At 37.2% G+C, this 60,948-nt stretch overlaps 1 long non-coding RNA gene across 1 annotated transcript; it reads left to right on the plus strand.

The window, feature by feature from the left end:
* The first annotated feature begins 31,840 nt into the window (after positions 1–31,840).
* On the plus strand, positions 31,841–44,846 carry LOC126950516 (uncharacterized). Its single transcript, XR_007724185.1, has 4 exons — positions 31,841–31,911; positions 37,523–37,614; positions 41,931–42,909; positions 44,468–44,846. It is a non-coding gene; the product is annotated as an uncharacterized LOC126950516 (long non-coding RNA).
* The last annotated feature ends 16,102 nt before the right edge of the window (positions 44,847–60,948 follow it).

The following is a 60,948-nucleotide window of genomic DNA, read 5'->3' on the forward strand; positions in this document are numbered from 1 at the left end:
TTTTGAAAAAGCACTTCATCCTCTTTCTGCATCTTGGCTTTAGTGATTGTTTGGTGGCCTCTCCTTGCCTTCCAGTCACTACTTCTTGGAACTTTTTGTGGCTGTTACTGCTAACGCTCTTACATAAATGCATATGTAGAAATGTATTTCCAAATAGTACACACAAAGCAAATGCGTATATCTTAAAACTGTACAGATGGTGAAAGCAATGGGGTTGTTGACACTTTCATACCATTTCATAGTTCATGCCAAAAGCCAGCAGGCTGGTCAATCATCCCCTTCACCAATCCCAGAGTCTCTGATGCTCGGCCATCATCAACACAAGAAGTCCCCAAATGGCATCATTGTTTTTCCCATTTACTAAATGGTCACTCACAGGTAGCCTCTCCAATGTCACTTGGCCTAATCCATGAAAATCTGGGGTCCTGAGACTCTGAACTAAAATTAGAAGAAGAAAAAATATGAGACTTTCAGAGGAAATGGTATCAGCCAACCTGAGTCTCTTACTTGCTACATGGTTTGGCTCATGCATTGCAGTAGGGCTTAAGGTGATAACCTTCAAAGCTCCTCTCAGCTCTGAGGTTCACTAATGCTCAGCTCTCACATAGTCTGGAAAGGAAAGTCTTGGACATGGTAGAGTGGGCTGGGGTGGAGGCACAGGGCTTCTCTCAGAGGCAATGGGCATCTGTCTCTCTGGAGATCAGTTTATATTCACAAAGCACCAAGCAATACAGTGGAAACAAGACCGTTTGGTGTTTTCTTTGGTTTTTTTTTTTTTTTTTGAGATGAGTTTCATTCTTGCTGTCCAGCCTGGAGTGCAATGGCATGATCTCAGCTCATTGCAACCTCTGCCTCCAGGGCTCAAGTGACTCTCCTACCTCGGCCTCCAGAGTAGCTGGGATTACAGGCACCACCACACCTGGCTATTTTTTGTATTTTTAGTAGAGACAGGGTTTCACCATGTTGACTAGTCTGGTCTTGAACTCCTGACTTCAGGTGATCCACCCACCTCAGCCTCCCAAAGTTCTGAGATTACAGGCGTGAGCCACCACACCCAGCCAACAAGACAGTTTTTAATGAACGTAAGTCATTTTCAGGCATTCAAAGATCAAGACCTTTTGGCAAAGTTGCCTTGGGCTCAACTCCATTATTTAGAATGATCTCCGGAGATATTTACTAAATATGGGGTTATCCCCTGCAATAACAGCTATACTTCTTTATTTTAATTTAGGGGTCTGAAGAAAGAAAGAGATGTGCTTTAACATTAGACTATCAAAATACTAATAATAGTTTCTATGACTCAGGCAATAATGTGCTAGGTAAAGCATTAGCTTATTTAAGGCTCATAATAACCCTATAAGGTGAGCACTGTTCTCTGTATCCGAACCTCATGGAAATTAACTTCCATGCCCAAGGTGGTTTTAGAAAATGGAGGGTCTAGGACATAGACTCAAAACTTTCTGACAGTTGGTGGTCCTTTGCCTGCTACTCTGTATTATTTCCCCAAATAGTTAAACTTTTATTATTATATTGTCCTAACATTGACTCTAATTTATTGTCCTAACATTGACTTTAATATCTGCATTACTTACATCCATGACACAATTCTGCTTATTCAAGGTCAGGGTCAGTGATCTTTTCATCTCCTAAAACAACCCCTAGCATACCGCCTTCCCTGGCCTCACATGTTCCCCAGCTCTGAGTCAGGAGTGTTTCATCAATATCTATTGAGTGAAGGAATGAGTGATCGGCATGTAACAAGCCTGGGAAAGGTGCTGGAGCCTAAGGCAACAATATCTCTCAATTTCTGTAATGGAAGTCTGCCGTGGGACTCCCCCAACACAAACAGGACACTTTCCCAAAGCAGCCAGGGGATTCAAATCCTTTAGTGCTAGGAATCCAGAAATCCTTCCCTGACAGCATAAACTTGCACGCTTCTTGCACCTCTTTCTTCCAATGCCACAGGCTCTGAGCTTTATTGGCCTGCCAACAATTAGGCACACACACACACACACACACAATGGATCAAAGAGGAGGACATTGGCTTACATAGTTTGTCAGAATAACTTTGCTGTTTTTATTTACTATGCACAGTGTCAAAGTCTCTTCTACAAAATAGGGCATTTGCACCCTTGTAAACAGCCTCACTGAGAAGAGTGACAAAAGGGAGACAGTTAATAGTGCTTTGTTGCAAAGCTGTCTTATCTTGTAAGCTATTCCCAGGAGGGCTGCTAGCATGGGATCAGAGGGGTAGACCATGTTTTTTTGGGGGGGGGGGGGGTTTTTTTTTTTTTTTTTTTTTTTTTTTGACGTTGGTTGGAATGAGAAACCTTTCCAGTCACTGTGTTCTGGAAAGAAAATATTTGATACGGAATAGTGTCCATGACATGTGATCCCTAAAAACTCCACTTGGACCAATGCTTGAATCATGTTTTCAATCAAGAATTGCTGCCTTCAGTTCCCCCTGGCTTTCAACAGTGCAGACCCTGACCCAATAACGTCCTAAAAAGGCTTCTCCCTTTATATGGGTCTCTCTCCTTAGCACAGCTTATTTATTCTGTTTCCAATGCACCAGAAAAGAGATATGTTTTTCTGTTACTGAATGCATTAATCCAAGTATTTTTATTTGTCTTAGAGCAGAGCTGGCAGCTGGTTCTCACAGGAGAGGGGATTGGCAGCTAAATCGATTTTAAATTAGGCATTTGTCATTATTTAGCCTACTCACAAACCTTTAAAAAATCCCAAAACTTAAAGGTCAAAACTAACAGAACTAAGATCTGCCTGTTTTGTTGAATTAATAAAAAGAGTTGGTGGTTCTTTGCCTGCTAATCTATATTATTACCCAAAATAGTTAACCTTTTATTTATTATTTTTATTATCCTACATTTCCTCTACACTTTCAAATTGTATTTATGTCTTCTCTTTCTTCCCTTGTTTCATATTTTCCCTTGCTCACTGACTCATATCTTTCACTTTTTACATCCTCTGTGTTTTTGCTTACTCAATATTGTGTGTTCCAGATTAGCAGTAGGGTGGGAAGTCAGTGGAACATAATACACTGTGGAAAGGAGAGTGTTCATTTCCAATCTCTATCTGTATCGTTGTTCTCTTCTGTCTTAGTCTATTTTGTTTTGCCATAATAGAATATCTGAGATTGGATAATTTGTAAGGAAAAGAGGTCTATTTAGCTCTGTGTTCTATAGGCTGGCAAGTTCAAGATTGAGCAGCTACATCTGGCGGCTTCTGATGAGAGCCTCATGCGACATCATAGCATGGTGGAGAAGTGAAAGGGGAAACAAGCATGTGAAAGAGAACAAACAGGAGAGGCAGCCTGGTCATATAACAGCACATTCTCAAGGGAGCTATTCCATTCCCATGAGAACTAACCCGGTCTCAAAATAAAGACATTAATCCAACTTAAGGACCTAATTACCTCGTAAAGGCATCGCCTCCCAACACCATGACATTGGGGGCAAAGCCTCAATATGACATTTGGTGAGGACAAATCATATTCACACTGTAGCAACGTCCACGTAAGAAATTCCTCAGCAGCCTCCACCTGAGCACTAGCCTTTCTGTTGCTATTGCTTTCCTTCTTTATTTTCATTGTTTTCCTCTTTTTCTTTTCTCTTTTACTCCTCTTCAATTGTCTCTGTTTCCATTCCAGAGGAAACAAAAATAACTATTATTTATTGAGTACTGAACATAAGCTAACCACATATTGCACACTTTTAAATTATGTCATTTATTAATAACTAGAATCCTAAAAGTTAAGTGATTTACCATTTTATAGATAACGAATCAATGCCTTGCCCAAGCCAGTGAGAAAATGGAAGAAGGACCACACCCCAGCTTGCCCCAGTACATGTTGCCTTTAGAGATGAGTTCATTCTCCATTTTTCTGCTGACCTCAGGCCTGAAGGTTCCAGTCACCATAACGGTGCTGGGTTCAGGCCATTTCATTTAAGATCTAGATTCCTGGGGCTTGAGACCTTGACATTTAGGCTCAAGTTTCCTTTATGTATGTTTCAGCAAGGATGCCCCAAGGCTAATGGGAGTGTAAGAGGAAGAAGGAGTCCTTTGGTTTTCTTTTATCAATTGTTATTCATTTAGATAATTTTTATTTTTTAACTAGAAGAAATAAGATCTAGTGTTTGGTAGCATAATAGGGTGACTATAGTCAAAAACAAATTATTTGTATATTTCAAAATAACTAGAAAAGTGGAACTGGAATAGTCCTAACACACACAAAAAATGATAAATGCTTGAGGTGATGGATCAGTTACCCTGATTTGATCATTACATATGGTATGCTTGTATCAATGATTCACATATACTCCATAAATATGTACAACTATTATGTACATACAGAAGTACAACTATTATATATATAAAAATAAAAATGTTTTAAAAAACCCAAAAAATGAAGTTTGCATTTATCACATTTTAATTCTACATTAGGATGTAACTCACTAAAAATGAAAATAAAAATACTTTTCAGTAGGAAAACACATTAATTTTTTAAAAAGCCTAGTATAAAACCTAAGCATTGTGATCATCATTGAAAACCATTTGATTGCCACAAATTCAAATGAAGTAGTGAATAAAAACCAAGTAGCGTTTTATACCTTAAATAAATGAAAATAGGACCATTTCGAGTTTAAAGGCAATAGGTCAAACATTGTAGAAGGTGACAAGAGTTAAATCTTAGGTCTAGGAAATGGTTCAAGAACCTCTCTTCTTTTCACCATGAGAGCCTCAGAGAGAGACAAAGACATCTAAACAAAGAACTATCTACTCAACCTCCTTTTAGAAAAGTTGCATTGATAATAGCTTTACTTGTAAAGATTTGGTGATGACTTTGCCTATTATAGTATGACAGTCTGCAAAAATTAGATGGTACTGAGTTTCCTTCCTAGCTTGAAGCAAGTTATTGTTCTTGATTTCAGTATTGATAAGGAGACTTAAATAGGAAAATGAATATTCCAATGACCTAATTGAATCTCAGATATTATTCATTTTTGTCTTCTATTATTTTGGTGGGTCAACTGAATGTGAGTAAAATAATAATAAATTTATTTTATAAACAAGGAAATATTCATTTGTATATCTTAACTTGGTTCTGAACCTTTTTGCTACTTCCACCAAAGTCAGCTTGATCAAGGATGGTTCATTTGAAGAGGTTCCATTTGAGGCAATATATATTTATCTGTGACCCACATGTCATCCTGTGAGAATTCCCCCATTTGGGGGAAATGCATATTTCCCGCTCCTGGTGTTTCCTCTTACATAAAGGGTATGCATTAATGCAACACTTGTGGCCTCTCTCCATATTTTTGCTCACTCCTGGAAGGGCAGCAGTAGAGGGGCCAGGAAGTAGTAACTCAGCTGGTTGGTGCTCTTTAGGAGAATTGGGGATGCTTAGCCCTGTCTCTTCCTTTCTCCTTCTCAGAAAAGCAATGTTCACAGGGTATATGTATTTATCTCTTTATCTCTAGGAACTGGCTTTGTTCCTGCAAAATAGGAAAACTGGTCCCAGTCTAGTGCTGCAAATGAGTAAGTTGGTACAAGTTTAGGGTCAAGACCAACTATCTAATTTTGAGGTTGCGGTGAAAGGTGAAAATGTGACTTCCTTTGTTTAAAGATCAGGAAAAATATGCCATTAAAGGAACACATAAGGCTTTTCTTTTTTTCTGCTTTCACTCTCAACTTGTCATGGTGCTTTTTGTTTGCTATTCCTTGTCATTCTAAGTAAACTGAAAATTTTAAATAATTATTACCATGATTTTTTTCATTCATCTTTATATTCTACAGTAATAGTTTTAAGCAAAAATATCAGAGCATTTAACTCCTATGCAAAACCACAAAAATTCTCAATTTGTATTTATTGGCTTATTCTTGGAGGGTGCCTCAAGCTGGCCAGACGAGATAAACATTCCAACTAGCAATGGAGAATGCTAGCAAACTAGAAATAAAGGACATTTTCTCAACCCGATAAAGGTCATCTATTAAAAAAACAACAACACAACTAACATCATTCTCAATGGTGAAAGACTTAACCTTTTGCCCTTAAGATCAGAAATAAGCAAAGAATGCCTTCTCTCACCACTCCTTTCAACATTGTAATGGGGGTTTTAGCCAAGAGAATTAGGCAATAAAACAAAATAAAAGCCAACCAGACTGGAAAGAAAGAAGCTAAAAAAAAAAAAAATCTCTATTTGCAGATTACATGGTCTTATATGTAGACAATCCTAAGGAATTCACCAAAAAACAATTCGAACTAATAAATGAGTTCAGCATGGTTTCAGGATATAAAATTAATATACAAAACAATTATATCTCTATAGAGTAGCAATGAACAAATGGATATAAAATTAAGAAAACATTATTTTTGCAATAAGATTGAAAAGAATAAAACATTTAAGAATAAATTTAACAACAAAGTGCACGACTTGTACACCGTACATTGAAAACTGCAAAGCATGGTTGAAATAACTTGGAGATATAATAAGTAGGAAAACAGCAACAGCTTAGGTCTAATATCTCCCCTTCTCACCAGTCACTGGATTGATACATGAGGCCTTAGACAGGGGGTGAGGCCTGAGAAAACTGATCCAAGAACCTCCCCTTTCTACAAACCCACAGTCCTATCTCACAGCAGATGGGTTACTCCCAAAAATCTTTAAACCTTCGCACTGGGTCATGTTCAGTGTTTTGATTGGAGTCAGGGAATGATGGAGAGAGATTTGAGAGGTTCACCCCCCCTGAGATATGGCCTCCTGCTGGTCACCCACCATGCACACCAAGCTGCTGCCAGCTCAGGGTGGGAACAGTCACTGCCAAACCTCTCCGAAAGATGCCATGGATATATGCACTCACTCTTGATTCTTTCCAAGCTCACATCTAGGCCCCTGCCTGGGTAGAGGTTGCAGTGGTTTTAGAGTGAGGAAAGAGAAGACAGGTGGGGGGGATTGGGAGCAGTCAGCTGAGAACTCATTCTGGCAAGGAGGCAGGAGTAAAAACTGGGTATGAGACAAGGCTCCAAGCCCCAGAGCATGGTTCTTTGTCACATTGAACTTCACTTGCAAAACACAAATTCAAAGATAAAATTGTTGAGAATTTTAACAATGTGACCACAGAACATTTAATCCCAACTGTGGGACTCTTAGCATGGGGCCTCATGCCACCTGAATGCATGTCCACAAAGCCAACTATGTCTAGGATTCAATACTAGGAAGTTCACTTGCCCATCAATTTAAGTTACTACTTTAACATTGGCTTTACCATTAATGGAGGTGATAGTTTTGCCCCCATTTGACTTGCCACTTTGTCAAATAAGACAAATCTCAATTAGTTCAGATTTCTGGCAGAGATGGGGACTCCTCAAAGATTCTAACTTCACCTACCCAATTTTTGCTTCTTGAAGGAAATCCAGAGAAAGCAACAATTAGGTCATATATATCTTAAGGTCATGTTATATGCTTATAAGAGGTAGTATTAACTAGTAGTTAAAAACAAGGGCTTTGGAATCAAACCAAATTTAGTTTCAACTTCAAGTTCTATCCCTTTTAGTTAATGCTTCCTGGTGAATTATCTCCCTTCCTTTGCCCCATATATAAAATGTACATGACAGTAGTACTTACTTCTAAGTATTGTTGTGAAGATTAATGAGATAATGTAAGTAAAGCATTTGGCATACACAAGCAATCAGCAGTGCTTGTTTTATTATGTAATCAACTTAATATAAACTGTATTCTAGCCAGATTAAAGGTCTTTTAAGACATACTGTTTAATAAAAACCACAGAAGGGTAATATTGACATGTAAGGGAAAGAGTTCCAAACAATTTAATGTCACTAAATAATCAATACTTTGGATGTTCCCCTCCAAGTCCCCAGGCAACTCTCTAAATATTCATGATGAAGCATCATGAAGCAGAAAGTGCCTACCTGTAGCCATAAGTGTAACTAAATTCATTCATCAAAGACAATTTTAAAAGTGTTCAAGTCTATTGCCCACTTACGTTTAAAATTATATCCAATACTATAAAATAGATTAATATTTTTAAAGCTTAAATTACAATGATTTTTGCTAATGAGTTTATTTTTTTTCTCGTTTTTCTTTGTGTAAGCTGTCATCTAGAAGACCCAACTATTCCCAAAGAATTGTTTCCTCTGGTTCTTCCCAGGAAGCTAAGAAATGTGTGTTTTAAGGGAAGTATTATTATGTAGTGATATTGTGTACAGTGGACTCTGAGGGCAGCATAGTCTGATACCAAGCCCAGCACTACCTCCTAGTTTTTCTGTGATATTAGACAAGTTCTTCAATGTTTCTGAACCTTATTTTCCTCATTTGTCAACTGAAAATCATAACAATAACTCACAGAGTTGTTAAGAAGAGTAAATGAAATTAAATATGTATATATCATTATGTATAGTATTATACATATTTATATAGTTTCATATATACACACATATGCTATTATTACTATTCCACTGCTTGTTTTCACTAATGTCTCAAGGTTTCTCTGTGCTTTAAAAAAACTGATTCCTACTAACACAAACTTTTGCCCAACATATGTACATTGTTGGAACAATAAGATTTGCAAAGTTGCTATCAAACTACTCAGGGATTTGTCATTCAACTGAGAACTTACATTGGGGGAGCTAGGGTATCAAATCTGTGCGCTGATTCTCTTGAGAGTTAACAGTGCCTTTTATAGTCAGGGAAACAAAATTTAAACATGGTCATTTCCTATTGTTCTTAAAATTGTAATAGTGTTTAAAAATTTTGCCATGCAAAAATGTAGCTACTACCACAAGAAGTTAATGAAAATAACTACCATATGTTGTGCAGTTTTAATGTCTGACACCATATTGTGCTCTATACACATTTAAAATGACCCTATAAGAAAATGTTAGAATTTCCATTATGAAGGCGATAAAATGAAGTTTTATTGGGGTTACAGAAACTGACGAAGGTTTCATGCCTGATAAGTGGTAGAATTCAGATGTGATCTTCTGACTTCCAGAATTTTCCATTGTTACATCAGAATCCTTCGTAGTATTTGAGGTGTGTAAAATATGTCAATTAATAGAGGTCAGCAAAGCTTATATTTTAAAAAACTTTAGCCAGTTGCAGTGGCTCACGCCTGTAATCCCAGCACTTTGGGAGGCCGAGGCAGGTGGATCATTTGAGGTCAGGAGTTCAAGACAAGCCTGGTCAATGTGGTGAAACCCTGTTTGTACTAGAAATACAAAAATTAGCCGGGCGGTTGTGGTGTGCGCCTGTAATCCCAGCTACTTGGGAGTCTGAGGCAGGAGAATCACTTGAGCCTGGGAAGCGGAGGTTGCTGTGAGCCAAGATCGCGCCACTGCATTCCAGCCCGGGCAACAGAGTAAGACACTGTCTCAAAACAACAACAACAACAAAAAAAACTTTAAGAGCCCCTATATTATTAACATATATTTGAACAGCTGTGTGAAAAAGGGGAAACTTGTTACGTCCTGAGGCAACAGTATAAATATTGCTGGTATTTATCCTGATGAATATATATATATATATATATTCCACAATACCAAAAATATTATATGCGCAATGTGTTTATATAGTGTTATTTAAATTTTTAAAGTACATATACATGCTAGGCACGCAAGGTTGACTTAACAGCTGGAAATAAATCAGTATAATACACCATAGTAATAAAGGACAAACACTTCATGTTCATTTCAGTATACTCAGAAAATGCAGCTGACAAAATCCAAGAAAACATGATAAATTCACTCAACAACCTAGGACTAGAAGGTAATTTTTGCTAACTGCATCAAAGGTAAAAAGAACTTTAAAAAGAACCGATAGCTACTCTCATACTTAATGGTGAGAGACTGAATGCTTTTCCGTCTAAGCAGGAAGAAGAGGGTATCTATTCTCACTATTTTCACTCAACATTGTGTTAGAGGTTCTAGACAAGGCAATTATGCAAGAAAAGAAATGAAAGACAATCAGATTAGAAAAATAAGTAAAACTACCTTTATTTGCAGATGACGTTATCTTACATATAGAAAATCATAAGGAATCCACAAAAAACTATTTAAAATAATAAGCAAGTTCAGCAATGTGGCAGGATACAAGATTGATATTAAAAATCAATTTTATTTCTGTACACTACCAATGAACACTCTGAAAATAAAATTAAGAAAGCCATGTCATTTATAATTGGTGCAAAAGAATAAAATACTTAGGTAGACAAAAGGAACACATATATATTATCATATTTAATTCTCTCACTAAGCTCATTAGTTATATATTCTTTGCTTCATTTACAGTCAAAGAAACTAAAGCTTTTCAAAGTTACAGCCTCTGTTCAAGGTTACACAGCTGGTAAGAGACAGAGTTGGGCTTTGATCTTGGATGATCCAGTACTGAAGCCACTGGGCTGTCAACTGCCATGGCAGCTTTCTTGTGGGAAAAACCCTGTTCATAGAAGTAGAGGATCTCACTAAGCCTACCCCACTTTCAGAACAGTTTACCCATCCATCAGATGTAGGGAAGAGATGCACTGAATGGTATCTAGTGTTTCTCTTAGTTCTGGGCTTTTATTTATTGTTGTGAATAAAACTCAGGGAAGAAAAAAACAAAAGTAAGTAAGAATTATGCAGAAAATATTAGACTTTCTTTATTTCTCCTTTTATCTTTAGGACTTTCAACCAGACTTAATCTTTGCTTTGTATTTTTATCTTGAGTATACTGATGTTTTCTTAAACAAGATTACCTACTTACCATGCTTGGGTGCTTATGCATTGAAGAAATATACTGTAGTGATTAAATATATAGGATATATATATATCAAATGTTGATATATATTTATATATCAAAGTTTCTTGTACTATTTTTGAAATTTCTATTCTTGTTTTAAAGTCACATATTTAAAAGTCTATGTCCAGAAAAGCAATTTGAAATATTATGAATGTTTCAAAAATTATATTTACAAGACTAGCATAATAACAGAGGAAAGATAGAGCAGTGTGTATTCGGCTGCCTGCCTGCCTGCTTGCTCTCCAGCTGTGCTCCTGCTTAAAGAAATCAGTCCTTCCTTTCCGACTTAGTCCTCAGGAAGAAGTTTCAGCCTACGAGCAGTTAGGAATTACATACTCCGGGGGGGCGGAGCAAGATGGCCGAATAGGAACAGCTCCAGTCTCCAACTCCCAGCGCGAGCAACACAGAAGACCGGTGATTTCTGCATTTTTCAACTGAGGTACTGGGTTCATCTCACTGGGGAGTGCCGGACGATCGTGCTGGTCAGCTGCTGCAGCCCGACCAGCGAGAGCTGAAGCAGGGCGAGGCATCGCCTCACCTGGGAAGTGCAAGGGGGAAAGGAATCCCTTTTCCTAGCCAGGGGAACTGAGTATCACTTATATATATTTAACACACAACACCTGGAAAATCGGGTAACTCCCACCACAATACTGCGCTTTCAGCAAACAGGCACACCAGGAGATCATATCCCACACCTGGCCGGGAGGGTCCCACACCCATGGAGCCTCCCTCATTGCTAGCACAGCAGTCTGTGATCTACCGGCAAGGCAGCAGCGAGGCTGGGGGAGGGGTGCCCGCCATTGCTGAGGCTTAAGTAGGTAAACAAAGCTGCTGGGAAGCTCGAACTGGGTGGAGCTCACAGCAGCTCAAGGAAACCTGCCTGTCTGTGTAGACTCCACCTCTGGGGACAGGCACAGTAAACAATAACAAAACGCAGCCGAAACCTCTGCAGACGCAAACGATTCTGTCTGACAGCTTTGAAGAGAGCAGTGGATCTCCCAACACGGAGGTTGAGATCTGAGAAGGGACAGACTCCCTGCTCAAGTGGGTCCCTGACCCCTGAGTAGCCTAACTGGGAGACATCCCCCACTAGGGGCAGTCTGACACCCACACCTCACAGGGAGGAGTACACCCCTGAGAGGAAGCTTCCAAAGCAAGAATCAGACAGGTATACTCGCTGTTCAGAAATATTCTATCTTCTGCAGCCTCTGCTGCTGATACCCAGGCAAACAGGGTCTGGAGTGGACCTCAAGCAATCTCCAACAGACCTACAGCTGAGGGTCCTGACTGTTAGAAGGAAAACTATCAAACAGGAAGGACACCTACACCAAAACCCCATCAGTACATCACCATCATCATCAAAGACCAGAGGCAGATAAAACCACAAAGATGGGGAAAAAGCAGGGCAGAAAAGCTGGAAATTCAAAAAATAAGAGCGCATCTCCCCCGGCAAAGGAGCGCAGCTCATCGCCAGCAACGGATCAAAGCTGGACGGAGAATGACTTTGACGAGATGAGAGAAGGCTTCAGTCCATCAAATTTCTCAGAGCTAAAGGAGGAATTACGTACCCAGCGCAAAGAAACTAAAAATCTTGAAAAAAAAGTGAAGAATTGATGGCTAGAGTAATTAATGCAGAGAAGGTCATAAACGAAATGAAAGAGATGAAAACCATGACACAAGAAATATGTGACAAATGCACAAGCTTCAGTAACCAACTCGATCAACTGGAAGAAAGAGTATCTGCGATTGAGGATCAAATGAATGAAATGAAGTGAGAAGAGAAACCAAAAGAAAAAAGAAGAAAAAGAAATGAACAAAGCCTGCAAGAAGTATGGGATTATGTAAAAAGACTAAATCTACGTCTGATTGGGGTGCCTGAAAGTGAGGGGGAAAATGGAACCAAGTTGGAAAACACTCTTCAGGATATCATCCAGGAGAACTTCCCCAACCTAGTAGGGCAGGCCAACATTCAAATCCAGGAAATACAGAGAACGCCACAAAGATACTCCTCGAGAAGAGCAACTCCAAGACACATAATTGCCAGATTCACCAAAGTTGAAATGAAGGAAAAAATCTTAAGGGCAGCCAGAGAGAAAGGTCGGGTTACCCACAAAGGGAAGCCCATCAGACTAACAGCAGATCTCTCGGCAGAAACTCTCCAAGCCAGAAGAGAGTGGGGGCCAATATTCAACATTCTTAAAGAAAAGAATTTTCAACCCAGAATTTCATATCCAGCCAAACTAAGTTTCATAAGTGAAGGAGAAATAAAATCCTTTACAGATAAGCAAATGCTTAGAGATTTTGTCACCACTAGGGCTGCCTTACAAGAGACCCTGAAGGAAGCACTAAACATGGAAAGGAACAACCAGTACCAGCCATTGCAAAAACATGCCAAAATGTAAAGACCACCGATGCTAGGAAGAAACTGCATCAACTAACGAGCAAAATAACCAGTTAATATCATAATGGCAGGATCAAGTTCACACATAACAATCTTAACCTTAAATGTAAATGGACTAAATGCTCCAATTAAAAGACACAGACTGGCAAACTGGATAAAGAGTCAAGACCCATCAGTCTGCTGTATTCAGGAGACCCATCTCACACGCAGAGACATACATAGGCTCAAAATAAAGGGATGGAGGAAGATTTACCAAGCAAATGGAGAACAAAAAAAAGCGGGGATTGCAATACTAGTCTCTGATAAAACAGACTTTACACCATCAAAGATCAAAAGAGACAAAGAAGGCCATTACATAATGGTAAAGGGATCAATTCAACAGGAAGAGCTAACTATCCTAAATATATATGCACCCAATACAGGAGCACCCAGATTCATAAAGCAAGTCCTTAGAGACTTACAAAGAGACTTAGACTCCCATACAATAATAATGGGAGACTTCAACACTCCACTGTCAACATTAGACAGATCAACGAGACAGAAAGTTAACAAGGATATCCAGGAATTGAACTCATCTCTGCAGCAAGCAGACCTAATAGACATCTATAGAACTCTCCACCCCAAATCAACAGAATATACATTCTTCTCAGCACCCCATCATACTTACTCCAAAATTGACCACGTAATTGGAAGTAAAGCACTCCTCAGCAAATGTACAAGAACAGAAATTATAACAAACTGTCTCTCAGACCACAGTGCAACCAAACTAGAACTCAGCACTAAGAAACTCAATCAAAACTGCTCAACTACATGGAAACTGAACAACCTGCTCCTGAATGACTACTGGGTACATAACGAAATGAAGGCGGAAATAAAGATGTTCTTTGAAACCAATAAGAACAAAGATACAACATACCAGAATCTCTGGGACACATTTAAAGCAGTGTGTAGAGGGAAATTTATAGCACTAAATGCCCACAAGAGAAAGCAGGAAAGATTTAAAATCGACACTCTAACATCGCAATTAAAAGAACTAGAGAAGCAAGAGCAAACACATTCAAAAGCTAGCAGAAGGCAAGAAATAACTAAGATCAGAGCAGAACTGAAGGAGATAGAGACACAAAAAACTCTCCAAAAAATCAATGAATCCAGGAGTTGGTTTTTTGAAAAGATCAACAAAATTGACAGACCACTAGCAAGACTAATAAATAAAGAAGAAAAGAGAGAAGAATCAAATCGACGCAATTAAAAATGATAAAGGGGATATCACCACCGACCCCACAGAAATACAAACTACCATCAGAGAATACTATAAACACCTCTACGCAAATAAACTGGAAAATCTAGAAGAAATGGATAATTTCCTGGACACTTACACCCTTCCAAGACTAAACCAGGAAGAAGTTGAATCCCTGAATAGACCAATAACAGGCTCTGAAATTGAGGCAATAATTAATAGCCTACCAATGAAAAAAAGTCCAGGACCAGATGGATTCACAGCTGAATTCTACCAGAGGTACAAGGAGGAGCTGGTACCATTCCTTCTGAAACTATTCCAATCAATAGAAAAAAAGAGAGAATCCTCCCTAACTCATTTTATGAGGCCAACATCACCCTGATACCAAAGCCTGGCAGAGACACAACAAAAAAAAGAGAATTTTAGACCAATATCCCTGATGAACATCGATGCAAAAATCCTCAATAAAATACTGGCAAACCGGATTCAGCAACACATCAAAAAGCTTATCCACCATGATCAAGTGGGCTCCATCCCTGGGATGCAAGGCTGGTTCAACATTCGCAAATCAATAAACATAATCCAGCATATAAACAGAACCAAAGACAAGAACCACATGATTATCTCAATAGATGCAGAAAAGGCTTTTGACAAAATTCAACAGCCCTTCATGCTAAAAACGCTCAATAAATTCGTTATTGACGAAACATACCTCAAAATAATAAGAGCTATTTATGACAAACCCACAGCCAATATCATACTGAATGGGCAAAAACTAGAAAAATTCCTTTTGAAAACTGGCACAAGACAGGGATGCCCTCTCTCACCACTCCTATTCAACATAGTGTTGGAAGTTCTGGCTAGGGCAATTAGGCAAGAGAAAGAAATCAAGGGTATTCAGTTAGGAAAAGAAGAAGTCAAACTGTCCCTGTTTGCAGATGACATGATTGTATATTTAGAAAACCCCATTGTCTCAGCCCAAAATCTCCTTAAGCTGATAAGCAACTTCAGCAAAGTCTCAGGATACAAAATTAATGTGCAAAAATCACAAGCATTCTTATACACCAGTAACAGACAAACAGAGAGCCAAATCAGGAATGAACTTCCATTCACAATTGCTTCAAAGAGAATAAAATACCTACGAATCCAACTGACAAGGGATGTAAAGGACCTCTTCAAGGAGAACTACAAACCACTGCTCAGTGAAATAAAAGAGGACACAAACAAATGGAAGAACATACCATGCTCAGGGATAGGAAGAATCAATATCGTGAAGATGGCCATACTGCGCAAGGTAATTTATAGATTCAATGCCATCCCCATCAAGCTACCAATGAGTTTCTTCACAGAATTGGAAAAAACTGCTTTAAAGTTCATATGGAACCAAAAAAGAGCCCGCATCTCCAAGACAATCCTAAGTCAAAAGAACAAAGCTGGAGGCATCACACTACCTGACTTCAAACTATGCTGTGAGCCAAGATCGCCCACTTGCAACTACAAGGCTACAGTAACCAAAACAGCATGGTACTGGTACCAAAACAGAGATATAGACCAATGGAACAGAACAGAGTCCCCAGAAATAATACCACACATCTACAGCCATGTGATCTTTGACAAACCTGAGAGAAACAAGAAATGGGGAAAGGATTCCCTATTTAATAAATGGTGCTGGGAAAATTGGCTAGCCATAAGTAGAAAGCTGAAACTGGATCCTTTCATTACTCCTTATACGAAAATTAATTCAAGATGGATTAGAGACTTAAATGTTAGACCTAATACCATAAAAATCCTAGAGGAAAACCTAGGTAGTACCATTCGGGACATAGGCATGGGCAAAGACTTCATGTCTAAAACACCAAAAGCAACGGCTGCAAAAGCCAAAATTGACAAATGGGATCTCATTAAACTAAAGAGCTTCTGCACAGCAAAAGAAACTACCATCAGAGTGAACAGGCAACCTACAGAATGGGAGAAAATTTTTGCAATCTACTCATCTGACAAAGGGCTAATATCCAGAACCTACAAAGAACTCAAACAAATTTACAAGAAAAAAAACAAACAACCCCATCAAAAAGTGGGCAAAGGATATGAACAGACATTTCTCAAAAGAAGACATTCATACAGCCAACAGACACATGAAAAAATGCTCATCATCACTGGCCATCAGAGAAATGCAAATCAAAACCACAATGAGATACCATCTCACACCAGTTAGAATGGCGATCATTAAAAAGTCAGGAAACAACAGGTGCTGGAGAGGATGTGGAGAAATAGGAACACTTTTACACTGTTGGTGGGATTGTAAACTAGTTCAACCATTATGGAAAACAGTATGGCGATTTCTCAAGGATCTAGAACTAGATGTACCATATGACCCAGCCATCCCATTACTGGGTATATACCCAAAGGATTATAAATTATGCTGCTATAAAGACACATGCACACGTATGTTTATTGCAGCACTATTCACAATAGCAAAGACTTGGAATCCCCAAATGTCCATCAGTGACAGATTGGATTAAGAAAATGTGGCTCATATACACCATGGAATACTATGCAGCCATCAAAAAGCATGAGTTTGTGTCCTTTGTAGGGACATGGATGCAGCTGGAAACCATCATTCTTAGCAAACTATCGCAAGAACAGAAAACCAAAACACCGCATGCTCTCACTCATAGGTGGGAACTGAACAATGAGATCACTTGGACTCAGGAAGGGGAACATCACACACAGGGGCCTATCATGGGGAGGGGGGAGGGGGGGGAGGGATTGCATTGGGAGTTATACCTGATGTAAATGATGAGTTGATGGGTGCAGCACACCAACATGGCACAAGTATACATATATAACAAACCTGCACGTTATGCACATGTACCCTACAACTTAAAGTATAATAATAATAAATAAATTAAAAAAAAAAAAAAAAAAGGAATTACATACTCTGTATTGCACAGAAGAATCTACCATATTCAGAGCACTGACTGCATGAATTATGTTCACTAAAGATTGGAGAGCCGAGAGTTTCTCTGTAAGAGTGACCTGATCTAGTAAGAATGTCAAAATTGTTACTATATTTGTACCCATGCTCTTTGGTTTAGAGGGCAGGTGCTTCCGTGTGTACATGGAAGCAGAGCTTGTTGGAGAAGAGCAGCTAAAAAGGAATTAGATTAGAATCCACCTCTGTACAATGACGTCATCTGGACTGGGTCTCCTTCATCTCTAACACTGTCCCCACTTTCTCTGCACCCCAAACTCATACTGGCTTCGAAAAGCTGATTGTTAAACTTTCAAGAATTTTGAGAGCCAGTTGTAAAACACAGCCATTTTAAAAACTAAATCATATAAGCTTACAATTAAACACATTATATGAAAAGCCAAGATAATAAATACTCAAAACTCTTAAAAAAAAAAAAAAAAAAAAACAGAGGAAAATGAGTGTTATCATATTAGGTTTAAAAAGCAGTATACAAATTTTAATATGCAATGTTACTATAATTATATACAAAAATGCAAAAACTAATGATAAATTTTTTAAAGTGAAAGGAAATAAAATGTGAACATCTCCAGATGTTATGGCTAATAGATAACTTATTTTATTCTACTTTTCTCTTTCAAGTTTTATGCAATAAGCATGCATTTCCTTTTTTCCCTTTTGGGTTCACTTTTTCTTTTAATCAAGTTTACCCTTTAAAATTCTTTCAATAAATATCTGTGGGTGCCCAAACAGACTTCATTTTATATACCTAAAAATATTTTTATTTTCCTCCTCATTCAAGAACAATAGTTCATATATATACACATATATATATATACACACACATATATATAATTGGAAGGGGATGTTAATACAGTACCTCAAAGTTTGTACTCCTTTGTGTTCTGCATATATTGTTGCAAATGAGAAACTTATTGTTAGATGTTCTGTCATTCCTTGGTAGATAGACTGTTCATTCTGCTCAATTTTTTTCTTTATTTTTTGTTGATCTGAAGTTTTACTACAATATGTTTAGAATGTGAATTTACTTCTAGTTATCTTGCATAGCATTTGGTATTCACTTTAAATCTGGGGACTCTTCTTTAAGACTAAAAAGTTTTCTATGAATATGAATTCCTTTGAATATTGTTTTTCCATCTTTTCGTTATTCTCTACTTTTAGAAGTTTTAATAATGAGGCATCTAATTTTATCCTTTTTTTATTCCTGTGCCACATTGAGAAAGTTTCCTGAGTAGTATCTTCCAATTCATTAATTTTCTCTCGTAACCTTACATGAGATATTTACTCATCTTTTTGATATTTTTGGTCTAATTATTATATTTTCAATTCTAATAATTCAATTTTCTTCTTTTATCTACCCATCTTTCAGTATTGTCTCTTGGTTTTTATTTCATAATTAATTATTCTATATTATAAGGTTATTATGCCTTCTGATATATGAGAATCTTAAACATATTATTTAAAAATCATTTTTAGATTGCTCTATTATATTCATTTACAGATGTTTCTAGACTTATGATGGGGTTACATCCCAAATAAACTCATCATAAATTTAAAATATCCTATGTCAAAAATACATTTAATACACCTAACCTACTGAACATCATAGCTCAACCTAGCCTACCTTCAACGTGCTCAGAACGCTTACATTAGCCTACCATTGGGCAACATCATCTAACACAACGCCTATTTTATAATAAAATGTTGAATACTTTACATAGATGGGCATTTTGTAGACACAATGGGATGCAAAAATACAAAGCACAATATCAAAACGTGCTTCCAACACGGTACACTGTAGACTAGTGGTTGTTTACCCTTGTGATGTTGTGGCTGCCTGGAAGCTGTGACTCACTGTCACTGCCCAGCATCACAAGAAAGTATTGCACTGCATATTGCTAGCCCAGGGAAAGATCAAAATTCAAGATTCAAAGTATTATTTCTACTGAATGTGTATTGCTTTACATCATCATGAAGTCAAAAAATTGTAAATCAAACCATCGTAAGTCAGAGACTGTCTGCAGTTGAGACAGAATTCATCATTTGATTACTGAATATGTTTGCTGCAAATATTAGTTTCTTCATGTGTTTTAAAATTTTAGTTTGTGAGTTTATCTTGAATAAAAGTTTGAATTTGTTTTGTTTCTTGAGGGCATTTTGTTTTGTTTTTAGTCTGCCACAAGATTTGTGCGGCCTTCTGTTTCTCACAGTGAGCCTGGCTCTCATGCTTTGCCACGTGTGGAACATGTTATGTTCCCCATTACCTCATGGGAGTCCAATTTCTTTCAGACCGTTTTTAGTTCCAGAGCCTGGCAGGCCCTTGTCTTCTTCGCTTGCTTATTGTTTTGCTCCTTATTCCCTATCGGATCAGCAAATATATTTAACATTGTTTTATTGTTTTAACCATGTCTACGCCTTTTAAATATACACAAATACAAACCTTTCACTGCTAAGTCTTTGAAGTAGAGAAGAAATTTAAAGTGTGACCTCAAAGCTCCATCCTGATTATAAGTGCATTTATTATTTTTCTTTCATTTTTAGTTTGTAATCATGAAATTTTAGAAATACATTAAGGTTCAGAAAATATTGTATTCCCCAGTATACCACCACCAAGATAAAACAGATGTTAACTTTTGGCCATGTGTGCTTTAGATCTTTATTTTTTGAAAAGTAAACTATTTCAAATTATTCTGAAATCCACTTGTTCTTTTCCTGTCTTCTCCCAAAGGTAATCGTTACTTTATATATGATATTTATAATTCTTGTGTATTTAATATACATGTGTGAAATGTACATTCCTATATGTATACATACATGTCCCTATGTCTTTAACAAAGATGTAGTGTTGTTTTCCCATGTTTAAAAATTTTGCAAATAAAAGCATTTGATACAAATGTAAAAATCGATCTTATTGTGACTTGAGTTTTCAGTATCATACGTCAGGTTCATTTATGTTGACATTTATCTAATTAGATAGTTTATATTACTACAATACATTACTCAATTGTATACATAGTTCACATTTCCCTAATGCAGAATAGTTAGGTTGTTTTGTTTTGCTGATGTTATAAACTGAGCTAAAACAATCATCCTAGAGCTTGTCTCCTTGAACATATGTGTGAGAGCTTGTCTAGGAGAAAAACAAGAGAGACACAACTTAAATGAATGTTGCAGTTTCTTCTCAAGGTCATTGTAACAATGTAGAGTTCTACAGTCATGTGCTGGGGTTTCCATTTCTATACATCTTCACCATCATTTGGCGTTATCATACATTAATTTGGTCAGTATGATGGTCATTTAATATTATCTACTTATTTGTAATTGTAATTTCCCTGATTTGTAATCAGGTTGAACTTTTCTTAATACGTTTAATGGCCATTTAGGTTTCTTCTGTGAATTGTTTTTTCAAACCTATCACTCATTTTTTCTCTTAAATTTTAATTTTTTCTTTTTAATCTACATTAGTTAATTATATATTCTAAATACAAATACTTTGTCAATGTGACAGTCAGTAGGGCTACTTACGGATATCCAGTTCTCCTTCCTTTTTGGGCACATGAAAGATTTAATGTCCTGGTTCCCTTGGGAATAGATGGATCCATCTGACTAATTCTGCCACATGAATTATGAATAGAAGTGACAGGTCAATTCCAGGTTAGAACATTTAACTGCCAGTGTGAATCCTTGAAATTTTTATTTCCCTCTTTTATGGTCTTAGCAATGACCAAAGTGTGGGTGCTCCATCAGCCTGGGTCTCTGTGTAAATTGAAGTGCCTACTGCTGACTCAGTGGGCATGTAGCACGACCAAGATATAAACTTGTATTGTTTTAAGCCACTGAAATGTTGGTGTTATGTCATAATCTAGCCTATCCTGATGAATAAAATTGGTTATATGTGTTGCAAATAACCTCTGTCCATTGGTTGTACACTTTATCTTTTATTTTAATGTAATTACATTTATCGATCTTTTATAATGTTTGCCTTTAATGTCTTATTTTGTAAATTCTTTTCTGTTGAAAGACATTTTAATCTAACATTTTTAAAGTTTTCATGTTTTGGAATATATTTTTGTGTGCAAAACAAAGTAAGACTAATTTTATTTTATTTTTATACATAGATGACTAATTTTATAAGGTCTATTTATGAAACAGCTAAAACCTTTTCCCCCACTGCTTTGTCTGTTTGTCAATCCTGCACCATTACCTTGCCATCTTAGTTTTTTTTTTTTAGTGGAAGTCTCTGAGTGATAAATTCTCTCTGTTTTTGACTGAGAATATTTTTATTTTGCTTTCACTCTTAAATGGATAATTTAGCCAGTATATAGAGTTTTAGATAGACAGTTATTTTCCATCAGTGCTTTAAAATATTATCGCATTATCTTTTGACCTCAATTGTTCTTATGAAATAGTCTTTTCTCATTTCCATGGCTGTTACTTTATAGGTAATCTATCTTCTCAATCTGGTTGCTTCAAAGGTTTGGTCTTTAGTGTTCGGCAAATTCACTACAACATTCACAAGTGTAGATTTATTTTTATTCCCCTGTTAAAATTTTTGTGAATCTTACATAGAAGGATTCATTTTAAAATTAATTCTAGAAAATTTAAAAACACCATCTCTTTTATATTTTCTCTTCACCATTTCCTTACTCTGTACTTCTAGACTCCAATCAAGTAAATGAGTCTTCTTGACTTATTTTTTATACATACTTTTTGTCTCATTATTTTTCATTCTGTGTCAAATTATTTTGAAATTTTCTTATTTCTGATGTTTACTAATTTCTCTTCAGATACTTCTGATCTACTGTTTAAACTATTTACTGAATATTTAATTATAACAACTTTTAAAAATTATTGAAGTAAACCATTTTTAAAAAATATTTCATTTTCATGTCTTATTCACTTATTTGATTTCATTTGGTATGCTTTTAGCATAATCATTTTAAATTCATATTGTTAATAAATTATCTCAGATTCTTGGAGATCCCTACCTTGCTTTTTGTCATATTTGCTAACTTTCACTCATGGCAGATTACTTCTTTCAATGCTTTATAATTTTTAACAGAAACTTTCCTTTAAATGAGGTAGATTTTTTTTTTCTCTGACAATCTTTTGTACCTATGGGTGAAATTCCAAATTAGTTTAATGTTTGCATCTCCCAGTGACCCAGGAGTATTACCAGACACAGGCCAATTTTACTGTTATTTTCTAAGCTTATGGTTTTCTAGATCAAGCAGGCCATGCAACTTTAAATTGCCAAAGAGAGTACCATATTTATAAATTATCAGAAGACATCCTTTTCATCATCCTCTAAAAACCCAGATAGTGGTATACAAGCTTCCTTGCCATGTCTGTATATCATTGGTAGGTAGGTTTTTTTTTTTTTTTTCTTTCCATCTCACATGTTAATTAAAGATACAATCTTTTCAGATCCTAGATCTATATAGATGGTCTTTGTTCTAACTCTCTGCCTTCCATGCTCTCAAGGAATCACCATCTGTGTCTATACGGCCAAAAGTAACTATGTCCCTAGTTTAATGACAAACACACCTCATATACACACATTCCACCATTTTTTCCTTCCCCACTTGTTTTCAGTCTCCTTTTTGAGTTTGGAACCTGACACTTGCCCATTCTCAGCTATGACTACAAAAGAATGTTTGCTATATTTTATCCAGCATTTCTAGATTTTTGTATGAGAAAGGTGTATAAACTATACAGTATATCAGTTTACTAGAACTGTAAGTATATTATCCAGCCATTTAAAAGGTATTTCTTTAAGTTGAGAAAAAGGAGAAATGTGCATGAATTTCATTTTGTGTTTATTCTAAAAATAAAGCAAAAGGGTAAAGCTTCCCTGGCCTACTTATTTCTGACCATATTTATTTTCCATAAAGTTTACACAGACATAGCTAAGTTATTTCATTTCCTACTGTTAAAAGAATTTCCAAAGCTTTGAATTTACCACTGTAAAGACACTTTCTAGAATACCATCACTGAATATTGCTCTATGTTGATACCCTAAGGCTGCCTAAGTTAATACCTGCCTGTTACTAGTTATGTAATCTTAAACTACTAATTTAATATAGGAATAAATACCATATCTACCCCAAAGAGTTGTTGAAAGGGATACATGAAATGAGAAAGTAATATACTTATTTCAGTGCCTGGTCATAGTAGGCTCTCTGCTGAGTTATAAATAAATGATGACAATAATAATAATAACATTGAATTTGTATTTGATCACCAAATTCCAGATGACCTTGAAGCACCAACCACATTTGGTTCAAAACAGATCTTTTGTGGCATCTAATTATCTACACATTTTAATAAAAATCCCAGCTGTCATTGTGAGGTATAAGAAGATCAAACTCTATGCTTTGGCATCCTTTCTAAGGCTAGGCTGAAACACTAAATTCTATCATTATGTATGTAACTCTGGAATTCTTTAAGTGTTTAAATTAATTAATGTAAGAGATAAACACTGAACATGGCACCTGGTGCTTTGTGGGCATAAGTCGGTTTTCTTCCTCTCGTTATTATTTCATGTCTTGCCACAAATCTAGAAGAAAAGAATGGAATGCCAAAGCTTGAGAAGTGTCTGCCACGTCAGTGTCAAGATTGCTGGATGACTGTTTATTGAATATGTAAGCGGAAAACTTCCTTGAACACCCCCGCCCCCACTCCCCTTCCAGTTAATCAAATTTCAGCATTTGTTAAGTAGAGTTCCTGCACTGGTCTATGTCTTAAATTAAGTGTACGGAAGAAAGTTTATAAATAAATTCAAGCTATTCAAAAGTAATCACTATGAGTTATTTGATCATACAAAGAAATTATACTGATTTTCCAGAAAATGGTCACCACATTTTCTTGGCCATGCTACATACAGCACACTTGGAGATTGTTCACATGAAAGTCTTGGCTAGTAGCTTTTTTCATTGGCCTGGAACTGATTCTGACATCGGAAGAATTATAAACCAGGATTGTCCATGCGAGGCTACTCAGCATAACTAAGCAAAAGTACCTACTTTTCTAGACGACAAGGCCAAAAATGTTGGTCAATAATCTATGTTGATTTTACATCTTATCTCATGGATGATATTGATTTCAGTATGTTTTATTTCAAAATACTTTGTAAAGTTTCCATTTACATATCTGGTAAAACTAGAATGTCTTTCTGTCAATTTTTTTTTTTTTTTTTTTTTTTTTTGCAATAGCAATCTCTAGGTACATTTGTGAAGGGAATAATGACAACTTACATGAGTGTCATGTCCCAAATTAAATCTCATCACTTTTGAAAAAAATATATTGGGATAAAAGAAAGTTGTATAGAGTATGGAACCCAGATCCAACCACAAAATGTTTTTGGAATTCTTCTTGCACAGAGTCTGGATAAATCTGTTATCGAAAAGATTTTTTTTCTGCCCCCTGGGAAGTAGAGGTTTGACATAAAGTCTGAGGCAGTGCATCACTTTGAGCTGGAATAACCTTCCCAAGGAGGATTTCCTTAAGCAGATGAATAGAGAAGTTTGAGTCACTGTGACTGGAATGAATTAAACCGCTTTTCACAATAATGTAAAAGGTTAGAATTAAGAGATGACAATGTATTTCAGGAAATTGTTTCCTTTAGAGGAATATTTCTTTCCTACGTATATATTTAGATTACACTGCTCAGTCTTAGACTCACGAATGTCTGTGATGCTAAATTGTCCTTCCCACATTGCTGGCCATGAGCGATCAGGCCTAGAGAAAGTTAAAGTTTCGGTTTGCCCTTTATTACTTGTAAGCTGTCTTGCCTTCCCTAGGAACTTAGTACGAGCAGCCACTCCAACTACATCAAATCTCTAATATATATGACCCTATATTAAAATATTTGCATAATTTATTCTACCCTTGTCTTTCTTAACACTTCCATTGACTTTTCCTCTGTTTCGTTAACACCAGCTGCTGTAACGCCAAAAGTAATAGAAATATACTACATAAAATCTGCAATAAGTCTTCCTAATCACTGGCCAGTTCTCCTCCACATTGTGATTTAAGGACCCAAGATGCTTTTGTCTTGTGGTTCTGTCATCCTCAACATGTGGCTTCATTTGCATCAAACTGTTCAAGGAAAAAATCATGGAGTTTGAAGCACAGGAAATTTTTACAGGGCAGATATTTCAGTAGTACATATTACTTCTGCTCAGATTACACTGGTTAAAGCTAGTCACATGACATGGATTTAATAGAGGCTGGAAAATGTATTCTTACTACATGCCCAGGATGGAACGTAAGTGAGTTTGGCAAAGAACTGACCAGTAATAAATCACACTCTCTTTGTTTCTTCATCAGTCTAATTTTTTTAGTTGAAAGGTTACAGTTGTCCTTAGGAAGCTACAGTTCTACTAATTTCTAACTAATTGCAACCTGAGGGAAGTGAGAGATTTTTATATTCTAGAAGTCAGAGGAGTTAATTTGCATGCAGTAGTGCTTAAACTCCATGTGTGTTCTAGTCTTTACAGTCACTTGCTGTGGATCAGGAGGAGCCAAGACCAAAAAATACAAAGACAGACATGGAAGCTCGATCTTCACCATATGTTAGTGGAGGAATGAAAAAGGGACGCAGACCAGGATTGCTAAAGTCCAACATGGACTTGGCTGTTGATTTTCCACCCATGGGTATGAAAAATAGATTCAAAAATAGGTCCAATTGAATCCATACAAACAAACCTCAATTATCTCCATATAGACTTAGATGAACACTTCTAATATTTACAAATTAGCAGAAACTTATTCTGGATCTCTGTAAATATCTACTCTAGGACAATTTTTTTTTTTCTGCAGAAGTCAGTTTTCAGAGGGTATGCAACTGGATTGATGTGACTTCCTGTCAATATAATTGAGTTAATTGAGCCTAGATCATATAAATTTCAGAGCACAGATAGGATGGTATGGCATTGCAGTATTGAAGATTCAAAAGGTCACCCTAATTGAGGATTCATTGACTAAAGGTGTATCCAATTGGTGCTATCTGACATTGTTTTTTTCAGCTACACTTCCTGACACCTCTCCAGAAGTACAAAAATAAAGATGCAATATGCCCTCACTTTCCTGACATACATTAATTATGTATAGAGACAGATACTAAACATTTTAAATGACCAAGAGAGGTTAATTTATATATTTGGGCTGAGATTTAATGTTTAGCTTCTTAAATTCAACAAAACACTTTTCCAGGCTCTTTGGAGATGTAAAGAAGGAATGACAATAAATGACTTAGCCTAGATAGTTTTAGTGATGTTGTAGGAGGAGATAAGCAATACATATGTTTAACTATAATATATGAAATCATAGTAGCGCTGAAGCAGAAATATAAACAAGATATAATGGCAACACAGAAGATGAATGCATTAATTCTATTTCGGCAGTATCTTAAAGGGCTCATAGGAAAAATATTTAAGTTAAATCTTGGAGGAAGATTGGATTACAGATGCTAGAATGATGCAAGAAAATTTATGTGAGCAAAAGTGCAGAAATAAGCAAGGTCATATGGTTAGGGAGTAGAGCATAATCTGATTTCACTGGAAGGAATTCATTCATTATTCGATAAATATTTATTGAGTGCTTATTATGTGCCAGATACTATTATAGGCACTTATGATACATCAATGAACAAAAACAGATTAAAACATAACAAAACAAAAACCCTGACTTGGATCCTCTTATGAGAAGGAGGAGCATAGAGAATGTAAGAGACCATAAGATATGAGGAAAAAGATTGAGGCCATTATATTGAGCACCTTAAATTATTTCCTAATAAGCTAAAGAAGCTGAGTTTAGAATGTGGATTTGGAAGTCCTCACATACATGTGAGAACAAAAGTCTCTGGGGATAAATTGGGTTTCCTAGAGAGAGAAGAGACCTGAGGAGAGAATTTTGAAGAATGACAACAGTAAACCAGGAAGGCAGAGAAAGAGCTGGTACAGCAGACTGAAAAGGAATTTTCAAAACATAAGGTTTCTGAAGGAAAGGAGAGCACTTTTCTTTGCACCACTGAATCTCCAGTGTCTAACACAGCCCTCTCAACAGAGCAGGTGCTCTTTTATCTTTTAAATCCATGCATTATTGAAAGACGTCAGGAGATAGCATTAGGGAGGAAAAACTTTAAAAAGTGAGCAGAAAAATCTTCCCAATTGTTCAATCAGATAAGTAATTATGCTGGTTATTCTCTTTGCCCCTCGCAATCCTTTATCTGTCTCCTGAACCCCCTAGAGGACTGACCTCTACAAACTGTGTTACTTGAGCTTCCTGCCCTCTATCTTAAGATTGGGTTAACCAATGGGAGACACCAACAGGACATCATGGGTAATAGAAATGATAAGTAAGGGAATTTCTTCTGCTCCCCCTCCCTGGTGGTCCATAGTTTTGACAGAAGCCGATTTTCCTCTACTAAGACCACAGCTCATATCAGGCAGCTACAGCTCTTGCTCATTTCTGGTAACACTTCTTTCTCCACTTGCCTTCCCGCTCTTGCTGGTCTCTGGATACCTCGTCACTCTGCTTGGCTTCTGTAACCTCCCACCGGGTTATTTCAGCTCACCAACATTCACGTTATAAAATTAAACCCTTTGAATGTGCCATTTCCTACTAGACCATGACTGATGGAGTCATTAAAATCTTTTAAGAGATCATTCATAACACTTCAGGGATACTGTAAAGGATTAATTAGGTGGGGGAATCTAAATTCAGGTAGGATATGTCAGTTAATAGTGGAAAGTAGAGACTGTGCGTAGAGACTTCTCTTGAGTAATGTAAAAATGAATGGAAGGAGAAATGGCATGATGTAAAGAAGAAAGGGCTAGGGAAGATTTTTCATGTATCTATTTATTTAGGATGAGGCAAAATTCAGCCTATAAATGTGTTCAACAGAATGCACCAATAGAAAATGAAAGAGTAGGAATTTAAGGCTCAGAAATAATAACCACTGGAGCCCTATCTCAGAGAAGTCAGGTTTAACACCTGCTAAAACCTGTGAAAGAAGTAGGGACACTTTTTCTGTAACAGAAATGAAAAATGTAAGGTTGGTAGAAGACAGAAATAGAATTAATGATAGAAAACAAGAAAGCTGAGGGAGGTTATATCTGATGGTCCCTCTTTTCTGGGCAATACATGATGAAGCAGTGTTTGCTAATACAGTCATAGGAAACCACATATGATTTCAGATAAACAGAAAAAGGGAGTAAGTTTGAGTTGTGAGTTTAACTTTATGAAATGGGTGTTGAGAAAGAGATTTTCAGAACTCTGCAATTTCATCTTTTATCTTGCAATGAGTAGGATAGATGAGAAAAGAAGAAACCACTGTATTTGTAGAAATTGCAATAGTCTAGAGCAAGAGTGAATGAGGGTCTGACCTGAGCAGAGAAGAGTGGGGCTAAATAAGAGGATGCAGCAGAGAGTCTCTTAATGCATTTACTATATGCACCGTGCCCAGTTTTATATAAGGCACAATGGAGACTCTACAAAGAGCAGACAACATACTTCCTACCTCAAAGGAGCTCACAAGCTAGCTGGAAAAGCAGAGATATATAGCAAGGACTGGAGTATCGAAACACTATCAAACTAGGGGTCAGGCCCAGATTTCTAAACCCTGCCTGCCACTAACTCAATATCAGATGATGCATCAGGTGATTTGATTTGTCATCTGCACCTCAGCTTCTTTATTTGACCAATGAAGAAGTTAAAAATTGATGGTTTCTTTGTTTTTTAAATACCACTCTTCAATGAAAGGAACCAGGGTTCCTTGGAGAAATTCCTAACGTGAGGGCTGGGGCAGGTAAAATAGAAGCTGGAGGATCTTGCAGTGCCAAAAGGAAGGAAGTGCTCAACACACAAATAGATGGGGGCATGTCAAAGGAAATCAGAAGCCAACCCAAAGGCAATCCCAATGGCCAAACTTGAAGTAATTTGTTCAACAAAATAAATAACATGGCATTAGATTATAACCCAAAATATGAAATACTAGTTGGCTATCCTTATCTGAAATGCTTGAGACCAGAAGTTCTTCAAATTTCAGACTTTCTCAGATTTTTGGAAATTTGCATATATATAATGAGATATTTTAGGGATTGGACCCAAGTGTAAACATGCAATGCAGTTCTGCTTTTTCTACACATAGCCTAAAGGTAATTTTATACAATATTTTAAATAATTTTGGGCATGAAACAAAGTTCTGACTGCATTTTGACTGCAACCCATCACATGAAGTCAGGTGTAGCCTTCTTTCCTTGGGGCATCATGTCAGTGCTCCAAAAGTTTGGGACTTTGGAGCATTTCAGATTTTGGATTTTCAGATTAGGGAAGATCAATCTGTGACTCTATATGAGTGCACACCAATATCAATAAATGACTGAATAAAAAAAAATGAAGAGAAAAGTTAAATCTTTCTTACAGAAGAATTTCAAATAATATATGTAACTACACCCCCAACTAAAAAAAGGTGAAACTTGACACCCCTCTACACATACCCTGAGAGTAGACTAGGCTTAACGACTCAACCCCAAGCAACAGAATAGGGAAAGGGAAAAATAGTAACTTTACACTTTTCTCCTTTACAGGAGAAAGCTGGCCAACATGACATTAACCAAGTGATGAGGGTTAATATCCCTAGAAATGTCATGTGATTATCATATACCCTCAATAGAATATGATGAGGAGGGCATTTCACCTCTGTGGTCTTCTTCCCAGAAACCCATAATCCCAGTCTAATTACGAGAAAGACATCAGACAAACTCAGATTGGAGAACATTCTACAGGATATCTGGCCAGCACTCCTCAGGACTACCAAGGTCGTTTAAAAAAAAAAAAAAAAAGGAAAGACTGAGAAACTGTCACAGACCAGAAGAGACTGGGGAGAGATGACAACTAAATGCACTGTGCTACCTTGGGTCAAATCCTGGACTAGAAAGAGGACATTAATGAAAAAACAGATGAAAACCAAATAAATCCTGAAATTCAGTTAATTTAAAAAAAAATTGATGGTCTCTAAAGTCTCTTCCAGCTGGTAGCTATAATAATAGCATTTATTATCTAATTGCTTCAAAACTGTTCATATTGCTTACAAAGTGCTAAGAGCACATGAAGTAAGGGAACTATTAAAGTAGAATGCAAGGCTTTAATCAGCTTTTTCCTCCCTCTCTCTTCTGACTTCCTGTAGTTGTGGGTTTCAGTGATGTAGTGTATGATTAGTTCATTTTTGAGGCAATAGTGTAATAGTGAAAGTCTGCTGTCTCTTGTTACTTTCCCAAGTCAGTGCCCATCCTCTTTTCATAGTAAGAATGGCCTCTAGTGAACCAGCAGGTTTCCATCCGTTTGCAGTCCTGAGCCATGGGGCTCCCGTGCTGTGCTATCATGCTCTTACACGGTTGCTATGGTGATGGTCATGGTGGCAGGCCTACCTTTGGCTCATTTGATTTTCCTGGACAGTTTCTTTGCTTAAAAAAAAAAAAATACACACACACACACACAGTTTATGAAGCCCCAATGTGAAATCATGTTGGCTGTGATTCATGACATTTTCCTGAGACTTTATAATGTTTCTTTTTTCTAAATAAGCAATTTCAGGTCAGGTAAAAATGTGAGTAAATCATGCCTGGCTCTTGTTCCAGATGTATCAATTTCTGTTCATTCCCCTTTTTCCCCCTCATGGCTTTGGGACAATAAAAATAAGCAATGCCTCCACTCTGGAGCCTTTCTGAGTATGCAATATATAAATGGTATACCGTGCAGGGAGCAATATTTCCTTACCTTGGTCATTACCAACCTTAGCGTTTTCTCTGGCAATTATCTGAAACAGAGCAATAACGTGGAGTAATGATCTTGGCACACTTGAGACCCTGGGAGGATCAAAGAGGCTGATGTGACAGTTCATGAAACAGGGAGGAAGCAAACCGTCCCCCACTGCCAACACTAACACAGCTATGTGCTTGAGAGTCTGGGAGAGCCCAGTTGCCAAGTGTCTGCCTGCATTTTCTTTGAGGGGGCCAGCCCCAGAGCAGGTCAGGAAAATTGTGGCTTTTATCAAGCAGACACTGTGGCTCTCTTTGAGGATGGCCAAAGACTCACTCACTGCTAGTAACTGCAACACATGTGGTCTTTTAAAGAGAGGACATGAATATTTTCATTAACTGGGAAAGAAGGTGCCCACATGAGACTTCATTTATTTGGGAGACTTAGGGCAAGGCTGAAAGGGGCAGGATGTTTATAAAGAAATTAACAGTGAGGGCTCTGGAGACAGACTGCCTGGGTTTTAATCCTGGCCCTTTAAGTTACCATTCTGTACAAGTTACCACTCTGTACAACGTAAGGAAATTCTAACCTCTCTGCCTAAGCTCCCTATCAGTAAAATGAAAGTAATGGTAATACCCACGTCACAGGCTGTCCTGGCGATTAACATGTGAGAAGTACCGAGAACACTGCTTGGCACATGGTAAGTACTCAATAAATGTCAACTGCTATCGTTATTTTCAGGATAGGAGGGTGGTATCCAAATCCTGGGCTTACACAAGGGGTTTTTCATTGAGAGAAGTCCACAAAGGTAGAAAGGGTAGTTCTTGGTGAGCCTTAAATGGACTTGGCCAAAGAAGTTTACATTTTTATGTAGCCTGGGTGACAGAGCGAGACTCTGTCTCAAAAAAAAAAGAAAAGAAAAAAGAAATGGGGCCTTCTGAGGAAGAAACTGGTAGTGCTATGGATTTTGAATTAGAGGGATGCTGCAGAAACTGACCCTGAGAAAATATCCTGCTTTATGTCGAGCTCTTCCCCATAGAACACAGAAAGATTTTTCTATCATTATTGTGTCCAGCATATAAGTATTAAAAACTAAAACATCTCGGTAATTTAACAAAATTTCTTAACAAAACACTAATTCCTCAGAGTTTTAAAAGTGCAGAGTACCTTTTATAGAGCATATTATAATGAAGCTCATAATAATTTTCATAACAAATGTGATTTGGCAACTGAGAATTCTCTTTTAAGAAGATTCTGTTTTCCTAGTTCCATGTACTTTTTTAATGGTAGAGCTGACATTTGGATCTGTGCAACTATGGGTAAAATAGATCTTACACATTTTGGCCAAAAGGCCAAGTTATTTCAATTACACAAATGTATGAGAAGAAAGTCCAGTATAAATAGCTTTTTCAAATACTCCTCGAAATTAAATTCAAAATGTTACTCCAAGTGTAAGTCACAAATTCTACAAATAGAATGATTTGCAGAGGCCCAAATATTCCATTTACATTATATTTGGAACACTAAGCAACTTGAATTTAGGTCCATTTTTTTCTCTGTGTGTTTGTGTGTGTGTGTGTGTGTGTGTGTGTGTGTTTTATACTTTAAGTTCTAGGATACTTGTGCAGAACGCGCAGGTTTGTTACATAGGTATACACATGACATGGTGGTTTGCTGCACCCATCAACCCATCATCTACATTAGGTATTTCTCCTAATGCTATCCCTCCCCCAGCCCCACACCTCCTGACAGGCCCTGGTGTGTGATGTTCTCCTCCCTGTGTCCATGTTTTCTCATTGTTCAACTCCCACTTATGAGTGAGAATATGTGGTGTTTGGTTTTCTGTTCCTGTGTTAGTTTGCTGAGAATGATGGTTTCCAGCTTCATCCATGTCCCTTCAAAGGACATGATCTCATCCTTTTTATGGCTGCATAGTATTCCATGGCATATATGTGCCACATTTTCTTTATCCAGTCTATCATTGATGGGCATTTGGGTTGGCTCCAACTCTTTGCTATTGTGAACAGTGTGGCAATAAACATATGTGTGCATGTGTCCTTATAGTAGAATGATTTATAATCCTTTGGGTATATACCCAGTAACGGGATTGCTGGGTCAAATGGTATTTCTGGTTGTAGATCTTTGAGGAGTCACCAAACTGTCTTCCACAATGGTTGAAATAATTTATACTCCCACCAACAGTGTAAAAGTGTTCCAATTTCTTCATATCTTCTCCAGCATCTGTTGTTTCCTGACTTTTTAATGATTGCCATTCTAACTGGCATGGGATGGTATCTCATTGTGGTTTGGATTTGCATTTCTCTAATGACCAGTGATGATCAGCTTTTTTTCATAGTTTGTTGGCCACATAAATTTGTTCTTTTGAGAAGTGTCTGTTCATGTCTATTGCCCAATTTTTGATGGGGTTGTTTGCTTTTTTCTTGTAAATTTGTTAAAGTTCCTTGTAGATTCTGGATATTAGCCCTTTGTCAAACAGATAGATTGCAAAAATGTTCTTCCATTCTGTAGGTTGCCTGTTCAATCTGATGATAGTTTCTTTTGCTGTGCAGAATTCTTTAGTTTAATGAGATCTCATTTGTCAATTTTGGCTTTTGTTGCCATTGCTTTTGGTGTTTTAGTCATGAAGTCTTTGCCCATGCCTATGTCCTGAATGGTGTTGCCTAGGTTTTCTTCTAGAGTTTTTATGGTTTCAGGTCTTACATTTAAGTCATTAACCCATCGTGAGTTAATTTTTATATAAGGTGTAAGGAATGGGTCCAGTTTCAGTATTTTGCATATGTCTAGACAGTTTTCCCAACACCATTTATTAAATAGGGAATCCTATCTCCATTGCTTGTTTTTGTCTGATTTGTCAAAGAGCAGATGGTTGTAGATATTTGGCATTATTTCTGAGGTCTCTATTCTGTTCCATCAGTCTATATATCTGTCTTGGTACCAGTACCATGCTGTTTTGGTTACGGTAGCTTGTAGTATCATTTGAAGTCCGGTAGCATGATGCCTCCAGTTTTGTTCTTCTTGCTAAGGATTGTCTTGGCTATAAAGGCCATTTTTTGGTTCCATATGAAATTTAAAGTAGTTTTTTTTTTTTTCTACTTCTGTGAAAAAAGTCAATGGTAGCTTGATGGGAATATCTTTGAATCTATAAATTACTTTGGAAAGTATGGCCATTTTCACAATATTGATTCTTCCTATCCATGAGCATGGAATGTTTTCCCACTTGTTTGTGTCCTCTCTGATTTCCTTGACCAGTGGTTTATAATTCTCCTTGAAGAGATCCTTCACATCCCTTGTAAACTGTATTCCTAGATACTTTATTCTCTTTGTAGTAATTGTGAATGGGAGTACACTCATGATCTGGCTCTCTGTTATTGGTGTATAGGCATGCTTGTGATTTTTGCACATTGATTTTGTATCTTGAGACTTTGCTAAAGTCGCTTATCAGTTTAAGGAGAGTTTAAGCTGAGACGATGGGGTTTTCTAAATATATAATCATGTCATCTGCAAACAGAGACAATTTGACTTCCTCTCTTCCTATCTGAATACACTTTATTTCTTTCCATTGCCTGATTGCCCTGGCCAGAATTTCCAATACTTTATTGGATAGGAGTGGTGAGAGAGCATCCTTGTCTTGGGCTGGTTTTCAAAAGGAATGCTTCCAGCTGTTGCCCATTCAGTATGATATTGGCTGTGGGTTTGTCATAAATATCTCTTATTATTTTGAGATATGTTCCATCAATACCTAGTTTATTGAGAGATTTTAGCATGAAGGCATGTTGAATTTTATTGAAGGCCTTTTTTGCATCTATTGAGATAATCATGTGGTTTTTGTCACTGGTTCTGTTTATGTGATGGATTACAGTTATTAATTTGCATATGTTGAACTGGTCTTGCATCCCAGGTGTAAAGCTGACTTGATTGTGGTGGATAAGCTTTTTGATGTGCTGCTGAATTCAGTTTGCCATTATTTTATCGAAGATGTTTGCATCGATGTTCATCAGGAATATTGGCCTGAAATTTTCTTTTTTTGTTGTGTCTCTGCCAGGTTGTGATATCAGGATGGTGCTGGCCTCATAAAATGAGTTAGGGAGGATTCTCTCTTTTTCTATTGTTTGGAATAGTTTCAGAAGGAATGGTACCAACTCCTCTTTGTACCTCTAGTAGAATTCGGCTGTGAATCTGTCTGTTCCTGGGCTTTTCTTGTTTGGTAAGCTATTAATTACTGCCTCAATTTCAGAACTTGTTATTTGTCTATTCAGGCATTTGACTTCTTCCTGGTTTAGTCTTTGGAGGGTGTATGCTTCCAGGAATGTATCCATTTCTTCCAGATTTTCTAGTTTATTTGCATAGAGGTGTTTATAGTATTCTCTGATGGTATTTTGTATTTCTGTGGGATCAGTGGTGATACCCCCTTTATCATTTTTTATTGTGTCCATTTGATTTTTCTCTTTTCTTCTTTATTAGTCTGGATAGCAGTCTGTCTATTTTGTTAATCTTTTCAAAACACCAGCTTCTAGATTCATTGATTTCTTGCAGGGTTTTTTGTGTCTCTATCTCCTTCAATTCTGCTCCGATCTTAGTTATTTCTTGACTTCTTCTAGCTTTTGAATTTGTTTGCTCTTGCTTCTCTAGTTCTTTTAATTGTGATGTTAGGGTATGGATTTTAGATCTTTCCAGCTTTCTGATGTGGGCATTTAGTGCTATAAATTTCCCTATAAACACTGCTTATTCTGGTATGTTGTGTCTTTGTTCCCATTGGTTTCAAAGAATTTATTTATTTCTGCCTTTATTTCGTTATTTACCCAGTAGTCATTCAGGAGCAAGTTGTCCAGTTTCCATGTAGTTGTGTGGTTTTGAGTGTGTTTGTTAATCCTGAGTTTTAATTTGATTGCACTGTGGTCTGAGAGACTGTTTGTTATGATTTCCTTTCTTTTGCATTTACTGAGGAGTGTTTTACTTCCAATTATGTGGTCAATTTTAGAATACGTGTGATGTGCTGAGAAGAATATATATTCTGTTTATTTGTGGTGGACAGTTCTGTAGATGTCTATTAGGTCCGTTTGGTCCAGAGTTGAGTTCAAGTCCTGAATATCCTTGTTAATTTTCTGTCTCATTGATCTGTCTAATACTGACAGTGGGGTGTTAAAGTCTCCCACTATTATTGTGTCTAAGTCCCTTTGTACGTCTCTAAGAACTTGCTTTATGAATCTGGGTGCTCCTGTATTGGGTGCATATATATTTAGGATTGTTAGATCTTCTTGTTGCATAGATCCCTTTACCATTATGTTATGTCCTTCTTTGTCTCTTTTGATCTTTGTTGGTTTAAAGTCTGTTTTATCAGAGACTAGAATTGCAACCCCTGCTCTTTTTGCTTTACATTTTCTTGGTAAATATTTCTCCATCCCTTTATTTTGAGCTTATGTGTGTCTCTGCATGTGAGATGGGTCTCCTGAATACAGCATTCTGATGGGTCTTGATGCCTTATCCAATTGCCAGTCTGTGTCTTTTAATTGAGGCATTTGGCCCATTTACATTTAAGGTTAATATTGTTTTCTGTGAATCTGATCCTGTCATTATGATGCCAGCTGGTTATTTCATGTGTTAAAAGCTGCTTTAAATTTTGTATTTTTACTTTTTACTGATACATAATATTTTACATTTTAAGGAAGTAAATGTTTTGTTACATGCATAGGTTGTGTAATGATCAAGTTGGGATATTTGAGGTATTTATCACTTTGATTATTTATTTTTTCTATGTGTTGGGAACAATTCAAGCTACTCTCTTCTAGCTATTTTGAAATACATAATACATTGTTGTAACTATAGTCACTCTACTTTGCTGTTGAACAATAGAAGTTGTACCTTTTATCTAACTGTATGTTTGTACCTGTTAACCTACCTCTCTTCATCCCTGCTTCACCTACCCACCCTTCCCAGACTCTAGTATTTAGCATCTGTTTTTAAAAGCCCTTCCCATCTTTTCTCTCTCTCCTATCCCTTTTTCCTTCCTTCTTTCCATCAATAAAGATGTAATAAGTATCTTCTCTCTGCTAGATACTGTACCAGATGCTTCCATATTTGTTTTCATCAGCCCAGTGTTTTTGGTTTGTTTGTTTTCCTACTAAAGCTTCACCGTCAATGATGATAGTAAAGAGCCCCAAATAAAGCACCACAACAGTTGTTTCATGAAGTTCTCTTATAAAGGCTCACACTTTATAAGAAAAGTACCATTGCAATGCTTCTTGGGAGATTCTCCAAGCATTCTTTGAGGCCTTCATGATCTCCCTTTTCAGTGAACCAAGTCCCCTCCAAGGAGAGACACCTTTGGTGTCAACTAAGATTCTTAAGAATTGGATCCTGGTTGTGATTCCTATGTGACCTGAAGGTAAGCCAGTAACTCAATTTATCTCATATTTGGTTTCTTAAACTAATATTTTATGAATACTTGCCACATAGTGCAAAATAAATAAAGCGTATATATGGACAAATCATTTAATTTTGGATTCTTTAATAAAAATAACAGAAAGGCAATAAAGTCAAGATTGAAAAAAGTTGTTCTTTTAGTATTGAATTCACTTCTTCCTTCATGGAGTTTTTCACATCCTTAAGGAGCTTAGAGTAACTTAAAAAAACAAACAACTAAGTGACTGGAAAGCAGACATTAAGAAAGAGTGGTACAAATTCTGTGCATCCTATGATTTAACTAAAGAGATCATCTCATAGTAGAGCAACACTGAAAACTTCTGCAGAGACAATGTGGTGCAGTGGAGAGAGCACTAACTTCAGTGCCAGCTGTGAGACCTTGAACTTGTTGGACCTCAGTTTCCACCTCTACAAAACAAGGAAGTTACAGTAAAATATCTATAAGATCTTCTCTGCACAAAATGCCTAGGATTCTCAGGACCACTTAGCAATAGCCTTCAGTATAAATTTCCAACCATTAATTTGAAAGTTATTAGAATTTAAAATAGTCATAATCTCTGCAGTTCTGCTCTAGTCCCCTTCAAACTCACACCTTTTGATGGGTTAGCCAGAGAACATAGTGTTTTCTCAGAGTTCTTTGTTCTGCATAGAGTTATGCTCCAGTTCTACTGCCTCTGGTTTACTTATTGCACATTGTACTAAAATTTGGCATCCAACTGTTTAATAAAACTCATTGCACCACAGTTGAAGGCTCCAGATTATTTACTACCTAGGGTCTTCTTAAATTTATTCCCACATAATAAGAGTGTGATAACAGCTGAAAAAAATTTCTAAAATCTGCATTCTTTTTCCTGGAGGCAGTTGAACTCAGCTTTCAAGGTTTGACCATCTTATCAGTCATCAAAGAAATGTATGGCCAGGATCAAGTATATGGCTATTCTTGAACACTGCCATCACTTGTATCTAGGTGAAATTGAGTTGAATGAGCAAAGGAGACTGAATAATACTTTTTTTCACAGCGTTAAGGTTTAAGATAATTTATATAAAGTACTTGATATGTGGGAGACACACAGTAGGTCGTAGTCATTATCAAGGGATATGTTGATTTATTGAGCTCAATTCTCACCAAATCTCATTCCCACATAAAGCTCTTGCTAAACAGAAACCTGCACTTTCCCATAACTATCATGCTTTCTTTTGCCTCTGAGCCATTTCTTCTGCCTGTTCCAATGCCTCACCCCACTCATTTTTAACTGATGAATTCCTATTCAACATTTGGAATCTCAAGATCCATTCATAAATTCAACAGTATTTATTAGGGACCTGCTATGTCCAAGAAACTGTTCTTGATGTTGTGGATATATCAGGGAACAAAACTCATTTGTGTTTTCTCCTAACATGTCTTTTAATTACCAGCATGCTCATTTTTATCCCCACTGAACTGTACACTTGCTGGGAGTGAAGACAATGCCTCTCTTAAAAATGCAGCACTGAACAAAAGTCTGGCACAAAATAGCTGCTCAATAAACACTGAGCAAATAATATTAAGAATAAGAAATGAGAATACATAGAAAGATGAATGGGACAATACCTTGGTGGTGTTATTAGACTACTAATTACAACAGTAGCATATGAAGACACTATTCAGGCTGTGATCAACTGAACCCTAAAAACCTTTCTGATATTCACCTTAACTTTATTCTCAAAAATCACAAAACAAATGTATTAGTCCATTCTCACACTGCTATCAAGATACTACCCAAGGCTGGATAATTTATCAACAGAGGAGTTTTAATTGATTGACAGTTCCACCTGGCTGGGAGGCCTCATGAAACTTACAATCATGGCGGAAAGAGAAGCAGATAACCTTCTCTACAAGGCGGCAGGAGAGAGAAAAAGCATATGTAGGAGGAAATGTTAAACACTTATAGAACTACCAGATCTTGCAAGAACTCACTATCACAAGAACAGCATGGGGGAAACTGCCCCCATGACCCAATCACCTCCCACCAGGTCTCGTCCTTGACACATGGGGATTATGGGATTATAATTCAAGATGAGATTTGGATGAGGACACAAAGCCAAACCATTTCAACAAAGGAGAATTATACATCTGTTTCAGTCTAGGTACAAGTTTATATTTTTCTAGAATTTTTATCCTTTTACCACAGAGGGAATATTTTTTTAAACAAGCTTTTAAGAAAGCCACTAAGGCAAGAGAGAAAAACGAACAGGACAGTCTCAAAGGAGCTGAGGTATAGACTAATGGGTCTTGCAGGGTATTTTCAAAAGACTAGTCAAGAGGGTGGCACTTGTGGAAAAGGAGCATGAAAGGAATATCATGGAAAAGGAAGAAAACCTAAAACAGCAGAAAGAAAAAACTTTTATTTGAAAAAAAAGAAGCACTATGGAGGAAAGACATCAACAATTACAAACATGAAAACAGCAAAAACAGTAAAAGTAGTAAATGCGATTACAGATTATACATACAATTGTTTTATTTGATTTACTCAGCAGCTCTGTGGGTTCTGTAAGAGAGGAATCATCCTCCCCATTTCACAGATAAGGAAACCAAGGTGCAGAGACTTGCCTAATTACATAGCCAGTAGTCGAAGTTCTCTGACTTATGATCTAAGAATATTCTCACATAGAAAAGGGGAAAGATAAGATTAAAAAAATCAAAGATAAGAATGAAGAGAAGGCAGTGATTAATAAACGCTTGTTGCATGAGTGGGACAGAGATATATAACAGGAAAGACTGAAAATACAAATTTCAACTTCAATGGAGAATATTTCTCTGGGGTCCCTAAACATTTTCAAGACTTTGGCTCCTGATTCCTACAGATATCATTGTGGATATGATGTAACTAAGTGGAAGAAATCCGTATTCTTGTTTATAAATTAAGAGATTAATTAATAAATAGTAACTCAATTATTATTTGTTGACCACAGTATCAGTCAGGGTTGAGGTAGGAAAGAGATGGCTCACTCAAAGGGTAAAGAGCATTTAATGAAGGGACTATTTACACATTTGGAGGGAGGGAGAATAACTAAGGGACTGTTCATAGTGGGAAGTGGTCTTTACTCTTGCACCCCGAGGGCAATGAATGAGAGGGAGCACAGATCCCAGTGGGCGCTGCAGCCATGAGACAGGGCTGCTTGACAAGAGCTGAGGTCTCTGGGTCTCTGATAAGAGAATGCAGCCATGATGATGAGAGCAGAGAGAAGGATGCCGTGCCAAATACCTTCTTTTCCAAAAAAAGATAAAATCAAGAAAGAAAGATAGGAATAAAAGGAAGAGATGAAAGACTGTACTACTTCAACAAAATGTGAAAAAGGAGGAAAAAGCATCTTTCTTAAGGTGTGGGAATTTAGAAAATGGGGAAATATATACAAACTTTAGTTATATTTTCCAGTTTTGTCCATTCATTCTGCAACAGTGTAATGAATCTACTACACTGCAGTCATTCAGAAACCTTGGGGTTAATGGGACAATAACACAAAATCCCTGCCCCCAAAGAAATCAGTCCACTAGGATACACATGCAAGTGAACAACAGCAACAAAACCAAAATAATATCATGTTATAAAAGATACACACACAATTCCATGGTGCAAAGACAGCAAGTGCTATTCTTGGTAGAGCTGGAGAAGATTTGCAAGTGAGAGGGACATCTGAATGGCATTTTAAATCAGCAGTTTTGCAAGACCAGGGAAATAAAGGCATCTCAAGTATGGGGAGTGGCTTGTGTCCAACTGTGGAAACTCTAAAGGACCTGATGATTTAAGGAGCTGCAACAATTCAGCCTGGCTTGAGTTTGGGGTGGTTGTGGGGGAGTATTATACTAAAGACCATTAACTTGACTCTAAATAGCAGTTGCAGACTTTAAAGCAAGAAAGTGATATGGTTACATTTATGTATTAGAAAGACCATTACTGAAGTATTGTTTCCAATTTAAGGAATGGAAGGGGTGGGGAGGAGGAGCAGTCAAGTATAAATTTATTTCCTCTAAATTTCTATCTTTCTGTCAGTCACTTTTTTTCATCTTTATTGTATTTGCTTGATTTTTTTAAAAAGGGGGGTGCATTTTAATCTGAGATAAGAAGAAGAGAAGTGCAGAGTGAAAGATGGGGTTTATTTTCACATTGGTGTCATTGCCTTGCAGACATTCTGGTAAGGTCCTGCAGGTAAAGGAGCTGTCCTACTCAATGACTGACCTTGGTAGGACCTTGGCCACTGATCTGCATTCAGGGAATTTCATGTCTCTTTCCCTTCTAGATGTGGCCAGTCCATCACCAAAGCCAGGAAAGAGATATGGGAGGGAAGCTTCATCCCCTACCCAGTGCATCATTATTGGCAACAGTAAGAAGCAGAGCTGGGAATTTGAGAAGCAAACCAATGTCTTCTGCTTCTCTTCATTATTCCTGACAACAGATGGAAAAGAGGCAAACCCTTACCTTCTGTGGTCGCTTCTGATACGCATCCGGGAACCTCATTCTCAGTAGCTACAGATTTCCCTAATCACTCATCTTAACTTAACTTGACACTGCATTTTAGTACCTTTCATGAGAAGGGTCTTGGGAGGCCGTAAACCTATGTTGCTGGGAAAAGAATGTACTGCATTAAACAGAGCAGGAGAGGAGCTGCAGATTACCAGCTCTCACAGCTTGTTCGCTTGTGGAGACTAGGCTGCAATGTGCTCTTGAAATCACTGGGGTGGGCCTTGTTTCTGAGGAAATAAAGAGGCCCCAGAACCTCCCAAGTGAGCGAAGAATGATTTCCAGATACTCAAATGGAGTGGCCTTCTGGCTACATGAGCTGGATGTGCTTGGCAGTCTTTCCATCTGGCTGGCCAGTATCCTGAGGTTAGCAAAGCAGAAGGGAAATCTTTGGGGAGCTAAAAGACATATGCACGTGCCAGTATTTTTGACAAATGCTCAGTTAATTGTTTTCTATGATTCTTCTCCCGAGACACAAACTGTGTGCACCAGGCATCAAGAACTATCCCCATCCCACCACCCCAGATCCCAAGGCAAACTTCATAATTACACACATTTGGGCCAAGCATGTACCCCACAGGAAATGGACAGATCAGCCCCTAGGGATGAAAGAATGATGCAGGGCATGGGAAAGCAGAGAAATCTCCTGAGTGAGAAAGAAGACAAATTCACATAAGCCTGAGAGCTTATATACCAGTAGGAGAAACTCGGAATTTCTTGTCAGGATACTAAGGAAATGGTGGTCAGAAGAGGCCTGGGTAAGTTGATGAAAAATCTGTATTGTTCTATATCTGGTAAACAATTTAGTATTTGGAAACCACAACATTCCAGGATGGAACTCAATTTTGGATCAGTTACTGGAAATAGTGGCATATACAATGGGTTCCAAAACAGATTATGCATAAGTAGAGATGAATCAGGAGTCTAAACTTTAAAATCCACGATCTTCATGAATGTTTTTTTCCAGATCTAGTCCTTTTACGATTTTGTCTCTTTTTTGTTCTACAGCTTTTTCTAGTTATATTTAGCTCCTGCCATTTATTCATCAAATATTTTGTAGTTGAGCACTGTGTAGGATGCTTATGTACTCTGCTCTTGTTGAGTTAGAAAGCTTTAGAAGATATAATTCTCTGAATGAATGTTAACTGGATGAAAATCTCACCTGTACACACTGATGTTGCTTATCAGAGCAACAGACTAGAATAGTAAAGAGCCCCAGTTCTACTACCGACACTGCTGGAGAATTGGCTTCTGCAGAAGATAACTCAATTTCAACTTACGGTATTTTTGTCAAATGTTTTGAATCAAGAGATTTCTGCACTAGGTATAAAATCTAACCTCTCTATATATGTTTTTAAAGTAATTTTTGTTTGCTTCCACTAAAGGTAGATTTTACAAGCAATGACAACATAACACGTCAAGTCAATTTAAAGATCTGCAATCTAAATAAGTTTCTTTAAGACCACTAAGATAATGAGTTACTTATTTAAGGATTGATTATCCATTCTCTTTGGAATTCAAAATTTTCAGAGAGAATAGAAATTCCTCAAAAAAAAGTTGAATTTAAAAGGCATTGAAATCATAAAGATGAAACAGATATGTAGTTGGTTAATAGATTTTACATGCCTGAGAAAATCTGTAAATAACTTCAATAAAATGTTTACTGAAAGAACAAGAGTACAAGAGAAGCAAGTATCAACAACAATGGCAAATCTAAAAAAAAAAAAAAAACTTGAGCAAAAAATTTGTCATCAGGAAATAAATGAGTCAGATGAGAAGCAGTATTGGTAAATTCAAGTTTAAAAATTTGACCAAGACATTCAATATAAGAAGTAGAAGTCGAATAAAATGAAATAAAGGCAAGAAAAAAAAAGTTTGAGGCAAAGGCAAGTAAAGGAAAGAGATTGAACTCATTTTTGCTTTACAAAAATATTTTAAAAATAAAAACTTTATGATTGTTTAAAATCACATTAACTTATTTTAGAAAAAAAAAAAATGCTTTATTTTGTTTTGGCTTGTTTTTCAACCAGGAGATAGCCCAGTCTTTGTGAAATAGAAATACCAACCAGAAAGTTTTGTTGGATTAAAAATATATCACTACAGCTCTGAAATTAGTATAAGGCTAATTAGTATAAGGCTATGTGCATAGAGTGCCCTTTAATAAGCAGTAGTAAAACATTTTAGAATGCTTTGTTTGAAAAATAAAAAAAATCCCTCAATGAAGCCTCTTCCAGACATGTGTCATGGGTTTTTTGTTGCTGAATTCTTCCATATTAACAAACTAAGTTGCTCTTCCTTTCATTCCTTTGGCCACAGGACAGATGAAATTCACCAAAGTCTCTACCACAGACATTCTCAGATGGTCCTAATAAAAAGAAGAAACCCAAACCAGAACTGGTGGTCCACATTGTGAGAGTTGCTGAATATCATCACAAAGCAATAATTATCCAACAGCATGCTTGGTGGCTCAACATTCTGAAAGGCAAATGTCAAGGGCATATAGTCTCAACCATATTGCTAATGGGAGCTCATGTTTTTTGTGTTGGGTGGTCTTGTGTTCTGCCTGGTGGTCTTTCTTCTGCCTGCTACGACAGCACTAATGATTTCATGTACACAGTATTCACTTGTCTCCCTGTAGTAGTGCATGACAAGTCATAAAAGACAGACTGCCCAGAAATGACACTGCAGTATTCCAGACATTTTCTCTCTTGGTGGTGACAGTTCCAAATCAAGCTGGCTCAGTGCTTTTAAGTCAAAGCATTTGTCTAAGTGGTGGTTCAAAACACAGTCTTAGATCTGGAAAATCAAACTAGGCTCTTCTCACTTCTCGCATCACTGCTGGTAATAAATATTCAACTGCCGGACCACAGATAGCAGATTATGACAGATGACACAGAATAGAATCCAACTCTTTCTTAACTGTGAAGAACCCATCTTTTGGTTAGAGAGATTTCACTACCTTTTAATAAGCATAAGTAGATCATTTTACAGACTTTCTTCCACACTCACTCAGGATTTTTTTCCCAAATTCCCACAAAGAGTAGCAAGGGAAGCTTCATAGCTGCATAGAATATTAATATAATTTCTGTTCAGAGGATCAAAGTATCACATACTCAAAAATCAATCCAGGCAGTTATCCCAGCTTTAACTCTAAAGAATATATTAGAACATTCTTTATCAGAAGTTGACCTACAATTCTGGATAGGGCAATCAGACCAAGAATTTACTCTCCATAGACTTGGGGCCATCAGTTAGATTAGGTTTGGGGAATTCAGTGCTCTCCCCATAAACCACCCATCCCAAGTGATCTTCCTGCAAAATCCTACACTCACTACCTCTACCATTCACTGGCCATTTTATTACTTTTGGCCTTTTATTGTGGTTACATTTTCATAATAATTCTTTTGTTAAACAAACATAAATTGAGTCTCTATTAAACCTTTTTAAGACCTAGAAAAAGCTTCTAAAACGGAGTGATACTTGAGCTGGCCATTCTAAGTGCTTCTATCACATCCTTAAGAAATATTTGATGCAGAACCTGCCACGCTACATTGTAATCATTTTGCTTCTTTGACTGTTTCTCCTTCTTTATTATAGGTTCCTTGAAAACAGACACCAGACATATTTATCTTCTCATACGAGTGCCTAAACTCTGTGCCTGGTTCATAGCACAGGGTCGATACATGTTTTCATGAGTAGATTAAACTTGGCCCATTGGAGGGGAGAGAGTGATTACAAGGACAAATAAGATTTAGTTTTATCCCTCAAGGTCTTTCTAAGTTAGCACATGGCTAGGTACAGAGTAGATGCTCAATAAATGCTGGTTGGTTAGTCAATTCTCAGACAGTTATTTTCCTTCAGATAGAAAGACAAGGTTACCAAAATGAATATATACCAGCAAAGCCAGTTATGGTTTTATTTTGAAATATCAATACCTTTCCTTGCTTCACTCAGGACCCCAAGTACTAATGAACAAGAAAGAAACAAAGCATAGGGATTCCTTATCATACCAAACATAATATCAGAAGCCAAAACTGAGACACATAGTCTTACACCAGTAGAGGATTTTTTTTTTTTTTTTTTAGACATAGTTTCTCTCCTGTTGGCCAGGCTGGAGTGCAATGGTGCAATCTCAGCTCACTGCAAACTCCTCCTCCTGGGTTCAAGCCATTCTCCAGTCTCATTCTCCTGCCTCAGCCTCCAAGTAGCTGGGATTACAGGCATGTGCCACCACACCCGGCTAATTTTGTATTTTTAGTTGAGATGAGGTTTCTCCATGTTTGTCAAGCTGGTCTCAAATCCTGACCTCAGGTAATCCACCCACCTCAGCCTCCCAAAGTGCTGGGATTACAGGTGTGAGCCACCACACCCAGCCCCGAGGATATTTTAAAATAGAACCATTCTGGATCAACCAAGGTGTTTGGTTCTTAGTACTTTTGGTCTGTAATATGCCTCAAGAATTTCCAGTTAGACCTTGACAATTATATGAGAAAATAACTATAAAAATACTTTAAAACTGTATAACACACAATGAAAAGATAAGTGCTATAAATAGAACATGTATTTCTGCATTAAAAATACATGGACCAATTTGGTAAGTGCACACATGAAGAAATAGTGATTTGAGACATTCCCTAATTCACTTATACTCTTTTTTTATTAAGTAACTTAAAGCACAGGATCTATTGTAAAGTCAGAACTAAAAAGGACCAGAGAAGAAGAGGAAGTAGGTGACAGAAGAGTAGAATATTGTAAGAGGAAGGGACTTGGTACAGAATTACAAAGCCCAATAGAGAAAATTAGAAACTTATTCAACATCTATTAAACAGACTTTAACTGAGTATCACTGAGTGTCTCTGAGGTCCCAGACATGAAGCTAAGAGCTGTGAAGTGCATCAAGATGAATAAAATTCAGACTAGTGAAAGAAAGCTTATAGTCTGAGGGTTAGGGTGGGGGTGCGGGGGGTGGGGGGCTGGGGGAAGGGAAAAAAAGACAAGCATGTATACAAATATATCAGAAGGCAGAAGTAATTATAGCTGGAGGAGAAGTTCAGATAGAGTGCTGTCGTAATGTAAAGGAAGAAAACCTCTCTTCATTAAAGGATGCTTCAGGGTAATTTCATAGAAGGGATGTTATGTAAGCTCAGTCTGAGGTACAAGAAATTCAAGAGCTAGGTAAAGGATGAAGAATACTACATTTGGAATTAACACTATAAGAAAAGCATAGAGGTAGGAAACTTACTAGCTATGTTTAATAAGCATCAGGTACTCCATTTCGTCTAAAGTTTAAGGTATGCTTGAGGACATAGTGAGAAATGAGGCTGAAGAGTAGACTGTGGCTAGGTTATAGACAGTAGCCTAGAATACTAAGCCAAAGGATTTGGGCTTTATTCAGCCATCTTTGGGAGCTACTCAAGGTATGATAGGATCATAGCTGTATTTTTGAAGCTTAATCTGGACACAATAAAATAATAATAAAATAATAGGTGAAAAAAGATTGGAAGTGAGAGATAAATTTAGATGTTATTAAAAATGCCAGTACAAAACTGAATGAACATCTTCAAGAAGGAGGTGACTGCTATAATGTTCTGATATTTGCCATGGTCTACTCAGGCTGATGCAACAAAATACCATAAACTGAGTGGCTTACAAACAACATAAATGTATTTCTCACAGGTCTGAAGGCTGAGATGTTCAAAATCAAGGTGCTGTCAGATGTGGTGTCTAGTGAGGCCTGCCTTCTGGTTCATAGATAGTGCCTTCTCACTGTGTCTTCACATGATGGAAGGAACAAGGCAGCTCTCTAGAACCTCTTTTATGAGGGCACTAATCTCGTTCATTAGGACAGAGTCTAATCATCCCCCAGTTAGGCCAACCTCCTACCATCACCTTGGGGGTTAATATTTCAACATATAAATGTTGAGGGGACATGAATACCCAGACCACAGCAATAATATTAAATGTGACAAATACTGCTGTCTTGTATAGTCAATGTAGGAATGAGCCATGAAAGATTAGAAGGGAGGCCAGTATGAATTGGGGCTGAGGTGAGGAATGACACCTGAAGGAATTTAGTGTCAGGTATGAACAAACACCATAGGAGCAAGATGCTTGCAATCTTAAGTCATACATAGGGTCTCATGACAGAATTAGGAAGGAGAGAGATGAGACACGATGGCAAAACAGAAGCCTTCAGCAATCATCCCTCCCATGGAAACACAAAATTGAATAACTGTTCACACAAGAAAGCACCTTCATAAGAACCAAAAATCAGGTGAGTGATCATGGTATCTGATTTTAACATCAAAGCAAGGAGACACTGAAGAGAGTAGGCAAGAGTCTTGAATTGCTGACACCACCCCTCCCCTATTCTCCTGCAGCAGATATGTGGCACAGATTGAGAATCTGTGTGCTTGCAGGAGGGAGAGTGCAGTGATTGTTGTACTTTGCATTGGAACTCAGTGCTGTCCTGTCACAGAAAGCAACATTGGGCAGAATACAACCAGCACTCAAGAAGAATGCATTTAGACCAACCTTAGCCAGAGGGGAATCACCCATCCCAGCAGTGGGAACCTGATTTCTGGCAAGTCCCACCACTGAGGGCTAAAGTGTGCTGCAGTTTTAAATAGACTTAAAAGGCTGCCTAGGCCACAAGTACTGCAATTCCTGGGCAAGTCCTTGTGCTGTGCTGAGCTTAGAACCAGTGGACTTAGGATGCATGCAGTCCTACTGAGACACCAGCCAAGATGGCTAAGAGTTTTCTTGCATCACCCCTTCCCAACCCCAGGCAGAACAGCTTGCAGCTCCAGGAGGAGCTCCTTCCCTCTGCTTAAAGAGAGGAGAGAGGAGAGTAAAGAAGACTTTGCTTTGCAACCTGGATACTAGCTCAGCCACACTAGAACACCCAGCAAAGTCTTGAGGCCTCCATTCTAGGCCCTAGCTCCTGGTTGACATCTTTAGACACACCAAGGGCCAAAAGGGAAGGACCTAGTCCTGGCAGGGTTCATCATCAACACTCCACTTTCAGCAATGGACAAATCATCCAGACAGAAAATCAACAAAGATACACTAGACTTAATCTGCACTATAGACCAAATGGACCTAATAGATATTTACAGAACATTTCATATTATGGCTACAGAATACATATTCTTCTCCTTAGCACATGAATCATTCTCAAGGATAGATAATATGTTAGTCCACAAAACAACTCTTAAAAATTTTTTTAAAAATTGAAATAATATCAAGTACTTTCTCTGACCACAATAGAATAAAACTAGAAATCAATAACAAGAGGAACTTTGGAAACCACAGAAACACAAAGAAATTAAACAATATACCTCTGAGTGGCCAGTAGGTTAATGAAAAAATTAAGAAGGAAATTTTAAAAATTCTTGAAACAAATGAAAATGGAAACACAACATAACAAAATGTATGAGATACAGCGAAAGCAATAATAAGAGGAAAATTTATAGCAATAAACACATACATCAAAATAGCAGAAAAACTTCAAATAAACAACCTAATGATGTATTGTGAAGAACTCGAAAAGCAAGAGCTAACCAAACTCAAAATTGGGAGAAGAAAAGAAATAATAAAGATCAAAGCAGAAATATGTGAAATTGAAATAAAAACAATACAAAAGATCAATGACACAAAAAGTCATTCTTTTTAAGTTAACATTAACAAACCTTTAGCCAGACTAAGAAAAAAAAAGAGAGAAAATTCAAGTAAACGAAATCAGAATTCAAGTAATGAAAAAGGAGACATTACAACTGACACTATAGAAATTCAAAGGACTATTAGAGACCACTATGAGCAATATATGCCAATAAATTGGAAAACCTAGAAGAGATGGATGAATTCCTAGATACATACAATCTACCAAAATTGAACTGGGAAGAAATCTAAAACCTGAACAGAACAATAACAAGTAAGACGATAGAAGCAGTAATAAAACATCTCCCAGTAAAGAGAAGTTCAGGACCCACTGCTGGGTCAAACATTTAAAGAAGAACTAATACCAATCTTACTCAAACTGTTCCAAAAATTACAGAAGGAGGGAATACTTCCAAACTCATTTTACAAGACCAATATTACCCTGATACCAAAATGTAGAAAAAGACACACCAAAACAAATAAACAAACAACACGATAGGCCACGATCCCTAATGAACATTGATGCAAAAATCCTCAAAAAAATACTAGCAAACTGAATTCAGCAACACATTAAAATATCATTCATCATGACCAAGTGGGATTTATCACTGACATGCAAGGATAGTTCAACATATGCAAATCAATCAATGTGTTATATCGTATTGACAGAATGAAGGAAAAACATATGATCATTTCAATTGACACTGAAAAAGCATTTGATAAAATTCAATATCCCTTCGTAATAAAAATTCTCAAAAAACCGGGTATACAAGGAACATACCCCAATAAAATAAAAGCCATATATGACAGACCCATAGCTAGTATCACACTGAATGGAGAAAAATGAAAAGCCTTTCCTCTAAGATCTGGAATGCTACAAAGATGCCCACTGTCACCACTGTTATTCAACATAGTATTTGAAATTCTCACAACAGCTATCAGACAAGAGAAGAAAATAAAGGGCATCCAAATTAGAAAGAAAGAAGTCAAATTATCCTTGTTTGCAGATGATATAATCTTATATTTGGAAACACTTAAAGACTCCACAGTAAATCTATTAATACTAGAACTGATAAATTCAGTAAAGTTGCAGGATACAGTATCAACATATGAAAATTGATAGTGTTTCTACATGCCAAACAGTGAACAATCTGAAAAAGAAATCAAGAATGTAATCCCATTTACAATAGCTAAAAATGAGATACCTAGGAGTAAACTTAACCAAAGAAGTGAAATATCTTTACAATGAAAAGTACAAAACATTGATGCAAGAAGTTGACAAGGGCACAAAAAATTGAAAGATATTTGATGTTCATGGACTAGAAGAATAAATATTGTTAAATTGTTCATTCTACCCAAAGCATTCTATAGATTCCATGTAGTCTCTATCAAAATACCAATGACATTCTTCACAGAAATAGAAAACACAATTCTAAATTTTACACAAGACCATGAAAGACTCAGAACAGCCAAAGCCATCCTGAGCAAAAATAAACAAACCGGAGAAATTACGTTACCTGACTTCATATTATACTACAGAGCTACAGTAATCAAAACAGCATGGTACTAGCATAAAAACACAGACCAATGGAAAAGAATAAAAAACTCAGAAATAATTCACACATCTACAGTGAATTTTCAACAAAGGTGCCAAGTACAAACAATGGCGAAAGAGCAGGCTCTTCAATAAATGAAGCTGGAAAAACTGGATATCCACATGCAGTAGAATGAACTTGATCCCTATCTCTCACCATCTACAAAAGTAAAATAAAAAATGGATTAAAGACTTAAACCTAAGACCTGAAACTATAAAACTACTACAAGAAAACACTGGGGAAGCTCTTCAGGACATTGATCTGGGGAAAAATTTTCTTGAGTAATATCTCCAAAGTACAGGCAATAAAAGCATAAATGGGCAAATAGGATTACATCAAGTTAAAAAGTTTCTTCACAGCAAGGGTACAATCCACAAAGTGAAGAGACAACCTACAGAATGGGATAAAATATTTATAAACTACTCATCTGACAAGGAATTAATAACTAGAATATATAAGGACCTCAAACAACTCAATAGGAAAAAATGTAACAATGCGATAAGAGCAAAAGATCTGAATGGACTTTTTGAAAAGAAAACATACAAATGGCAAACAGGTATATGAAAAGGTGCTCAACATCACTGATCATCAGAGAAATACAAATCAAAACTATGATGAGATATTATTTCACTCAAGTTAAAAATGGTTTTTATCCAAAAGACTAGCAATAATAAATACTGGCAAGTATCTGAAGAAAGGGGAACCCTCATACACCAATGGTGGGAATGCAACTTAATAAAACCCCTATGAAGAACAGTGCGGAGGTTCCTTAAAAATAGAACTACCATGTGACCCAGCAATTTCACTACTATTTATGCAAAAGACATGAAATCAAAAGTCAAAGAGACATCTGTCATTGCATATTTATTGCAGCACTACTCACAATAGCCAAGATTTGGAAGCAATTTAAATGTCCACCAACAGATAAATGGATAAAGAAAAGGTGATACACACACACATACACACACACACACACACAAAAGAATACTATTCAGCCATTCAAAAGAATGAGATCCTGTCATTTACAACAATATGGATGGAAATGGAGGACATTTTGTTAAGTGAAAAAAGCCAGGTACAGAAAGACAAAATGTGCATGTTCTCACTGATTTGTGGGATCTAAAAATTAAAACGATTGAACTGATGGAGATAGAGAGTATAAAGATGGTTACCAGACACTGGGAACGGTAGTTAGGGGGTGATATGGTTTGTCTGTGTCCTCACCAAAATCTCATCTTGAATTGTAGTTCCCATAATCCCCATATGTGGTGAGAGGGACCCACTGAGAGGTAACTGATTCATAGGGTCAGTTACCTCCATGCTTTTCTTGTGTTAGTGAGTGAGTTCTCATGAGATCTGACAGTTTTACAAGGGGCTTTTCCCCTTTTGCTTGGCACTTCTCCTTGCTGCCACAATGTGAAGAAGGAGGTATTTGCTTCCCCATCTGCCATGATTGTAAGTTTCCTGAGGCCTCCCAGCCCTGTGGAACTGTGGGTCAATTAAACCTCTTTCCTCATTAAATTATCCAGTGTCAGGTATTTCTTTATAGCAGCATGAGAATGGACTAATACTAGTAAATTGGTACTAGGTAATGGGGTGCTGCTCTAAAGATACCCAAAAATGTGGAAGCAACTTTGGAACTGGCTAATGAGCAGAGGTTGAAACAATTTGTAGGGCTCAGAAGAAGACAGCAAAATGTGGGAAAGTTTAAAACTTCTTAGAGACTTGGAAGGCTCAGAAGACAGGAAGATGTGGAAAAGTTTGGACATTCCTAGGGACTTTTTGAATGGCTTTGACCAAAATGCTGATAGTAATATGGACAAGGAAGTCCAGGCTGAGGTGGTCTCAGATGGAGATGAGGGACTTCTTGGGAACTGGAGTAAAGGTCACACTTGTTATGCAAAGAGTCTGTCAGGATTTTGCCCCTGCCCTAGAGATCTGTGGAACTTTGAACTTGAGAGAGATGATGTAGGGTATCTGATGGAAGAAATTTCTAAGCGGCAAAGCATTCAAGAGGAAGCACAGCATAAAAGTTTGAAAAATTTGTAGGCTGACAATGCAGTTGAAAAGAAAAATCCATTTTTCTGGGAAGAAATTGAAGCCAGCAGCAGAAATTTACATAAGTAATGAAAAGCCAAATGCTAATGCCAAGACAATGGGAAAAAATGCCTTCAGGGCATGTCAGAGACCTTGGCAGCAGCCCCTTCCATCATAGGCCTGGAGACCTAGGAGGGAAAAATGATTTCCTGGGCTGGCTCCAGGGCCCCCCTGCTATATGCAGCCTGGGGACATAGTGCCCTTCATCCTGGGCACTCCAGCCATGCCTAAAAGGGGCCAAGGTACAGCTCAGGCCATGTTCTCAGAGGGTACAAGCCCCAAGCCTTGACAGCGTGAGAAGAGACTAATATAGGGGGTCAGTGGAATAGAGAAAGTTAGTGGCTACAAAAATATAGTTAGATAGAATGAATAAGATCTAGTATTTAACAGCACAAAAGGGTGACTACAGTCAACAATAATTATTGTACTTTTTAAAATAACTAAAAGAGTATAATTGAGTATAATTGGACTGTAACATGAAGAGATGATAAGTGCTTAAGGTGATAGACATCCCATTTACCCTGATGTAATCATTACACATTGTATGCCTGTATTATACACTTAAGCACATTGTATCTTATATTAGAAGGTAATAAGTTATATTTAATAGATAAAATAGAACAGTCAGAGGGACCACATAGATGGAGTTGGGTTTGAGGCAATTTACCATTTTAAAAAGGAGATCAGAGTAGGCCTGGTTGAAAAGGTGTGATTTGAGCAAAGGCTTGAGAGGGAGGACTAGTTATCCATGAGAGTATTTGAGAAACAAATGCCTCAGATGTAAATGCTAGTCCAATTGCCTTAAGGTAGAATGTTCTTGCTGTATTGTAGGAAAAAAATGAGACCAATATGGCTAATGAAGTAAATTAGGGGGATAATATTAGAAGATGAGATGAAAGAATGGGATCATGAAGGGTCTTTTGGCCATTGTAAAGACTGACTTTTTCATTGAGTAGTATGTGAAGTGAGTGGAGGATTCCAGCTCAAAAAGTAACATGATCTGACTCGTATTTTAAGAGCATCACTCTGGTTGCTAAATATGAAATCGCAGAGATCATTTTGGAGTCAAGTGTAGTACTCCAAGTGAGGGACGATAATGTCTTGGCACAAATTAGTAGTAACAGAGTTAGCGAGAAGTGATCTGATTCCAAATCAATTCTGATCCTAGAGCCAACAGGATTTCATGGTGAATAAGATATGGAATGAAAGAAGAGAGGAGTCAAGGATGACTCAATATTGTTAGTCTAAGCAACCGGAATGATAGAGCTGCCAAAAATTTAGGTGGAGAAGATTACAAATAGGGCAGGTTTGGGAAGGTGATTAGGAGTTCAATTTTCTACATATTATGAGCATATGGAAATAATATAGAGACATTTGAAATTTAAGAGAGAAAGCTAGTGAGATAAATTTTGGAGTCTAGTATACTCATAATAGTAAAAGTATGAGACTGGATAAGTTTACCAAGGGAATGAATGTGGATAGAGAAGAGAATCCAGATTGTTGCAATATTAATAGTTCTGGAAAAAGAGGAGGAACCAGCAAAAGAGACTGAGTGTAACCAGGAAGGCAAAAGGAGGATCAATTGAGTATGTTGTTCTGGAAGCCAAGGGAGCAGGGGGTATTGAAGAAGAAAGATAATCAACTGTGTCAAATGGTATTGCTATATCAAATAAAATGGGCACTGAGAATGACCATTGGATTTATCAGCAAGGTCATCAGTGACTTTGGCCACTGAAGTAGTTTTCATGGAGTCGTGAAAGCAAAAAGCTGAATGGAGTAAAATTATGACAGAATGAGAGGGAAAATACTAGAGACAGCAAGCATATACAACTCTTTGGAGAAATTGTTTTTGTAAAGAGGGGCAGGAAATTATGTGGTAGTAGGAGAGAAAAGTCGAGTAAAAAGTGAATTTTAGAATTTTTTTGTTCCTTTGTATTATGGACTGAACCGTGTTCCCCAAAATTCATAGGAGGTACATATGGCAACCTAGTACCTAGGAATATGACTGTGTTCAGAGATATGGCCTTTAAAAGAGAAATTAAAATGAGGTTGTTAGGGTGGGCATAATTCAATCTGACTGGTGTCCTTATTAGAAGAGGAGATTAGGGCATACAGAGATGCACACACAGAGAAGAAAGACTAAAACACAGTGAGAAGATAGCCATCTACAAGCCAAGGAGACAGACCTCAGGAAACCGAACCTGTCAACTCTTTGATCTTGGACTTCTAGCCTTCAGAACTGTAAGTAATGAATTTTTGTTGTTTAAGCCACCCAGTCTGTGACATTTTGCTTTGGCAGTCCAAGCAAACTCACATAGTCTTTTTCTTTTCTTATTTTTTTTTTTTTCAGATAGAAGAAATAAAAGCAAGTGTGTGTGTTTAGGAAAAAAACAGAGGGAAAAAATATAATTTAGAGGAGAGAGGAGAGAACTAATGGAAAAAATGTTCATTGAGAAGGAGAAAATGGCTGGGCTCTGTCTCTACTATTCATTTTTTTAGAGCTCCTCTTAGCCTGAGGCCTCAGTCAAACTCTAAAATAAATCTTTCCAGAATTTTTAAAACAGATATTGTAGTAGAATCAGTAAACTTAATAAGGAAGAAGAAGAGATTCTACCAAATCTGGATTTCTAGAAGACTTGTGGATACTTTAAGATGAATGGATCAGAAAAAGAGAAATTGCTTTTAAGTAAAGGAGAAAGAATCAAGGAGACAGGAAAAAAGAAATGAGATGATTTTCACTTTCTCAATGAGTAGTCTCAATTTGGTGAGACACATAGAGAGAGATGTTCTTGTGGCTGTTGAAACTGTTGAGAAAAATTTAGCAAAATGCAAAGAAAGAGATGCAGTAAGTCTACAAGCAAGTTGTTTCTTAAAGATTATATTTTTCATAAACAGTTTGCTTACTATGAATAGTTCCTGCTGGCACCACCACCACTGACTTTTCCTAAGGACATGCAGGAGTTATCAAAGTAAAGTCATTAGCTGAAAAACAGTGGTTTAATAAATGGAAAGGTGGTCAAGAAGAATTTCCAGGAAAAGGGACGGGGAGACAAAAATGGCTATTCAGTCTCAGCATCTTCAAGACGTTTAACTACGGGCTTGGGATGGCATATAAGATAAAGGTATCAACACTGGGATTAAAGAGCTGGGGTGAAGAAACACAAATCATCTTACTATCAAATCGCATAGTATTCCTGGAAATTAGAAAATCTACGAAAACTAGCTCCATTGTGTGATGGCAGGAGAATCTTGGCATAATGAAGCTAAGAGATTGGATTCACAATAAATGTATTTTGAATTGGTTCAGCCTGTCACAATGAGTTAATACCAAAAGAAGGACTGGCACCCAGGACTCCTGGCTCCTAGCCAGGAATCTACCCACAAAACTATATTTCCCATGTTTTTATTTCTTATCTTGAGTTTATTCTCAATGTCTCTTGCGTGCGCCCTCTCCCTCTTTTCTCCTCCCCCTCCTGTTTTCTCTCACATTCCATAGATGACCCTTGTCCATGTCCTCCATAAATCACTCTATAATGGTGCCCCTTTGCTGGTCTCTTCTTTAAGTACTCAAAGAAAGAATATGGCAGAGAACCAGGTCTAAACGTTAAGGGAGATAATTGAAGGTCATTCAGCTGAAAATAAATCATATTTATCCATGGCTTTCTTTACCAGAGCATCTGGTTTCCGTTAGCCAGCATGGTGTCCTCTGGTTCTGACTGTGGTGGCCGACAGTAACCACATTTCTTGCTAAAAAAGAAAAAAAGTGCCTTTACATCTGTTCCCGAGATGTTTTAAACTCTTCCGTGTACAAAACTGTGCTCTGAAGTTACATCAACACAGACTAAAACTTCACCGTGTTAGGTACTGGTGACTTTGAGTGTGATCCTGGGCATCCTGTCTGTTACTTTCTTTTTCTATCAAAATCAATCATAGAATTAGATTAGGAAAGCTAAAGTCAACTAGTTTATCTTACTAACTCCTGCCAGAACTTCACACTTCTAAGCGGGTTTGGATTTATTCTACTGTAAATATATTTTCTGTTCTTATCTCTATGGATGGATTAAGCTATCAGAGATAGGCAGGTAATCTTTTTTATTTTTATTTTCGTGTGTGTGTGTGTGTGTGTGTGTCTCTGTTACATTAGCAATAGGAACTCAATATCTATGTAATCCATAATCTCTCTCAGCCCGCCTGTTAATAAATGCTCCTCTATTATTACCTATGAGCCATCTTTCCAGAAAAGTATTGATTAAAAGGACAAGACAAGAAAAAGAAAAAAAAATGAGAAATAAACATTTCTTACCACAGGCTAATTCAGGAAAAACTCAAAGTGCATAAATGTTGGGAAAACAGAATTCTGAAGTAATCAGAATCAATAGCAGATTAATTTTGATCTTATCTTAAGATGAATGATATTGCAACTATTTTATTTATTTATTTTATTATACTTTAAGTTCTAGAGTACATGTGCACAACGTGCAGGTTTGTTACATATGTACACATGTGCCATGTTGGTGTGCTGCACCCGTTAACTCATCATTTACATTAGGTATATCTCCTAATGCTATCCCTCCCCCCTCCCCCCACCCCACAACAGGCCCCAGCATGTGATGTTCCCCATCCTGTGTCCAAGTGTTCTCATTGTTCAATTCCCACCTGTGAGTGAGAACATGTGGTGTTTGGTTTTCTGTCCTTGTGATAATTTGCTCAGAATGATGGTTTCCAGCTTCATCCATGTCCCTACAAAGGACATGAACTCATCCTTTTTTACGGCTGCATAGTATTCCATGCTGTATATGTGCCACATTTTCTTAATCCAGTCTATCATTGATGGGCATTTGGGTTGGTTCCAAGTCTTTGCTATTATGAATAGGGCCGCAACAAACATATATGTGCATGTGTCTTTATAGCAGCATGATTTATATTCCTTTGGGTGTATACCCAGTAATGGGATGGCTGGGTCAAATGGTATTTCTAGTTCTAGATCCTTGAGGAATTGCCACACTGTCTTCCACAATGTTTGAACTAGTTTACAGTCCCACCAACAGTGTAAAAGTGTTCCTATTTCTCCACATCCTCTACAGCACCTGTGGTTTCCTGACTTTTTAATGTTCGCCATTCTAACTGGTATGAGATGGTATCTCATTGCTCTTTTGATTTGCATTTCTCTGATGGCCAGTGATGTTGAGCATTTTTTCATGTGTCTGTTGGCTGCATAAATGTCTTCTTTTAAGAAGTGTCTGTTCATATCCTTTGCCCACTTTTTGATGGGGTTGATTTTTTCTTGTAAATTTGCTTAAGTTGTTTGTGGATTCTAGATATTAGCCCTTTGTCAGATGGGTAGATTGTCATGGGCAAAGACTTTGTGACTAAAACATCAAAAGCAATGGCAACAAAAGCCAAAATTGACAAATGGGATGTAATTAAGCTAAAGAGCTTCTGCACAGCAAAAGAAACTACCATCAGAGTGAACAGGCAACCTACAGAATGGGAGAAAATTGATGTTGCAACTATTAATAGTAATAGCTGAAATGTATCGAGTGCTTTCTATGTACTATGCCTAATGCTTTAGGTCCATTATCCCATTTATTCTTCATAACAAATCTATGAGGTAAATAATATTCTTATGCCCATTTTATAGAAAATAAAATTGAGGCTTATAATGATATATTTGTGGCTTATAATATATATTTCCAAAAGGAAATACATGGCTTCCTAAAAGTAGGTTAATTAGAGAAAAGTTTATTAAAATGACTATTTACCAAAATGTAGGCAGGGTGTAACTAAATCATAAGGAATAGTGCAGTACCTTTTTATAAGCACTGCTCATTCTATGGCCTGCTTTCAACAAATATATGATAGTACCAATGCTTATAAAAGGTGCTTCATTATGCCTTCTTATTTTGTTGAGGCCATTGTCATCCCCAAACCTGGAAGAAGGAAAGGAATAGTTACTGGAAGCCAGAAAGAGAGCTAAGTCAGGAGGGTACCTTGGCAGTATCCCTCTTTGTAGATGGATGCAGGCAGCCTATAGAAAATGGAAGGGAAGAGTGGAGAAATAAGCATCTCCATTTTCATTCTCTTCCTATGCTCTAATTTCCTGCTGAGGCTTCCTATTAGCTAAAATCTACCAGAAGTCCCAGATCAAGGCAGCATGTGGATAAAATGCACAGAGGTCAGACTACTGGGACAGAGAGCAAGGTGGAGAGAGTGGAGAATGGATCTAGATGGTTACAATCACTTTGCAAGGTCACGGTGATGGATTGGGTCACTAACTGGATCAAAGTAGCTAAGTAATGGGGCAAAAGTTCAAATTCATGGTTGTCTGACTTTAGAGCCTAGGCTTTTAATCACTATGCCCTACTGCTAGGGCCTTCAAATGGCAAAAAGAAGGGAGATCATTCCAGGAAGCATAAAGATTATAAGAGGTAGAGAGGCAGGAGTGTGCAAGGCAATGACATTTACTAGATGTGCAACTTCCAACAAAGACTTCTCTGAATCTGTTTTCTCATCTATACAATGTGTCTACATCACAAGATGTAGTCTTTTTCTCTCAATGAAGCTAATATAGTCAATTTCATTATAACTATTCTGACACAGCCTTGGATAGAAATGAATTACCCAACCTCATGCTCAGAGACAGGATCTCTGCTCTGTCAGAGCTTAGTACATAGTGAAAAACTGTGTACTCTGTAAGCTACACATTATTAACCCAGGGTCAGAAAGAAAGTGGCCATGAAAATTTCCAGTATTTTCTCTTACTCTTTTTACTTCACATAATAGAGGTACCCACTCATTTCTCCCAACATTACTTAAGAAAATCTGTTTCCATAGCAATAGAAAAATTAGGAAACCTGATTTGATTTACTAAAGTTTCTTCATTCTGTAAAAGGAGTCACTTTAACATAAAGATCAATAGCAGTAACTTTACAGAGGATTATTTCTGCTGACAACAAATGTGTATGATAGTAGCAGTGCTTATAAAAGTACATATGGTTCCAAGTCCCTGTTGGATCTAAAGATATGTCTTATAGTAGCTTACAAAATTTTCAGGAATTTCCTGTGCCAAAAACAAAGGTGATAAAAAGGACTGCAAATTGAAGAGAAAGCCAAGAAAGCCGGGGTCAAATAGAAAATGCAGATCAGGAGAAGTTTGGAAAGAAGTCCAAGGTTGTAGCAGAGGGCTTTGGTTTCATTGACATATGATGCAACAGAGCATCAGACTGAGTGAAAAACCAAATTGCCAACGTTTCAATACAAGGACAGGAAGATATCATCTAGTTTGTTTCCTGGAAATAAAAAGAAAGAGAAATGGAAAACATGGAAAAATAAGATATTTAAAAGATCAATTCAGAAGATCCAACATCCAACAAAATAGATTTGGGAAGAGAGAATAGAATAAACAGAAAAATAATCAGACCGATAAAACAATACAGTTTGCCCATA

The sequence above is a fragment of the Macaca thibetana genome, chromosome 1, assembly GCF_024542745.1.
Source record: "Macaca thibetana thibetana isolate TM-01 chromosome 1, ASM2454274v1, whole genome shotgun sequence".
NCBI classification, from domain to species: domain Eukaryota; kingdom Metazoa; phylum Chordata; class Mammalia; order Primates; family Cercopithecidae; genus Macaca; species Macaca thibetana.